Genomic DNA, 72,089 nt, shown 5'->3' with positions numbered 1-72,089 from the left:
ATGACCCGAATTGGAAAAATGCTATGTAAGATGAATATAATGCTCTTATTGATAGTAAGACTTGAGAGTTGGTCCCTCGTCCTTCCAATGCTAATATTATTCGGTCTTTATGGATTTTTCAGCATAAAAAGAAATTTGATGGTTCTTTTGAGAAGCATAAAGCCCGTCTTGTAGGTGATGGCAGGTCTCAACGGAAAGGTGTTGATTGTGACGAGACTTTCAGCCCGGTCGTCAAACCAGCAACTATCCGTGTGGTACTTACTATTGCTTTATCTCACTCTTGGCTCATTCACCAACTTGATGTAAAGAATGCTTTCTTGCATGGCAACTTGAATGAGACCGTCTATATGTATCAGCCCCTGGGATTCCGGGATCCGGCTCGTCCCGATCATGTTTGTCTCTTGCATAAGTCTCTTTATGGCTTGAAACAGGCACCCCGGGCATGGTATCAGCGTTTTGCTGATTTTGTGGCAACCATTGGTTTCTCACATAGTACATCTGACAACTCTCTCTTCACTTATTGTCGTGGAAAGGATACTGCTTACATTCTTTTATATGTGGATGATATTATTCTAACTGCATCTTCAGACTCTCTCAGACTCGGAATTATGTCCAAGTTAGCTACGGAATTTGCAATGAAAGACTTAGGTCCGTTGAACTATTTTTTGGGGATTGCCGTCTCCCGGGACAAAAATAGCCTATTCATGTCTTAGAGTTCTTATGCAGAGAATATTCTTGACAGGGCAGGCATGTCACAATGTAAGCCTTGTTCCACACCAGTTGATACAAAAGGGAAACTCAACGCCAATTCGAGCGCCCCATTTGAAGATCCTACGAAGTACCGTCGGCTGGCAGGCGCTTTGCAATACTTGACATTTACTCGGCCAGACATATCATACGCAGTCCAACAGGTTTGCTTGTTTATGCATGATCCCAAAGTCGAGCATATGGAAGCATTAAAACGCATCTTGCGTTACATTCGACGTACGATTGATTTTGGTATACATTTATACAAAACCTCTCTACAGTCACTACTGTCATATACAGATGCTGATTGGGGTGGATGTCCAGACACTCAACGCTCCACATCGGGTTATTGTGTATATTTTGGGGATAACTTGATTTCTTGGTCTTCAAAGCACCAACCCACTCTATCTAAGTCTAGTGCTGAAGCTGAATACAGAGGGGTTGCTAATGTTGTCTCTGAATCTTGTTGGATTTGTAATCTGTTGTTTGAACTCAATTGTCCTATTCGTAAAGCAACTTTGGTCTATTGTGACAATGTGAGTGCCATTTATTTGTCTGGAAATCCGGTACAACATCAACGTACCAAGCATATTGAAATGGATATTCATTTTGTTCGTGAAAAGGTTAGACGTGAAGAGGTTCGCGTCCTACATGTTCTGTCCCGTTATCAGATTGCCGACATTTTCACCAAAGGTCTTCCGCGCGTACTATTTGGTGATTTTCGGGACAGTCTAACTGTTCGTAAACCTACCGCTTCGACTGCGGGGGTGTGTTAGACTATGTAAATATTTAGTCAAATATATTTTGTAATCTTCTATTTTAGGATAGCGTATGTTAGAATTATATTAGTCAAATTAGTTCCTAATTTGTAGCCTACAATTATGTTGTAAATGTTGTATATTAACCTATTCAAGGAATGAGAATAATCACGGCAAATATTCTCTTACACGTTGCACCGTACAAAATCCTCATTAACATCCTCAACATGACAAAAACTAGCTTCACCCATCTTACTACAGCTCCACCTACTTCTTCTTGCGCTTCGGCTCAACCTGGAAAATGATTGGAATTATTAAGCATCACTGTTAATGTGTGTGTGAGTGAGTGAGAGAGAGAGAGAAAGATTCTAACTATAAACAGGACAATGAAGCATGTTACAAAGACTTAAGTATGCTACAAGTATGTACCAGGCTTGCGTATGACAAGGACATCAGAGAAAATGAGGGCCCTGCCTTATAGGGTCAATTGACATGGATGGTGAGCAGAATTACAACAATCAACAATCGAAGTGAGGGTCAAAACAGAATGACATTGCAACATCATCAAAGAGAAGCTGTTGCTCAACAACAAAGTTCCCATGACGGCATAGGTAAGGGTTCTACTCGAACAAAGTGTTAAATCCAAGGTATACAACTGGGGAAGTGTGGATCAAAATGTTAAAACCATTCGCATTCATGGCCACTAGTTGATTATTCAAGAATGGCAATGGGCCATGTCACTTCACATCTTTGTGTCCAAAAGAATATTGTTAAAGGCAAAGGGCATAGCAAAGAGCTAAGGTTTGCTAAGGCTTTAAAGAGTTGTTTGGTTCACATACTAGTTATGTGATATATATAATTATGCGGCGAACAATAATGAAATGTTCATTATACAATGATTAACAATATAAGAACTGTTATGCAATATAAGAGCTGTTATGCAGTGAATAATAATAATGAATGTTAACTAGGGATTACTTAATTCAAGAGCAATTTGTCATTGAATACTTCCATCCCATTATTCCTAATACATGTATGCTTATTCCACGTTCTATACCGCATAAAATAATTATATTGATTCCTAAATAAATCAACACAAGTATTATTTAATTTACAATACTAACCAAATGTTATATTAGTTATGCGGGGATTATTTTTTCTTAAACAGACAACCAAACACTGAGTTGCACAAGGCTTAAACGCACCTCTGATAATAATAGCCCTACAGTTGCACAACCACAAAAGCACACTTCTCAGTCTAACAACGGCCACATAATTAAGCAGCTAAAGGATTTATATACTACAGAGCATGACAATTTACAAAATGAGCGCACTCATTCAAGTGGTTCTACTTTTAGGAATGAGTGCAGAGGCAAGCATGTATAAAGCAGCTGGGAAAACACGTCAGAACCAAGAATACATCTAGTTCCAGGCAATGCAAACGTAATTGCTTATATGAATGTATACGGTTTGGCACGAGTAGAAAAACAGATAAATAAATATGTAGGAGAATAACTCAGTAATAAGTAATATCCACAACTAAACAATTTCCAAGGAAAATCAGATACAGCAGTTGAATGCACATGCTTTGCAATCGCTGGAGTTACAATTCTCTCAAAAATTTCAACAAGATCTCTCCTATCGTTCAAACTCTTCTCAAACAGGTATTCTTCTTTTTTCGGTTAACTTTTATTGAAGTTTACTGTATTTATCATTTTTGTTATTGTTGCATTCTTGCATTACTTATTTCGTTCTTGTCGTAGTAGTTACACTTTCATCTAGATTAGTACTAACTTGTGTTTTAGTGTTGATTATTGCCTGGTCGAGTAGTTTATATTTGCTTTACTAGCTTTGGTAGATGATGGTGGACTAGGGTCATGTCCTCGGATAGAGGTGAGGGTTAGAGGGGGTAGGTGGGTTAAGGGAGTCTCTAGTCTACGAGTAGGGTCTTGGAATATTGGGACTCTAACGGGGAAGTCCATCGAACTAGTTAAGATTCTTAAGAAGAGGAGGATCAATATAGCTTGTGTCCAGGAGACTAAATGGGTAGGATCCAGGGCTACAGATGTGGATGAGTATGAGTCATGGTTCTCAGGTAGGTCGAGGGATAGGAATGGGGTAGGCATTTTAGTAGATAATGACTTACGAAAACAGGTGGTAGGGGTTAAGAGAGTCAGCGATAGGTTGATGACGATTAAGATGGTTGTTGGAGGGTTTATTTTGCACATTATTAGTGCTTACGCGCCACAGAATCTGATTTTGCATATGTATTTTCGTCACTTTCTTCACAGCTTACATGTCTGTGGTAGAAAATTCATATCTCAATGTAGGAACGTCGAAATCATGATCATGGGAGAGATAGACATAGAGAAGCTCTCAGCCGCAAGTCTTCCACATACTAAGAAGTCTTCGCTCCAAGTGGTGAGCCGCAAGTTTCCATACCTCTACGTTTGTGATTAAAGCTCGGCTCCGCATTCGTAGTGAAATATCAACAACAAGTGATTCGTCCATTCAAGAACAAGCAAAAGCCCTTGATTGACGGCCGTATCGTGAGGAGAAGAATCAGAGGATTACATCTTTTTATTTAAGATTTCATAAAGATTGTAACCCCCGCGCAAATTCTTGAAATCAAATATTATTCTTTGTCGCTATTTTTCTTGTCTTGATTATTATTTTCAAGAACGAAAGATTAGTCGTTACAAATTTCCGTATCGTGAGGAGAAGAATCAGAGGATTACATCTTTTTATTTAAGATTTCATAAAGATTGTAACCCCCGCGCAAATTCTTGAAATCAAATATTATTCTTTGTCGCTATTTTTCTTGTCTTGATTATTATTTTCAGGAACGAAAGATTACCGCAAGCGGGCTTGGGCGAGGAGGAGAAAAGACGTTTTTGGGAGGATTTGGACGAGATGATGGGAAGTATACCGTCCACAGAGAAGCTATTCATCGGAGGAGATTTCAATGGGCACATTGGGTCAATTTCAGGGGGATATGACGATGTGCATGGAGGTTGTGGTTTCGGGGACAGGAACGGAGGAGGAATTGCGCTGTTGGATTTTGCAAAAGCCTTTGGGCTGATGGTGGCCAATTCGAGTTTCCCGAAGAAGGATGAGCACTTGGTAACCTTTCGTAGTTCGGTGGCTAAGACGCAGATAGACTTTTTACTCCTTAGGAAGGAGGATAAAGGTCTTTGTAAAGACTGCAAGGTGATCCCGAGTGAGAATCTATCGACCCAGCATAAGCTCTTGGTGATGGATTTAGAAATCAAGATGAGAAAGAGAAAGAAGGTCGTGGACGATAGGCCTAGGATCAAATGGGGGAGTTTGACCATGACGGGTGCCCTGGAGATAGGGGAGAAGCTGAGATCTATGGGAGCCTGGGAGAGTAGTGGGGAGGCGACCAATATGTGGGATAGGACGGCCAGTTGCATTAGGGAAGTAGCTAGAGAGGTGCTGGGGGTCTCGAAGGGTAGTCGTGGTCGGCACCGAGGAGACTGGTGGTGGAATGGAGGAGTTCAAGAGAAGGTGGAAGCAAAAAAGGTGGCGTATGCGAAGTTGGTAGACAGCAAGGATGATGAAGAGAGGCGAACGAATAGGGAATTGTACAAGATGGCGAGGAAGGAGGCAAAGTTAGCGGTTACGGCGGCAAAGACAGCAGCTTTTGAACGCCTGTATGCTGAACTAGAGGACAAAGGCGTGGATAAGAAGTTATACAGACTAGCCAAGGCGAGGGAGAGGAAGGCGCGCGACTTGGATCAGGTGAAGTGCATCAAGGACGAGGATGGTAGGGTACTAGTGGAGGACGCTCTCATTAGACGGAGATGGCAGTCATACTTCCACAAACTCTTGAACGGTGGAGGGGACAGAGATATTGTGTTGGGAGATTTGGAGTACTCCGAGATGTGTCGTGATTTTGGATATTGTAGGAATATAAAGGTTGAAGAAGTTAAGGGTGCTGTTTGTAGGATGAGTAGGGGAAGAGCGACCGGGCCCGATGAGATTCCGAGGGAATTTTGGAAGAGTGTAGGCAGGGCAGGTTTAGAATGGGTGACTCGACTCTTTAATGTCATCTTTAAGACGACTAAGATGCCCGAAGAATGGCGATGCAGTACAATGATTCCATTGTACAAGAACAAGGGCGACATTCAAAGTTGCTACAACTACAGAGGGATCAAGCTGCTAAGCCACACTATGAAAGTGTGGGAAAGGGTGGTGGAGATGAGGGTGAAGAGAGGCGTGTCTATCTCAGAGAACCAGTTTGGATTTATGTCGGGGCACTCAACTATAAAAGCTATTCATCTTGTACGGAGACTGGTGGAGAAATATAGGGAGAGGAAGAGGGACTTGCACATGGTATGCATCGACCTAGAAAAGGCATACGACAAAGTGTCGAGAGAGGTTCTATGGAGATGCTTGGAGGCTAGAGGTGTACCTGTGGCGTACATTAGGGCGATCAAGGACATGTATGATGGGGCCAAGAACAGGGTAAGGACTTTGGGAGGAGACTCAGAGCACTTCCCAGTGGTGATGGGGCTGCATCAGGGATCAGCTCTTAGCCCATTTTTATTCTCCTTGGTGATCGATGGATTGACGCGGCAAATTCAAAGTGAGATGCCATGGTGTATGTTATTTGCGGATGACATAGTCCTGATTGACGAGTCTCGCAGCGGGGTTAACGCTAAGCTGGAGGTTTGGAGACAAACTCTGGAGTCTAAAGGGTTCAAGTTGAGTAGGACCAAGACAGAGTACTTGGAGTGTAAGTTCAGTGATATAGTACAGGAGGCTGACGTGGAAGTGAAGCTTGGCACCCAGGTCATACAGAAGAAAGATAGTTTCAAGTATTTTGGGTCTATTATACAAGGAAATGGGGAGATTGATGATGACGTCACACATCGTATTGGTGCAGGATGGATGAAATGGAGGCTTGCTTCCGGAGTGTTGTGTGACAAGAAGGTGCCACCGAAACTTAAAGGCAAGTTCTACAAAGTGGTGGTTAGACCAACTATGTTGTATGGGGCGGAGTGTTGGTCAGTCAAAAAATCTCATGTTCAGAAGATGAAAGTGGCGGAAATGAGAATACTGCGATGGATGTGTGGGCACACTAGGAGTGATAGGATTAGGAATGAAGTCATCCGAGACAAGGTTGGAATAGCCTCAATGGAAGACAAGATGCGGGAAGCGAGGTTGAGATGGTTTGGGCATGTGATGTGGAGAGATGAAAATGTCCCAGTGCGGAGGTGCGAGAGGTTGGCCAGCGACGGTTTCAGAAGAGGTAGAGGTATGCCGAAGAAGTATTGGGGGGAAGTGATTAGACAGGACATGGCGCATTTCCTGCTTACGGAGGACATGACCTTAGATAGGAGGGTATGGAGGACTCATATTAGGGTAGAAGGATAGTAGGTAGTCGCGTTTATCCTCCCTTAAGAGTAGTTATGTTGTTCTATAGTTTCTTGTCTCTTGATTTCTGCGAGTTTCTGCGAATATCTGTTGGTTTATAATGGCTTATTTACTTTCATTGTTTTCATTTTCATAGTTATTTATAGCAGTTAATTCTCCTTTTACCATGACTTTCTTGCTTTGTTATTCCTTGCTTTCATATTGTTTTTGATACGCTGGATCATATCTAACCTTTTGTCTTGTCCTTTTTTTTTTTTTTCTCTCCTCTCTTGAGCCGAGGGTCTTTCGGAAACAGCCGCCCTACCTTTCAAGGTGGGGGTTAGGTTTGCGTACACTCTACCCTCCCCAGACCCCACATAGTGGGATTATACTGGGCTTGTTGTTGTTGTTGTTTATTGCGGTTAGTTTTCTTTCGGTTAACTTTTATTCTCACATGCATGTTTAGAAAGAGCCCTATATATCTTCTTCTTCAAAATCTAAAGAAAACACTTATAGCCTGTTTGGCCAAGCTTCTAAAAACAACTTATTTTAAAAAGTACTTTTCAAAAAAATACTTTTAGCTAAAAGCAGTTTGTGTTTGGCCAATTAATTTAAAAAGTACTTTTGAGCAGCAATTAGTGTTTGACCAAACTTTTAAAAAGTGTTTTTATGTGTATTTTTTTCAAAAGTACTTTTCAAAAAAGTACTTTTGGGCAAAAACTATTTTTTTTAGCTTCTGAAAAACTGCTTCTGCTACTCCCCAAAAATACTTATTTTCTCCTAAAAGCTTGGCCAAATACCTCGCTTTTTTTAAAATAAACACTTCTTGAAAAAATAAATACTTTTAGGGAAAAAATAAGCTTGGCCAAACAGACTATTAATCGCCAAAGTTTTTCCCACATTTTTACCGCAGCAAGTCACTATATGAGTCAAGGTACATAAGAACTGATCTGAACACCACAGTTTTGGAAGAAAAAAAAAATGTAACAAACGACGTTAAAGATTAATGAAGTGGAATGTATATACGAAGCAGTCAATGAGAATACAACTATAGATACCTTTGACAACTGGTTTGTTCTCCGTGACTCGTTTTCTAGGTCGCTTACCATGGAAAATGATTTCTCCTGAAACTGAAGGGCCTTATTTATACTCCTAGATTTTTTATTTTTATTTTTGGCAGGGGGGGGGGGGGGGGGGGCTATGCTAACACCAAAGAGCGCGTTTGGTTGGACGAGCTGAGGGATCGTTGGGTTTCGAGATGCAGAATTAATTACCCTCCGTCCCAAATAAGTGCCTTTCTTAGCGAGAAACACAAACACACTTATTAAGAAATCAATAAATACAATATGAAATTTATTCAGTTATCTTTATTTATTAAATATTTATTTTTTTAGGAGTTGAGCAACATTTAAAGATGATTACTTTTTAATGCTAAGGGCGCAATTAGAAACATGTGCCAAATTTTATTTTGAATTCCTAAGATGATTTTTTTTTGTTAATGTACACATATTTTGGGACGGAGAGAGTATCATTTATTAATATAGGGATTAATTAATACTTATAAGAATTAATTATGCATGAATCGATAATATTGAGATTATTTTTGTTCGATTTTTGGTTTGTTATAGTATAATTTTTGGGATGACAATTAAGGGTGTGCATAGTGATAAATCTGAAATCTGAACCAAATCCAAACATTTAGGATTTTTAATTTAGATTTTGAAATTACCGATTAAATTTCAAATTTAATTTTTAAGACTTTTGAATTTCGGATTTGACACTTGAATTTTTGAATATCCCAAAATCTGAATTTCTATACCTTATATTTAGTCCTACCTCCCGCTAGCCTATTTATTAGACATCAACTCATATATTCAATATTAATTACTAAGTCCAATATGTTTGGATTTATTGATTTTCAAGATGACTACTTTTAGTTTTTTTTTTTTTTTTTTTTTTGTCGTCGTTGTTATTATATTTTAAGTATGACATGGTTTTACTATGTTAGACTTGTTAATTTGAAGGACCTTATTAATGCTTCTGTTGCATTTCCTTGGTAATAGTTTCATTGTTTGCATGAATACTTAATTTAGATGATTGTGATTTTTATTTTTTGCAGACTCGTCATCAGTGTTGTTCATTATTAAGTGATTGTGATAGAAATGGAGAATTATTAAGATAATTTAATATGAATACTTTATTTGGATGTTAATTCATTTTCGTAAGAAAAAGAAGTAACGCAACTTATAGGCTCAAAATCGAAAATTTGCATAATGCAAACCAATTAATTCGAAATCAAATTTAAGAAATCTGATCCAATCCAAGCTTATTTGGATTACATCAGCGAAATTCGAAAATCGAAATATAAAATCGATAATTCTCAAATCCGATCTAATCCAACCTATGTACAACACTAGTGACAGTCGAACAATTGATTAAAATTTCAAATATATGAAGTGTGGTTCTACATATTAGACTTAATTAGAAAAAGAAAAATATATTTAAGTCTGAAATGGTGAGGATAATTTTATTATTTTGTCATTTAGTCTCTTGTTGTATCTTATGTGGGTATTATTTAAGCAAATTGGGTAAAGTGTAACAAAATAAAGTATTTAAGTTGAAACTCATACTAGGATTGCTATGCAACCAACTGTTTCTTTTATGCTGAAGCCTATATCATGATTATTTCGTTGGATATTGAGACTGAGATGTAGGAAAATTTCTGTGTTTTTTTATTGATGAACAATGCCTATCATTATACATGTATTTTGTACAGAAAATAAACGGAAATACAAATAAGGAAAAATACACTACTGTACCCTTGTACCAATCCTAGAGAGTATATACTAACAAACTAACTAATTTTACACCCTTCTTGTGCCATTCACGTGTTTTTCTCATAGCTGTCACATATGCTCATCTAACGGTCCATACTAAATCTATCATGAGAATGTTGAATGGTGTTGATAGCCTTCCCGTGTTTCACTTGTAGATGAAATCAAATTGGGATTTTTAGGAGTAATTGAAGTCAACACATTGTTGTCTGAAAACCCTAACTTCATCGTCTTCCTTTCTTTCTTCTTTCTTGAGCTAGTTGAAGTTTCGATGGAAGATGAAGCTATTCTGGACTTCTCTTCTGCAACGTATTTTGCTTTATACGTACAATCAAACGGCCCACAAGTGATTTTAGTTTAGTACTCCCTCCATTTCATTTTCATATCTTAGTTTGATGGATCATGAAATTTAAGGAATTAAAGAAAAATTAGAATATTATGATTTTAAATTAAAAATGTGTATAATATAGCAATAACTCTTTGAGACTTATAGTTTCATACATGTTGTATATGACATTGAAATTAAAGAGATATTAAAAGTAATGCCTTTTTAAAAGACTAAAAGAAAAATAAGACAAATAAATTAAAATAAATAGAGTAATATTTAACCACTTAATGGATCTAAATAAATCTAAATTATTTGGATCTTTAACAACGTCTAATATTATTCAAAAAATTGTGAAGATGACTTTTCACCAATCACTGGATTGCTTGGAAATAAGATGTCATCCAACAGAAGAAAGTGGAGCTGGACAGATCCATCCAAAGCTATTGTGATTCCTTCTCCGCCGAGGACTTTCAGAATAAATCTTGAGTTAATTTCCGGATGGTCACCTAAGTTTAGGGGATTTCCTACAAAAAGCATTTTTGTTTTATTTAGGACAATAAATTCACTCAAGTATCATTACTTTCCTCAAAAAGTACTTAAGCAGCTCAAAGTCTCCTTCTCTCCTAATTGACATGCCACGTCATTAGAGCCTCATATTTTTTAAATAATAGACTTATTTAACTCATCAAACTCATATTGTATATGGGTTTAATCAAACTCATTTAATCAAACTCATTTAATCAAACTCATATTGTATATCTAATCAAATATGAACCGGTTTAAAAATGGCAAAGGAACAAATTAGCCTGTAATCTAAATGAATTAGAATTAAAAGATGAATTCTTTAAATCAATAGATTAGTTTTAAAAATTAAAATTAAAATATAAAAAAAATAAATTTGAGTTACTTTAGAGCTTTAGTTTATATATTGCTAGATATTAACATGACAAGTTGGAATATCTATATCATAACTTGAAATAAATTAAGAATGTATTATATTTTATATAAGACTAATAATATAATATTTCAAACTAAAAAATAAGAATACTAATATATTATTTTAAAACAAGTATTATAGTAATGAAAGTTTTGAGAAATAAAAAGATCTAGATGGTATGGAATGGAGATGCCAAAAATCATACACTACATACATAAATACATAAGAATAAATAACTAAATGTAAAGAGGAAATCAGCAATATTCATTTTTTGGGATACTGGATGAGAATTTATGCTAATTCAAAAATAATTCATTCCATTAAATTACATTCTAATTCAAAGTAATACAATACTAAATTACAATAATAATACAATCTTCAAGTTCTAGAGGTTTTATTACTTCAAGACGTGCTTATACCACTGCGGTCTTGTCGCCCACACGAACGCTTGTCATAGCCATATTGCTTACATGTAGAGCACTTACGAGAGTAAGTTCTTTTACTAACATCTATTTGATTGGGTCTACGACTCCGTGAATTAATGCCCAATTTCCTGATGTAATCCTTGTCAGCAAGCATCGAAAACGGCTCATTTGGCCAATAAGCTTCATTACCAAGTGGGTGGAATTGGCCGGAATATGCTCTAAGTAATTGTGGACCTTGTATGCCCCCGTGACATAACTTGTTACCGTTTTTGCCATTCTCGCGAAGCACTTTTCAGGATGAGAGCACGGCATGTGGTACGTTTTCCACTTACCAGAAGTGCATGTTCTTGTTTCCTCATAAACGGTATGCATGTTTCCACCCTTACCGTTGTAATAACCCGTACTAACTTCATACACACGGTGGATGGAGTTATACTAGGTCATTTGGTGAAGCTCACATTTTTTTCTATAATGCTCTATCTTTTTGGAGGGCTTTGGCATCCATGTCCCGCCTTCGGCTAATATCGTTGTGGCCTGCCTTGTCCTAATCACAAATCGCTCCATAACCTGCTTGAAAGTCATTCTCACCATTACAGTGACAGGTAGTCCCCGAGCAGGTTTTAGCAAGCTATTGAAAGACTCTGAGCTGTTTTTTGTGAGCATGCCCCATCTTTTACCTGCATCAGCATGAAGCGTCCATTTTTCAATTTCGAGCTTCATGAACCAAACGTATGCGGGTTCACTAACTGTCCTGATCATAACCATTTTTGCAGCCCATTTTCTTTGTTGATGCTCCATCGCAGCCCCCCACATCAATTTGTTTAGAGTGCCATTGTGAAACTTTGATTGCAAATTTGCCTTCAAGTGCCTTAAGCAATAGCGATGGTAAACAAGGGGAGGTTGCCACCCCGGTAAATTATTCATATTATACAATTTGCCTTTATGACGATCAGACAACACATATATGCCCGTACGATCCTTAATAACATGAGTTTTCAAATGGGTCAAAAAAATCCCTCCTGTGTCGTTGCTCTCGTTAGCGGCAATTGCGAAAGTAAGAGGGCATATTAACCCATTGGCATTCATTCCTACTGCAATTAGGAGTTTGATGTCGTATGCACCATATACATGTGTGTCATCTATGGATATCACTGGCCAGGAGTGAGCAAACCCATCAATACATGGTTTGAATATCCAAAATACGAAGTTAAAATTTTTACCCTCTATAAGCCGTCACTCTACAACAGTACCATCACTAATGTTGTAGAGCCGCCATATACCTTGGCAATGATTGAAAAGAGGTATGCCAATTTTCAAAGATCATCTGAAAAGCGCGACTACACCCGAGAAATCCCTTTCTGTTGCTTATAGTTTTACCATGTACGGTTTGAACGTTTCTAATGCAATCTTTGATGGGGATTCTGCACAAGTTTAAACAAACAATATTTAGTAATGATCTTTTAATTGATTTTAGACATGTAATGTACTAGGTAGGATAAGTTACCTTGGCGTTTCGGCAACGTCTTTAAGTAACACTTGAGCAATCATGTTTGTATCTAAATTATAATGATCTGCTCGATTGTCTTCCACATCACAAGTGTTTTTTTGGCGGAATTTTGTGATAGCCCACATACCAGCAGGCTTAACAATTCCCTGAAGCAACCACTGACAGCCTTGATACCGTCGTCTACAAACAAGCCTCCATATCTTTGTGTTTGACTGATCAACCTTAAACTCCCTTATTTCCTTAAAACAATAAATTTTGATCGCCTGTTGCAATGCCTTTTTGGATATGAACATCATTCCTACTACAAGGTAGCATTGATCTTTGTTGAGATCCTTTGGTTTAATTCAGGTTTTTAGGCGACTATGATCATCTTCTCTTGTGAAGACAAATGCATCATCACGACCTTGCAGGCTGTCAAGATAAGGAATATTATTAGAATGCCACTGAATTGTCCTTTCAGAACTTGGGTTTTTGCCATTGGTAGTGGTACGTGGTGGTGCATTGGTTCTTGTTTGTTTTGGCTTTGAGAAATATTGTTGGTCATACCAACTTGGACATCATCATCAGTTACCTCTGCATTATTAGGTATTTCATCTTCATCACTTGATGCTAACTCATAATAATTTGGAAAATATTTATTATCAAGTGCATTCCTCCTCCTACACGAAAAGTAACATATTTTAAATGCTAACATCATATATATATATATATATATATATATATATATATATATACGGATTATTTAATATCAAGTTGATGAACTTACTGGTGTTGAGAAACATTATCATGGTATGGAGAATGATCGACTCCACCGAACTGAGAGGATTAACCAACATCCATATTTGGTACCACTGGTGAGTTTTAAGAATAGTTCCTATAAAGATTTGAAAAATGGTTATTTACCAATTCAAACAACAAACACGTGCTACTACACACAATAATAATATAAAAATGCATATTTACTAATTTTCATTGTAAGCTTGATTAAATTGCTGGCTTAGATTTTCCAGCGGCACTTGACCACTCAAAATGTCTCCATAAGAACTAAAGTCCCCATAAGTATTACCATGAATAGGCTGGACTTGAGGGACTTATTCTCGAGGTATCTTTTCAACGTACATCTCAAGAACATTAATGGATACTAAATCACTATATTCTTCCAGCAATCCCAAATAATAACTCAAAGATTCATCATCATTGATATTGTGCATGTCATAATGCACTACACCGTTTGATATTGTTTGTGGATATCTGCATGTTATTGAGATTCCAAACTCAGTGGGTGTAGTTTTCATTCTTTTGTGCATGTAACTGACTAGTGTTTCATAAGTTAAAGTTGTTGGAAATTTAACACGGGCTTTTGGTCTGATACTATAACGAACAGATTAATTGTCCTCAACGATATCTCCATCCCAAAATAGTGAAACCCTAACAGTTGAAGCATTTTGAAACATTTTTTCTATGAACTTTGATTTTTTTTCAATGACTTGTAAGACTTAGGCTTATGAAATTGATAAGTTTTTCAGTCGACCAACATTCATGTTAAATAGATTGTTGAAATTGTCATGCATGGTGTGTTGTCAAATCAACACTTACATTGCGCATTAAAATGGTGCGCAATACAAGTGAGAGTCATATTAAAATGGTCAAATAATGCAGCATTGTATTGTCAAAATCAAGCCTTTATGTGTCATAGATTCATGAAATTGTCATGTGTGGTGTGTTGTCAAATTAATACTTACATTTCGCATTAAAATGGTGCGCAATGCAAGTGAGAGTCATATTAAAACGGTCAAATAATGCAGCATTGTATTGTCAAATCAAGCCTTTATGTGTCATAGATTCCTAAAATTGTCATGCATGGTGTGTTGTCCAATCAACACTTACATTGCGCATTAAAATGGTGCGCGATACAAGTGAGAGTAATATTAAAACGGTCAAATAATACAGCATTGTATTGTCAAATCAAGCCTTTATATGTCATAGATTCCTGAAATGCATGCGTGGTGAGTTGTCAAATCAACACTAACATCGCGCATTAAAATGATGCGAAATACAAGTGAGAGACATATTAAAACGGTCAAATAATGCAGTATTTTGTTGTCAAATCAAGCCTTTATGTGTCATAGATTCCTGAAATTGTCATGCGTGGTGTGTTGTCAAATCAACACTAACATTGCACATTAAAATGGTGATCAATACCAGTGAGAGTCATATTAAAACGGTCAAATAATGAAACATTGTATTGTTGAATCAAATCTTTATGTGTCATGACAAGTGAGGGATGGCTCAGTGGTTAAGCACCTCCACCCACGACCGGTAGGTCCTGGGTTCGAGTCACACTGGAGGGGAAGTGTGGAAACACTATAAATCCTCCTAAATGAGGTGGGAATTTTTTTAAAAAAAAAAAAAAAAAAATCTTTATGTGTCATAGATTCCTAAAATTGTTATGCGTGGTGTGTTTTCAAATCAACACTTACATTGTGCAATAAAATTGTGCGCAATACAAGTGAGAGTCATATTAAAATGGTCAAATAATGTAGCATTGTATTGTCAAATCAAGCCTTTATGTGTTATAGATTCCTGAAATTATCATGCGTGGTGTGTTGTCAAATCAACACTTACATTGCGCATTAAAATGGTGCGCAATACAAGTGAGAGTCATATTAAAATAATCAAATAATGCAGCATTGTATTGTCAAATCAAGCTTTTATGTGTCATAGATTCCGAAAATTGTCATGCATGGTGTGTTGTCAAATCAACACTTACATTGCGCATTAAAATGGTGCACAATACAAGTGAGAGTCATATTAAAACGGTCAAATAATGCAGCATTGTATTGTCAAATCAAGCCTTTATGTGTCATAAATTCCTGAAATTTTCATGTGTAGTGTGTTGTCAAATCATCACTTACAATGCGCATTAAAATGGTGCGTAATTCATAACATCCAAATTCACTCCTTAAAGAGAAAGTGTACACGGTCGTATACAATATAATTTACCCAACTATGAGTCGAGGTCGATCCCACAGGGAACAATATACTAGGCGATTTAAATAAGTAAGGAATTAACACCTACTACGCTAAGCCAAACACTCAATATTTGATTTTTGTTTTAACAACTAACAAAGATAAAACTAACTAGAAAGTGGGTAAAATGATCAATGACCACAAGTATGGATACAAAAGTGATACGAATCGATTTGGGGAAAAACACCAAATCGATACCTAAACGCGGAATTAAGGATAAACAAGAAATTGCGGATGAGAATTGAAGAAAAGGGATGAGAAAAGAGGATAAAAGCAAGACCCAATTAGGGTGAATTTATGGGCAATCTTGGATATACTAAATCCAACACCTCCCAATCTAATTCAATCCTAAAAGAACCTATACTATTTGAAATCAAGGCAAGAGTGATTCCAATGAATCCACAAATGAACAACTCTTCATGAAATCAATGGAATTAAACGGTTCAAAGAGCAACAATGCAATCCACCATTAAATCTACTAAACTAAGCTAAAACCCTAGCTAAACAAACTATGATAATCCTATCATCACTCAAATATTCATCATCAAAATCTAAGTAATGAAATGTCTAAGTCTAGTATTTATACTCCTAGACTAAAGAATACTAAGTTATTACAAAAATTCCATTAATGAGACAAGGGCCTTGTTTGGCTAGTCTTCTTAGTATGGTCTTCAATTCAAGGATTGACCTTCAATGGCCAAACACGTTCCTCCTTGCATAGATGACCCTCTAATCAACCTTGCATGCATGGCCTTCTTGCAAGCATAACCCTTCTTGCGCCAAGTCGCCACTTGCATAAATAGTCCTTTGCGTAAATAGCCACCTCGAGCTCTAAATCTCCCAAACCTTGTAGGATTCCACCTCTATGAAGCTCGTAGAGACTTGGGTCTCATCAATGATCATCATCAAGTGTGTAGTGTGGAAATACACACTTGAGACCCTTTGAAATGCTCCAAATGTGGTGAATAAGCTCCAATGAAGATCATAGACTCTAAGTTAAGCTCCACCACGAATCATAGGCTCTATAAATGCACTCGAGCCAATGAGAATCATATCAAAAAGAAATTACGCTCAAGTAACGATCCAATGTATTTTACGATTTTACAACTATGAGTGAGTTTATGCTAATTAGATAATCTCATCAAAAGTCTCTCGACCAAATTGATGAATGTCATTACTAAGTTTTCTCAAGCCTTACAATGTGGAAAATATGAACAATCAATATAATCTCAAGTAACTTTCCTATCTCTAGCTTAAGTTATTAGATGAGTTTTAAAGCTCCAAATTCTTGTTAATTAATCTTTCCCAACTTCAATCTTCCTCTCTCGATCTCAAATCGAAGTAAATGGGTGGGTCTTAAGGTTATCTAATCCCTTAAGAAACATTAAAGAACAAAATTAATTAAAACCACATTAACTCATTTCATTAGCAATAAAAACCATTCAATACATAAGTAAAATAAGAGTTTCATCCAACACTTTAATCATAGAATATTTCCATAAACAAGATTCAAGTGAAGAAAATAAATACTACACACTTAGATATTCATTATAAAGCAAGGAATCAAAGAAATGGAGAAAAGTTTAAGAAAGTTCTCAACCCAATTCTTCATATCTTCAACCCCAAAATGTGGAGCAAAACCCTAACCTCCAAAACTTGTGTTTTTGTGCCAAAGATGATAGTAATTTACCCCAAGTCTTGCTTTTATAGTTCCCTAACTTTTTCACTCAAAGTACGACCAAAATAACCCCATATTTTCAGATTTTGCAAAACTGTCCAAATTTTGTAAAACTATCCAGTTTTTGCAAATCTGTTCATTTTTGCATTTTTAGCCACTTTTTCAGTTTTCTTCAATTTGGTTTCTTTTTTACTTGTTTTTCACTTGGTTTCTTCCAAAGCTCTTCTCAATCATATGAACCTATAAAATGGAAGTAAACGACATTAAATCCACTCTTTTCTCAATCAAAATATAGCAACAATCTAAGATTAAAGAAGAAATAAGTTGGTAAAATACCAACTTATCAGCAATACAAGTGAGTCATATTAAAACGGTCAAATAATGAAGTACTATATATGACATGATTGACAATTTCAGGAAGCATTCACATTAAAACGAGTTATCATGTCATTGTACACCCAATTTAGTAATCTTGATTCTATTACATGTTTTACCCCAGGAAACATATTCGAAGAAATGGTTAGGACATGAGAACTAGATGACGATTTTCAATACTCAAATAACTCTAACAACAAATTCAATCGAGAATACAATAATAAAATGAGAGAGGAGTAAGATTGGCGTGTTAGGGAGGCTGCAGCACTGAAGCAAAAGTTAGCGTCAGTAGACGCCTAAAAAAAGGGTGCTATTTCAATGCCTCGTGGAACTCCACAAGACTTTATTTTACTCTTAACCGTTTTCGCAAAGAGAACAATCGGATGCAAATACGTTACCTTAGGGTAGCATATGGTGTACATGGTAGCACAAGATTTAGATCCAAGTGGGATTCAGACTATGAGATGTCCGATGAAGATTAATATTTCTTTATATAAACTAAGTAGGTAGGGTCATAAAGACCACCCCCTCCCAACTAGGGGTGCATGGGGGTTTGCAACTGTATAAGTAGCCCTTTTTTTTGTTATTAGACTACAACGGATTCAATGTTGAGTAGTAGAAACGCAGCTTGGTCTTTACTCCTTCCAAAAGAACCAAATAGCAGTGATGATGAGAGTTCAAATCATAGCTGTTTTTTGAGTGATAACAGTGATTTCAAACTAGACGAGCTAAATCTCCACCTTCTTATAGAGCGTAATGATGATTTCTGTAGCGTGAAATATTCGGATCGACGAGAATAATATTGCGGTTTACGCCGAGAATGGTCACATCGGCTCGCCGAATCAGAACATCTTGTTCGTGACTTCGAAAATTTCAACGCTCCAATCCCAACAAGGTACTCAATAACCATGCACCGAGTAGGTCCAGAAACTTGTGAGCTTGCCGTGCAAAGGATTAGAAAAGAAAATAACAGAATGCTGGCAAGACGTTATAGATTTTACATGCTAAAGTTGGACGAAGAACAAGCATCATCAACCGGTAGAGAACTAACATCTACTGAAAAAAAATATGTCTTAAGAAACCGCCAATATTTTTCTGAGGACGATATTGAGGACTTCTATTCTGATGAAGATTAGGGGTTATTTAAGTTCTTTTAAATTTCTGACTCATGCGGTTAATTTGTATTGTTAGTTTATGATGAAGTCATCAATAAGAAAATAATTAATACATTTTAATTATTTAAGTCTATTATTAATTTATAGAGTTAATAATACATAAAAAGTTCAACAATTGATAATTTAAAGAAAAAACTAAAATAAATTAGTACATAAAGGGTGCAGGTCACATTATAGATTAAAGGGTGCAACTAATAAAAACAAATTACATAGGAATATTAAACTTAATAAACAAAATACATAGAAATAATAAACAACAACTAGATAGCACAAATAATCTTCAAGCACTTTACAATGCCAAAAATAACGATCCGGATTATCTGGGGTCCTTGATAATTTTAGTTTACAATAATAACCGCATTCACAAACATCGGATTCTATATCAAAGTTTGAGGTTTGTGAGCTTTGAGACATGTTTTTGGGGGTGCAAAAGTGTATTGAAGGGGTGAAAATGGAGGAAATGAAGGAGAAGAGTTTGATAAAAATTGGCTTAGTGTTTTAGGGTTTTTGTGGAGGCCTATTACGCACAGATTTTGTGCACGAAAGGACTTAAGCGTAAAGTTACACTTTGGTCCTATCGCGCACAGAATCTGTGCGCGAAACCTACTTATGTTATTTTTTTTATAGACTAAAAAAGTCGTGGACTCCAAAAAAAAGAAACACGGAAAATATCATATAGTACTATTTCCTTGGAGATCAAACTAAAACGGCATGAGCGGAGAAATTTGCATATGCAGATCAAAGTTTAAATTCTTTTATACACCTTTTAGAAATGTTAAAAAGGAAAAAAAATGGTTGGAAGCGTAGGCATCTGAAAATTTTAAAATGTAAGTCCTATAAAGTTGTACTAAATTCATAAATTTAAGAAATGAAAAAAAAAAAGAATATCGGACGCAAATTAGGATTATTTATCTGGAGAAAAACGTATAGATATACATAGATAGAGGGTGTATTTACAAAATACGACGATACTTTTAAGTTTTCAAAATCTAACATTAGAAAACTAACAAAACCTGTACAAAATAACAAATACAGTAAAAAAAACATTAATATACAGTAAAGCATAACCCAAAGATCACATAACCGTTCAGTATCTTTCTCCCCATAATATCTCCCTGCGATTTTCTCTCTCCAATTCCACCATAATTCATGACAGTTTGAAATTGATTCCATTAAGCGACATATCCTCCCCATCACTATTGAAGAGGCTTAAAATTCAATTATAGTAAATGAAATTTCATAACTCATAAAACGTTGAATATCAAAAGTTTCGGATAAAAAATTTCCTATTCTAGCAATGGCAGATAGCACAATTCATTCAATAATGGTACAACACAATGGAAGGCGGGACGCATGAGGTGGGTATATCTTAATGCCAAGTATTTTTTATGTATTGTGTATTCCCATCGTGCAAAACTTTAAGCACACTTGCATCATAGAAAACTTTAAGCAAATTTCTACTTGCAAATGTCATATATTGAATTGCTTTGGTTAGTTCTTTTTTGTGACGATGGAGCACATCTATATGTACTTTTCACTTATGTATAGTTTTCATCAATTTGTATGCAATTTTACCTATCTAAATATATTTATTATTATATTATTTTATGAAATACTAAATATTAAATACCCATGAGGCTTACATCTCGCCGAGGCATATCTAAAACGCATCGCCTATGCTCCTTCCTTTTAAAACACTGTGTATGCCCTGTGCTAACAGTAAAATATCTATTGAGTCGGGTCGGTTCCAGCCTATCCCACCTAATAAGGGGGTTAGGGGCCTAATGGGGCACGGAAGGGGGTCAGTACGAGTCAAGAAAACAAATGAAGCAGAACCCCGCTTGGTTCAACCCACCTAAGTTAGGTGGGTATTTACCGAGTTCTGGCTCATCCCGATCCGGTTCAACAGTCATTTTTTCAATCTTTTTAAAATCTTGCCATTATAACGAATATATAATCTAAAAAAAATCAGAAAATGGTCTCATTTTCTTTTAAGAAATTTGCATATTTGTCCCCCAACCATAAAGTTCAAAGAAATTAATTAATCCCTTTTGAAAAGCTATAAATATCCCTTTTAATCTTCATTTTATTTACAAAACAACTCTCAATTGCTCTCTTTCGATTGTTATCTTGCTTTTTAGAGTTTATTTGGTGATTTTGGTGAAGGAAGATGAATTAAATTTATTTAGTATGAAATTGGTGTGTTGTGGCCTTGTGATGTAAATGGAAGAACAATGGTTCAAGATTGGCATGAAAATTGGTTGTAAGTGTTGTAGGAAAATTGTGTGATTTTATTATAGTTTTATGTAATTATGGAAATGAAATTGCTAAAATAAGAATTGTTGTTGTTGTTGATGAAATTGGAAGAAGAAAATGTGACGTTGTGACCTTGTCGCATTTGTGGAGATTTCGAATGGAATATGATGATAGTGGGATTGTAGAATATTTGGTAGAATTGTATGAAATGCTTTTGAATTGTATTTGGTTGATCTTGAATTAGTAATGAATATGTGAGCATTGGAATCGGCTTGAAAATACGTAGTTGAATTGAATAATGATGAACTATGTAGAAAGGAAGGTTACTAGTGTTGGAATGCGTTTTAAATTGGTTTTTGATGTTATTGGTATGGTTGTTGGTATTGTTGGTATGGTTGTTGATGAATTTGGCCGAGTTAAATTCTCGGGGATGTTGAATTTACAGAGGAGATGCTGCCGAAATTTCTGTAGACAAGTACTAGTTAGAATTGAATTTCTAAGTACTTGTAGCTAATGTTTGGTAATTGATAATATTATTGTCGATATTGGAGAGCCCGAGACTTGATTCGGGATTTGACTAGCGAGCGATCGAGGTATGTAAAGCCTACCTTTCTTTCTTTTGGCATGACCTTTTTGGAATGAACAAATAACGTATAAGTATGCTCCTAAAGAAAATCCTATTCTTAGAGCCACTAGGATGGCTAACATCTTTGACCTCCATAAGTTATTCCATATGGCTGCATACATATTTTATGATGTTCAAAGATTTTATTTGTCATGTTTCGAATGTTGTTCGAAATAAAAACGAGAAGACTAAAGCCTTTGATGAATACTTCAATATGAAAATGTGGTCTTGAAGTCCCCATTTGATTTGATCCATAATGTTATCCGCAAGTTTCCTAATATGAATATGTGATCCATAATGATGTTCGAAAGTCTTCTAATATGAATGATACTTGAATTTTCAAGTATGACTTATTAAATATTTTCAGAAGGTTCCATACTTCAAAAGTTTGTAACTCTCTCATACTAATTCCGATTGACCCGAATCTTATTTTTTTGAGCCTTTAGATGTTTGTAAAAATATTTGGCTATCGAATTTGAAATTTATTTATGTACTTATATGCATATGGTTTCCGCACTATTCCGCTCGTGCATACTACTATTACATCGTTCGCCGGATCCCGGGCCGGTTTTGTGATCGTGCGCACTATGTTATATTCGGCAGTATGATGTGTTACGGTTCCCGAGACCTCGCCATAGGGCCGGGTACCGCTTATATACGGCGTTATGATGTGATATGGCATATGATATGTTCTGGTGTTGTGATATGTTATGATGATACGATATGTTCGGGGATTGTACGGAGATATGAAACCTTCTGGAGTACGATGTGTTGTGGCGCCAGCATCGGAGTGGCGACCACGTTCCTGAGCCCTATGCATGATTTTTTTTATTTGCATTATATATATATATATATATATATATATATATATATATATTCAGCACAGGTTTTGATATACAAATTCTGTATCCATTTTCTGTACTCCTCACTTCAGTTATGATTCGGATTTATGTATTTCATGTTTTGCATACTCAGTACATATTTCGTACTGACCCCCTTTCTTCGAGGGCTGCGTTTCATGCCCGCAGGTACAGGCGTTCGTTCAGGTGACCCGCCAGTGTAGGGTACTTATTCTGCTGTTTGGAGTACTCCTTTTGATTCGGAGCTCATATTTTTGGTACATACCTTCTGTTATACATGTTCTGTATATATGACTATTTGGGTACGACGGGGCCCTGTCTCGTCATATGTTTCTGTACTAGTTTGTAGAGGCCTGTAGACATATATGTGGGTCATGGGTCATGTTTGTTCGTTTATGTTTGTGATCTGTGCCTTAATGCGGTCCCGTTTGCTATTATGTTCAAAACGGCCCATATGTTTGTATATGTTTGTATATCTGGGCGATGTGTATTCTGCCAGCCTACCGATTTTGGTATGATATTTGTGTACGGGCACCCGCTTAAGATGATGTATGTTATCAGTAACCGTATAAATAATGAATGTTAAGCTTGAATAAGTCCTTGATATGTCGATCTGGTACGTAAGTCTGTTTGGGTGTCCAAATAGGGCACCAGTCACGGCCCACGGGGATAGGTAGTGACAAGGAAGATCTGAAATCAAAGTAAACACGAAACACTGATATATGAATAGAGAACATAGTAAGAGAGACATTAAAAAGAATGGGAAGGTTCTCTCTTCCCAAGTTTAGCTAATATTGACAAGTACTATCAAGTTTAGCATTTAGGTAATATATCCTAATAATGTAAGAAAAATAAGGAAAGAAGAAAGGAAGAAAAAGAAACAAGGACAACGAGAAACCTGTCAGTCGCTTAGGTTGGGTAGAAGGTTTGTGTTGGAGAGAAGAGAAGAAGAGGAGACATATTTGAGGAAGGTGGGGGCAAAAAAACATCGAAGCAGGCATCGGATGTGGTGTAGGTTTTGGACATGGTTTTGGATTGAATGGATTCATCTATTTTGATTACTTGGCATCACTAGATAAATATATACAAAAACTGAAGAGAACTACACATAATCGGAGATGGTAGTTAAATTTCATAACTACAGTATTTGTATGAGACAGGAAGAAGAAGAAGAGAAGCCTAATTAGTCAGTGCTACACAAATACCCTAACTTTTATCACACACACACTCTCTCTCTCTTGAAAATATCGGAATGGTGTTTTTAGGTCGTAGAGGGGTATATTTGGGTGGGTTTGGAATTATTTTGTGGGTCGGGACAAGTTATAAATTGGGGATGGGTTATTTCTATGAAATCGAATAATTGTAGCTGAAATGGGGTTTTCCGTCCAGTTAAGGGTACATTGAATCTATTGGCAACTTGGCATTCAATTTGGAAGCCGAAAAAATGGACGAGAAACGTTTGCTGTGTTTGTTCTCTTACTTGGAGGATAATCCAATTGTTCTTGATAACCTGAATTCCATATTTTCATTTGAAAGAAGAGAGGGAAAGAGAGAGATTTCTAGTAATCTCCATTGTTGATCGGAACTTGACTGAAACCTCGCCAAAATCTTGAAGTAGGTGTTTCAAGCGGCAAACCAAACCCAATTTCAATCGGAGAGAACTACTATGGTGTTTTAGTTGGCCGGAGGGAGTGTATTTCAAGTGGGTCTTATACTCGGATAAATGGTGTTGGATAAATGTTTAGAGGGGGTGGGATGGTGGCGGAGGACGGAGGTCACAGTGGCGATCAGTCTTTTTATTTTATTTTTATCGACACATGTTTTTGACCAATTCAATAGCAAAGAACAAAAAATTTGCATTTCACACCCTTTTGGAGAAGCGTAGTGCTAGCGCTATGCCACCTCAACGATTCTGTCTAAATGATACAGTAAAAGTGGTCTTTGGGGGGTCAGATGGAACAAATTTCGGCAGAAGGGTCTAATTGGAATACATGCACAAGTTGGAGGTCAGCCAAATAAAAATGCATACTATTTTATAATACATGCATTATCATTTTAAAATACAGATTTCCATATATTTCTAAATTTGTGAAGAGGTGGTACGCTTTTGGATATTTTATTAAAAAGTTTCTGACATACATTTTTATAATAATATAAAGAACTTAATTACTTCGTGCTAACCTTTTTTGGATAATGACCCTTTTCAATTTATATATAAGCTACGTAAACACTGTGAAAAGATAAAAATAGCAGTCCAAATTAGTAGGGTTTATAAGAAGAAGAAGAAACCCTTAATCGGCAAATAACAACACCTACGTCTCTATACCAGTCCAATCCAAGAAAATATCAGATTCAAGTCCTTCGTCTTCATCATCCTCATCACGCTGTGGTGTCTGTAAGTTTGCTGCACCCCGCACCCAATGTAGAGGGTGCCTTCTATATGACGTTTTCGGTGATTGTGAAAACGAAAACACAGTCCTGCTAATCTCACAAGAGGATAGAGAAACATGGATTTCTAATCGAATTTTTGAGATAAAGGCTTATAATGCCGACCCAATTGGGGGCATGTATAGGTAAGGCTTATTTCAAGATTCTCTGCTAATTGTTCTCTTTTGGTAATAGGATGATGAAAAATTACGAGAAAATGGCTAGAACTCAGAAAGAGATCGCAGTCTAGAGCCTCGGATGTCCCAGAGATGCACTGTTATGACCTATCGGATCCCGACTATAACCCTTATAGTAACTTTAACACTGATGAAGTTGTAACCATCCATAAACTGAATGGGCAAGTATGTGAAATGAAAGCCATGGTGGAACACTTTAAAAAACTGTTGCCCTCTGTGGTTGAGGCTGAGGAAGATCAAGTTTCTTTGAGGCGACTGATTGATATATATTGCGATCCGATTTCATTTCTTAATGGACATCAATTGGGTCTCTTTTTTGGGACAAAAGGTAGGCGGAAATCTTGTTTTTACCTTTTTTGTAGACATAGTAGCCTTCTTTATCAGTAGTATTTATTTTTATTTCATAATCTGCTTAGAAATAGAATTGCTTTCTCTAAAAATAAACAAATGATTTTCTTGCAAGAATTTGTAGGATGCTTTCTCATTGTTAGTTCCGTCGAATTCACCTTAATCAGGGGTATTATTCACTTCAAAATGCTATCCAAGTTACATCTCAGGTGTCTGCCCACAAATAATAAATTAAATGGGTATAAAAACCTAGCACACCAGAAACCAAGTGTTTAATATAATAACATGGAAGAAATTTCTTATTGTGAAAGAAGTTTCCAAAAGTAAATTAGGGAAACTTTTTTTTTTTTTTTGCTTGAAAGCCAGTTAGGAAGATCTGAAATCAAAGTAAACACGAAACACTGATATATGAATATAGAACATAGTAAGAGAGACATTAAAAAGAATGGGAAGGTTCTCTCTTCCCAAGTTTAACTAATATTGACAAGTGCTATCAAGTTTAGCATTTAAGTAATATATCCTAATAATGTAAGAAAAAGAAGGAAAGAAGAAAGGAAGAAAAAGAAACAAAGACAACGAGAAACCTGCCAATCGCTTAGGTTGGGTGTAAGGTTTGTGTTGGAGAGAAGAGAAGAAGAGGAGACATATTTGAGGAAGGTGGGGGCAAAAAACATTGAAGCAGGCATCGGATGTGGAGTAGGTTTTGGATTGAATGGATTCATCTATTTTGATTACTTGGAATCACTAGCAAGTAAGAAGAAACCTGCTTGTAATCTGCTGTCTAAGACAAGTGGGATTGCGCACGAGAAGCAAAAAAATGAAGAGGAGAGAAGAGCGGGGTAGAGACTCAAGAAAAACAGGGGAGGAAAAGAAAGAGAAGAGAAAGGACGTGGACCAAGGCTAGGCAGAATAGAGAAAAAGGTGTTGACTTACCTGGGGGTCGCCGGCTCGAGTTGATTCGGGGATGGGGTGGGGTCGCCGACCGGAGTTGGGGGGTGGGTGCAGTGGCGGAGCCACAACTACTCAAGGGTGTTCATATGAACACCCTTCGTCGGAAAAAATTGTCGGATGCCTATGTTAAATATAGAACTTTGTGGATATATGCTAGTAATGAACAACCTTGATATAGAAACAAAGGATAGTCCAGCGGCTAAAGGTGTGCAAACTTTTGCTCAGGACGCGAGTTCGAATCCCAGTTGTGGCACAATTTTTTTATTTTTGCATTAGAGGCATTGTGTTTTTCATGTGTTGTTTTTTTTCCCCTCACACATCCCCTGTCCTAAAATATGAACACCCTTGCTGAAAATCCTGGCTCCGCCCCTAGGTGGGTGGGTGGGTTGTTTCCGGTGTAAAAGACGTTATCAGTTATAGTACCAGTCGAAAACATACAACTGTTATCTGCAGGAATTTTAATTAACATAGACATTTGATTTTTATTGGTACAGGTCATGAACTTCTCTTTGCTGGTTCCTTGAATTAGTTTGGTAATTAGTAATGCCAGCATCATGAATTTTGATTCCCGGACTTCTCTACCCGAAAGTAAGAAGAAAGAGGGCATAAAGAAACTAATCAGCAAGATCTATTAATTTTCATCACTATATGAATCAATATATAAACTAAAAGTGAACTGTTGGCCTCCATTCAACCCAAACATTTCAGCATACTAATAATATTTTGTTGATTGGTAATGTTTCAATTATAAGTACTATACTTAGCTGACATCTCATCTTGCTCTTTTTTCTGCAACAACTGCTAAGAAGTTACAGAAACCAGAGCCATGGGCACTCTCAGACCCAGTAACAAGATTCGAGCTTGCTGACATGCGTAATGCGTTTTGGGATGGTGCGCCACATTCTGGGGGGCGTAAAGGTATATTTCTTGACAATTTTTTCTAGCTTCTGCAAGATGTCCATCTCCAGATCTGTTGTGATTTATGACAAAAAATGACTGAGAGTGTATGAAATTCAATCTAGCATGATGTTTATTAATATGCATGCTACATCTAATTGTATGTACTATACTCTCTTTTGGCTGTTCTTGGTTCTGAGATAAAATGATCGTTCAAAAAAGTAAATTCCCGATATACACTTTGAGTGATAACTACCCTAGTGAGTTTGGTAATCTTGGCAGCAGTCACGTATAAGTTTTGCCAAGGTTACTGCAAGCAACATGTCCCTCTCCACATCTGTTGTTATTTATGACAAAATTTGACTGAGAGAGTATGGAATTCAATCTAGCATGATGTTTATTAATATGCATGCTACATCTAATTGTATGTACTATACTCTCTTTTGGCTATTCTTGGTTCTGAGATAAAATAATCGTTCAAAAAAGTAAATTCCCGATATACACTTTGAGTGATAACTACCCTAGTGAGTTTGGTAATCTTGGCAGCAGTCACGTATCAGTTTTGCCAAGGTTACTGCAGGCAACGTGTCCATCTCCACATCTGTTGTTATTTATGACAAAAAATGACTGAGAGAGTATGGAATTCAATCTAGCATGATGTTTATTAATATGCATGCTACATCTAATTGTATGTACTATACTCTTTTGGCTGTTCTTGGTCCTGAGATAAAATAATCGTTCAAAAAGGTAAATTCCTAATATATACTTTGAGTGATTGCTACCCTAGTGAGTCCGGTAATCTTGTCAGCAGTCACTATCAGTTTTGCCAAGGTTACTGCAGGCAACATGTCCATCACCACATCTCTTGTGATTTATGATAAAAAATGACTGAGAGTATGAAATTCAATCTAGGATGATGTTTTATTAATATGCATGCTACATCTAATTGTATGTACTACACTCTATTTTGGCTGTTCTCGGTTCTGAGATAAAATAATCGTTCAAAAAAGTAAATTCCCAATATACACTTTGAGTGATAGCTGCCCTAGTGAGTTCTGTAATCTTGTCAGCAGTCACCTATCAGTTTGCCAAGGTTACTGCAGGCAACATGTCCATCTCCAGATCTGGTGTGAGCAAATTTTGACAAAGTATAGAAGAAAGATAATTATAGATTGGAGACAGCTGAGAAACTTACGTCTATTGTTCCACTTTTCCGGAAAGGGCGTGTGATTAGCCGGAATAATGTCTGCGGTCCTTACCCGGACATAACGTTCCAACCATCCTTGATCTCTATCCTCGTCGAGTTTGGAAAGAATCGGGTTCCGACCTCATTTGGCGACCTTTATCACACCCCCTCGGAAGATTCTCAGAGAATACAACCGGATGAAGTGCGCCAACGTGAATTCCCTTTTGGCGTTATTGGCTAATAGACAGAGGTAGGCCACGATCCTCCAGATAATCGGCCCAATTTGGGCCAAGGTCACGTTGTACGCCCGGCACATCTCGAGAATAACCGGATCAATTGGAGGATCGAATTTGAGCGTGAACGAATACGTGTAAACGTATAGGAAACTTTCTCTGTAATCGGTAATGGACTCGTCGAGCCCGGGGGCGAACACTTGCACCGGATGCTTATCCCATCCACAATCGGCCCGGACCCGAGGGAGGAGATCCTCCGTAATAGACGAATAGTATGGCCTTACGTCGAAACCCCTACCCGCGACCAGAGATGGTTTCTCGACGTCAAATTCACGGCTGTAATTAAGTCTAGACGGTATTATGTCCAGAGAAGTCGGCTCCACAAGTGTTTTTCCTTTGGGTTTTGAAACAGGCTCGGCTCTCGGGGAAGAAACCGAGGAAACGTCTTGGGAAGTAGATTCGGTGTTGGCAAATATTTTTAAGGTGAAAGAGTGGGTATGAAAATTTTGAGGATTAGAAGAAGCAGATGGAAGTTTCACGACAAGAACAAAATAATGAAAGAAGAAATATTAAGAGGATAGAAGAGACAGTTAAAAGATGCAAAAAAAAAAAAAAAAAACTTGAAGATTCAGAGCAAATGAAGTCAACAAAGAGGCTTTACAATCAGGTAAGCAAGAAGTAGAGAATGTGAAGTGAAAGTGAAAGTGAAAAAATGGAGCTGCTTTGGGCCTTATATAGGCGTTCCACTGTAGCGGTTACAGAGAACAACCAATTGAGCGGCGACACGTTTTCCACAATTAATGAGACGTGATATCAAGCGACGTGGGTTAAGGCGGTTCCCAAAGTCGACCACTTGGGACGAGACACGTGGCCGATGTCAGAAGGACGTGACATAACTATTCCTTCCAAATTTGAAGATAAGAACGAGCTTATGGAACCACCGGTTTTAGGACTTATACACTTCCCGTTACTCCGGTAAAACTACGATCCGGAAAGCGTGGGGACTATCTGTATACGGTAAAAACCGGGTCAATGTATGACCGGTGAGTCCGGAGCCGAGGGTAAGTCCAAATGAGCACGAGCATGTTCGGCCTTTTCTTCACACCGGATTATCGTATCGGATGCAGGTGACCCGAGACGAGAAACGCGTGTCCGTTGGTCTGGGTACGCCGATCCAAACTCAACGTGTCCGTTGGTCCGGTTAACCGGTTGCGATGTTGCCACGCGTCAGGCAACCGTTCTGCCATTTTGTACTGGCGAACGTACGGGTGTCAGACCGTACGGTCCTACCTTATCTTTTTTAGGGTTTCTTTATTCATAAGCAGGGGTGTATCTAGCCTATTAAGTGGGGGTTCAATTGAACCCCTAACTTTCGACACGGAGCATAAATTTATGTGTAGGTAATTATTCCAATTGTAATATATAGTAAATATGAACCCATAACTTTTAAAATATAAAATGGTTCAATACTAAAAATCTTAAAATTGAACCCATAAGATTTAAATCCTGGATCCGCCTCTGTTCATAAGGGCTTTTGTGTTGCATTAAAGGCCCATAAGACATACCTATAAATAGAGGACATTTTTTCCCTTTTTGGGGTTAGTTTTTTTTTTTTTTTTTTTCAGATCTCAACATTGTAATAGTCAAATATATTGAAGCTCTCTCTCTCTCTGATATTGGTCCGGATCTGTGTTCTTCTTTAGCTTTACTTATTTATTCAATATAATACATTACCTAGTATATATATTTGGCGTAAATCACCAATCTCAATACATTTACTCACAGCAATCACACACATAGATAAATATATATTGCAACAAATCCATATACATTTCATACCAACCAAAATAGATTAAAATTCATCCACATATCTTATATCTCACTTATAAATTTAATTATTACCAAAATCCGAGAAAAACACTTGTGTTATTCCATAATCCACCTCTAATTGTTTTTTGTTGTGACATCTTCTTTCGTTGACGACTGCTTCTGTACTTTATATCTAAAACAAGTCAAAATATGTAGGAGTAGTAACTATTCTCGAAAAAAACTTGTCTTAATGAGTACGAAAACAAAAAAGGAAGAGACCCAAGAAAGGACATCTGCTTTTATTATTGAGGGTGGAATTTGTACTTTTCAGTCCAAAATTTTCAAAAGTGCTGATTTCACACCCCAATACTCAGACACAACACAATCATTGTTTTTAGTCTTCCCTTTTAAAATTTTGACTTGGTCATCCATCTAAAATTCCATTCTTACCCCCACACAGCCCTTTCTTGACAATTTCCTCGCAACTATCCACTAATACTTCTGTAAAAAGACTCAACACGTGCACCACCCATATTTACAGGACTTTTAATCAATAAACAAAAAATCTCACTAGTAATGTCGTAATCTTCCTCATATTAGTGACTAAATACGAGAAAATGAGAAAAATGGTCCCTTATGTTTGAGGGTTGGTTCAAAATAGTCCCTTAACTATATACTTTATTACAATTTTAGTCTTTTAAGTTGTCAAAATTTAACCCTTTTACTTGCCGTAACATATTGGGAAAACAACACCAAATACCCCTAAAATACAAAATAATTACCCACCACCCCATGCCCCTAAAATATTGAGGCGGCGCGCGCGTTCTGTTCCTTAAAATATTTACCAAACCTTGTTTGTTAGATTTGATGAAAAACAACAAGAAAAACAAATTAGCGGGAACTTACATTTAGAAGTATGATTTTTTGTACCTTCTACTCTTTTTTTTATTTATTTCCAGAGTCTACTGCAACTTTTTCAAATGCAATTTCTATTTTTTTTTTTTGACACCTTTTTAATGTCTAGTATAGTTTTTGTGTTGCATATTTTAGAATTTGATAGGACTTTCTTTTCCCACTATTTAAATAACATAAATTGTTAAATATTGACGGAGACTAAAAGCATTAACTTTTGACAAACCTGAAAGGACTAAAACTGTCAATTAAGGGATAATTGTGAACCTAGTCTCAAACATAAGGGACCATTCTCGTGAAAACACAAGCTCACCTGCTCACATATTTAGATCAGAAACTCATCACATATTTAGCTTAACAATGTGTGAGTAATTAGTTGTGTCATTTGTACTAATAATCGAGTTTATTAAATGACTTCGGGGACGAGATTACCGACATGGAAGGAAAGAGAGAACAACAAGCGGAGAGAGCGGCGGAGAAGGGCGATCGCAGCAAAGATATTTGCGGGATTAAGGATGTATGGTAATTACAACTTACCTAAACACTGTGATAATAACGAGGTTTTGAAAGCTCTTTGTAAAGAAGCTGGCTGGATCGTTCAAGATGATGGAACTACTTATCGAAAGGTAAACAATCTCTCTTCATTTATATTGCAATTAATAAATTATCCTTGACAGTCAAAGTCCTTAATTTTTATCCTTTTGAAAAATTAATTTACATATTTAGATTATAACTCTTCTTTGGAATATATTGCAATTAATAAAGGCGAATTAATCCGAAAAATATCTTCCGGTACTTTTTATAGGAACAGTTTGAGAATCGATGTGTCGCAATTTATGTGATACAGTACGAACAAGAAAATCTGTTGACCGCAATTTATTCTATGCCTTATAAATATTTTAAACAATTTACTCATTTTTATGTAGTTTCTAAACATGTAAATTATTTAAAAATTGTAGGTCCGAATTCACGGCCAAAATAAAAGAGTTTAACTGTCGAAATCCGAACTATATCACGTGTATTGGGACAGAATTACTAGTTCTTTACCAGTACAGTAGTATATATATATATTTTTTTTTTTAAGTAGTGTAAATTAGTAATACTTTTTCATTGTCAAATTTAGATAAAAAGTAAAAGATTGAAAGGACGAATCCTCCATAGATTTGTTGTGCTGCGTGTATTTTTTGCATAGTCAGAGAGCCTTCAGAAAGTCTGTACATTTCACCTAGATGCTAGTTTGACGATATTACCCTTGTTGTATTGCCTGGGTCCCACATTTTTTATTTTGATATTGATGGGTTGTATGGACATTTCAGCTGATTACAGGGTTTTACCTAGTCCTTTGATTGCTTTTGCAGTCCTGAATCTGCAGTCTCTTTATGAAGGGTAGTTTAGGAATTTAATTGTAAGGTTCACGAAAGTACAAACCCTTGATGCATCACTATCAGAATTCAAATCTTAGAAAAGAAAAAATTGCTCCTTGTTGTTATGTGACCCTATTTGACTAGGCATTGAGTTTTAAAAAGAAAAAGTTTTGAAATTTTTGGTCTTCAATATGCAATATCATTTCTGTGGCTATACGTTTTAAACATGCCGTAACATTTTTGTGATTTGAACATGCTATAGCATTTATGTAGCTATAAAAGCTCGTCATCAGGGATGAAATGAGAGGTGTAAATAAATTCTTTTCAGTATTTAAGAAGGGACAGTTTTATTAAACGTCATCGACGAAAGCGAGGGGTTATCGCTTCATAGGTGAAGCCGTGCACTTTATAGAAGTGTGCATGTCAAATATGACACACGAAGTAATGCCAACAAGAAGCAGTGGGTGCTATGAATCTCATCTTTGAGGAGTTGGATTAATATAAGTACTATTGTATAGTGCTGAAATATAGTTATTTTAATAGTAATTTGATCACTATAGAGAAGTGTGCGTTGCTTTCGCTTCAAGACCCATGGACTTTATTGTTCTTTGCTTTTAAAACACAAGGGATCATTCTTTTTTGAAACAGACTAAAAAGGAAATAGGTTCACTTAAACTGGGAAGTGATCGATTTTTTGTGGTCTATTTAAACCCTTGATGGACAGAATTAAACCACCATTATGAGAAAAAACAAGAAAGATATCAAACCCTTTGGTTATAATCATTGTTGTTGGTTCCTTTATCTTTACTTTATTCCGATAATTATTCTTCATAGTTATAGTTGAGGCTGTAGAGCGTGCGGGGAAATCAATTTTGGATGTGATGGGCAGAAAAACTGTTGATGGGCTAGGAGGAGAGAGGGCAGCATTTTTAGCTGGGTTTGTGGTTTAATCATATAGTTGACATTATCATTGGATATGGACGCCCTTTCTCAAAAGCTGTTGGGATGGTAGGGTTATAGTTGTCCAATATTTTTGGTAGTGCCATCATTCTATGTTTTCTATGGCTTGTTTTGGCAATAGGGTTATGTTCGATTTTTATGGGTATATTCGGATACCTTTATCCTTAACATGTAAGGCTTTAGTGGTCATGTTATCTGAGCCTTGATCAATGGGATGAGACGGTGGACCAACATAACATGATTACTGTGGCTGAAAGTTGAAAAAGAGCCATTTGAGAATAAGCAAGATGACGACCAAGAGGATTTTGGATTTTTTTTCTTTTCAAGTAGGTGTCAAGTGGAGCCTAAATTAGGAAATTCAAAGGTCGAGAATAGATGTTGTTGGAGCGGATAAATGTTTTTAAACTTTTATAGATGACCAAATACATATGCAGCCCCCTAAACTTGTTGGACTAATCCTTTTGAACACTTAAACTCGCACTAGTACCTAATGGACAACTAACTCCTTCAAAAGTGTTCCAACTTGACACATTTTTGTGAGATAGCCACAAGGAAAAATGCGCGCATTTCATGCACAGTCAACATGGCAAAAGAAACAAAATGAGACAGTGACACGTGATATTGATCTTCATCTCTCTTCCGATTTTTTTTTTTTGCTGTAGCTTTTCCACCATACCGGACTCACCACCCAACTCAAACTACCCACCCTGTCGCTGCCCTCACACAACTGTGACCTCTTCTCTGTTGACCAATTTGTGAATAAGTTGTAAAGTAGATCTAGAGTGAGAGAAAGAGGGAGAATATAACTACTGTTTTTACACTTCTAAATGGATATACAAATATGCATGCCAGAAATTGCCTTCGTGTTCGGATAGCAGATAGCAGATCCAGTGATTCCAACAGAGGAATTGCGCATTTGTTTTTAAAAAACTGTAAAAGGAATTCAATTTAATTATTACTTACATTTCTGTTAAAGAAAGCTTTGAAATGTCCCCATTTTCATTTTTTTTTCCTTTTGATAAGTAAAGATTCTCTATTAAAAGGTACCAAGTTGGTACAGAAGAAATGTTCCCATTTTCATTCGGAAAAGAAATTTTCTAAATGTGTTGCTATCGGAGGAGTTGTGATGCAAAAATCACAGAGAAGAGTTTTTGAGTTTTCAATATCATGGAGGATGGAGGAACAGAAATGAAAAAAGAGAAAAAATGAATTCACCATTATTCAGATGTTGCACATGTTCAAAAAGAGCGGAAGACGCACAATTTGACATGTCAACAAAGTATGTCTAATTGAAACACTTTTGGTAGAGTTTAAGTGTCCAATAGGTTCTAGCCCAAGTTTAAATGTCTAAATGAAAAAGTCAGACAAGTTTTGGGGGCCATGTATGTATTTGTCCTTTATAGAAATATGGAGAACTATTACAATTAGAATGAATTGGGGACCTTTTTGTCTTATGAGAACATTTATAATTGAACTGTTTAAAAGTAATAATGGTTACTACATTAGGAGTCTCAAAACATTAAGTACAAAATATCTTAGTAAATTTGAAAATCTCGTTACTTTCTGGAAATGGACTTGGCTATTTTTGGACCAAAAAAATACTTTTCATCTTGCTGCAGGTAATGTGGCTTTTGCATTACTTCGTTAGCCATTTCAAGCTACTGGGAATCTTGTCTTGGGGAAAAGTAATTTACTGAAACTTCAGGATTTTCCAATTGGAATACTCCATAATTGCCACTTTAATATTTCTAGTTTGACAGATGTATCTATTAGATTTAGGGGCAAGAGTTGAATATTTGAATTGTCCTAATTAAAAAAAATGTTGAATATTTGAATTGTCCTGATTAACAAAAAAAAGTTGAATATTTGAATTGTTTAATATTAGTTAGATAGATGTAGGTTCATATGTTGACTCTGATACTTGTGGAGTATAATGTAGACGAAAATTATGTTGACTTTGTTTTTGGGGTACAAAGCATATCCTGAAGACACTGTCAATCCTAGATGTTTTAGATTCATGTTAGGATTGCAATTATGCTTCTGTGGTTTCTGCTTAAATTTCCTTTTTTGCCCTTTTCTTTTGTAAAGGGGTTTTCAGTACTGGTCTATAATACAAAATGTTACCTGTTTAAATAATAATAATAATTTAGACGAAAGATTGTGGTGAAAATAGCAAACTTTGGGTCCCACTTAGCTGTTATATTTAACTGAACGTTTAAAGACATTGCTTAATGGGAGACCATCTTGGGGAGGTTCTAAAAGGGTCTATCTTTTTGGGACAAATTATACTTCAACTCACTTCTTTATTTCTTTGCTTGCTTCTTTGGACAGCAAACTTACTTTCGGTTTTTGAACTTTTTGGTTGACCTTAACTGGAAGATTTCTTGAAAATGTGTAAAAATATGAGATCCTGCAAGTAAATATTGATGGCTTTTTGGTGCTCATTCATTATTGTTTCTCTTTATTATTGTTTTTGACTTGGTAGCCGCTGGATATAGTAGCCCTTCCATGATAGCGGTTATCCTAAAAGGTCATTACGTTGTTGCTAGCTTCTTTGCTAAATTATTAAATGCATCAACTATCCTGTGGATACCCAACGCAAAAAGGGTGATTGTACTCTCAATCTATCACATGTTCTGTTATTGAAGAGAGAAGTTGGTCGGTCAGTGTGGTGAGGAAGTTGGTTGCCTGCAGCATAGCAGTATCTGCACCTATACAAGAACATAGGAGTGCCTCGTGATTCCATCACAAAATTTATATGCTCATTTTAAGAGCGGAAGCTTCTGATTTTGATATGGGATTTTTGTGCTGCTGATAGATGTATGCAAATGAGCTGATATATTACTCAAGTAACTGGTGAATCAGTTGGGTGCATTCTTTCATTGGAGCACTCATGCATATCTGGTATAAGTAATAACTAAGTTACACTCTAGAACTTAAGCAGTTGAAGTCATGTGAAGGGAACACTATTAAGATTTAAAAAGATCTAGAGACCTCCTTAATCATATAATCTTTCAAGTTGGGGCATTGCAAATGTCAGTTCTCTTTCTGCTATAATTACATAGTTCTGGGAAGGTTCGCTATTGACTATTTAATTTGCTCCTTTGTCGCCGCTTATCTTTTGTTCTCTTCTGCAGGGATGCAAGCCAGTACAACACATGGATATTAATGGTGGTTCGGTATCTGTAAGCCCTTGTTCGTCTTACCAACTGAGCCCTGGTGCTTCGTATAATCCGAGTCCTGCTTCATCATCTATTCCTAGCCCGGTCTCTTCCCATTATGTTGCCAATGTCCAAAATAATGCTGATCCCAACTCACTCATTCCTTGGCTTAAGAACCTGTCATCTGGTTCATCACCATCCTCGTCTAACTTTCCCCACCATTTGTGCATTCCTGGAGGTTCTATAAGTGCTCCTGTTACACCACCTTTGAGCTCTCCCACTTGCAGTACTCCTAGGATGAATGATAATTGGGAAAATACCACGGCCAACTCTACATGGATACAGCAGCATTATCCCTTCCTGCCGTCCTCAACCCCTCCTAGTCCAGGTCGCCAAACCCCACCAGATTCAGGATGGCTGTCTGGTGTTCAAACTCCACAAGATGGACCTTCATCTCCCACATTCAGCCTCGTCTCATCAAATCCATTTGGATTTAAGGAGCCATTATCAAATGGAGGGTCTCGTATGTGGACACCTGGGCAAAGTGGGACATGTTCACCTGCAGTTGGAGCTGGTATGGACCAAACAGCTGATGTACCAATGTCGGATATTATCTCAGCAGAGTTCGCATTTGGTAGCAATATGAAGGGTGTAGTAAAGCCATGGGAAGGAGAAAGAATTCACGAAGAGTGCATCAGTGATGATCTTGAGCTTACACTTGGGAACTCCAGCACTAGGTGAACTTTCTTATTTCAACCTTTGTGACAAACACACTTGACCAACTCTCTCTTCCTCGTTCTCTCTCTCTCTCTCGTCAAGCTCGTCTCAAGTAAGAATTTGTTTGTTGAAAGTGGCTGATTAGTGTTCTTTTGCTGCTTTGCAGATAGGGAGTGCGAGAAGAATTGAAAACCTATGTTTATATGATCATCGCAAAGTTTAGAAGTTTTTAACTTCTTGTGTTGATCATCCCTTCTGAATGTGAAGATACTCTGGTACGGTGAAAACCAGAAGTCACAAATACAGAATAGGAGCAACAGTAAATTTTCCTTTTCTTGTTTTCTTCGAAAGGACAGTGCTCATGTCGAGCCCCCCTTTTTCCCGCTTGGGGTTTGGGGGAACGTTATCCTATTTTCCCTAATATTCTCCCCTGTTCTTTTAATTCTTTTTCCCTTTAGTGTTGAATTTGTTTGTAGTTACCCTGTTGTAATAGATAAACACGATATAGTACCTAGAGTTAATCAACACGAATCTGTATTTCTGTACCTTTCATTTGTTTGTCTTCATACATTTCATTTCTAAACAGAGTGCTTTTGTTGAAGAGTAGGCTCGACAAGGTTTGTCGATGGCCACAAAGACTAACGTGATAATTCAAGTAATTTTTACTTGGCAAGTTGGCATAGCTTACTATGTTACATACTTATGGAACATAACTATACTTTTTAATAATTAAGTTTAGTAGCTATAATATTATATTTTTACAACTTATAGCTACCCACTTTTCTATCAATTAACTTACCACTCTCCACACCCCTATTTTTTAGTTGCACACTTTCTCTCTCCCCCTTTTCTTAAATATACACGTTTCTAACTCCCCATCTCTTCTAATTTCATGCTCTTCAAATCAGTTTCTGATTTCTTTCACTTTCTTTTTTTACTTTGTATTAACTGCTCATTAATTTCAACCTTTTACTCCCAAAATTCAACTCTATTTCCTAAAATATGTAAGATTCTCTGTTATATTTATGTTCTCCCTCATCATCTTTGTTTCTTTTTGAGCTTTACTAAGCCACAGATTTTCATCTTTCCATGTATTCAATGGAAGTCCATTTTCATACCTTTGAAAGAGAAGTTCACCATTTTTTGTGCAATACAAGAGCTTGTTAGCTAGTACAAAATTTTTGCAAATAGTTGGCAAGTTGCAAAGGATCATTAACCGTTCCCACCCATCTTGTTTCATAATCCATACGTGCAATTCTTTACTCCTGATTTTCCCTCCATATAAACTAAGGCAACCTTTCACAGTAGTCAAAACAAAGAACTCGTCCTCACCTACAAAATCTAAATTTGGTTTTGGATGTTTTTTCACTTCATCTAGAGTCACGTCAAAGTATAAGATTGTAGTAGTTGTACATACGAACCCGTCGATTTTCTCATTCAGAGACCAAAATAAACAATCTTGAGAGCTAATCCCCTCCGCCACCGGCCACCAGAATTTTTGAATACAGATCTGAAGTTTTTGTTATTGGACAAGAGTAAAAATATTCATGTTCTCCAAGAGGTATTTTTTCTTATTAATGATTCACTTCACCAGATATGTATTTTACTTGCATTTTAAGTTTATTTTTATCGTATTTTTCGATGAACTTCAGTTAATTCCTGTTTTTTCAATTCACCAAATCTATATTTTGCATACATTTTAAGTATATTTTTGTCGTATTTTTTATTATTTCAGTTAGTTTGTGTTTTGAACTTCAGTTAATTCCTATTTTTTCAATTCACCAGATCTGTATTTTGCGTACATTTAAGTATATTTTTGTTGTATTTAGTTTGTGTTTTTAATTATGTGTGATATATTTTTTCTACCTAATTTGTTACTTGTAAATTTTTATGATTTTGAATTTGTGTTGACTTTTTATCAAAGTATATTTTGTAGTATATATTCAGTGTATTTGAAGTGTATTTTTACAGCACAGTCACACACTGTTGTAGTGACAACCATAGGGCATTTGACATTGATATATTTGCATTATATTTATAGTATATTTTCAGTATATCTTGAATGTGTTGTTATTTATTGTGGTTAATTTGTTATTTTGTTATTTTTTCATGTTTTGTTAATGTAAAGTTTCAGCATATCTTGACGCATTCCAGCTGAAATTGATGCAAAGTTTCTCCGTATGAGATACGAAGCAAATCGACAAGGCAACCCTGAATGCATTTATTGATAACGAGCAACTACCTGTCAAGGCTACCATTGGTTATGATGCAGTGATTTTAGTAGATGTTCAGGAGTAGATTTATAGACAGAACAGTTTATGTTTTAAGTTATTTTTTTTTTCCTCCAACTTTTTTTTGATGTATAACATCACTGTTGCGACATTATTTTTATGAAGTTTTATGTATTTTGGTAATGATCCCGCTTGTTGTATAGTCTAATCGTAGATTTGAATTCTGTTTTTATTACATTTATATTTTTCTTGTATTGTTACTGCTAAAAAATTACAAAGTACATTTCAATACCAAGTTTGTATTTCCTACATGTTTTCACTATATTTTATTGATGAACCAGAAAGAGTTCTATGCATTTTCTCTATATATTCATGGTACACTTGAATTCATTATTGAACCATAAAATTCATTTTTCTGTACAATATACTTCAAAAATTAAAGAACAACTTTAATACTTCTAAAATACATACAAAATACAAGTGAAATATATTGTAAATATATTCATTACGATTCAAATCTTACGGATCAATTAGAATACACTAAAAAATACAATCATAATACAGATAAAATACAGTGAATCAAAAGTCACCCTTAGGGATTAAAGTTTTTTTATGGAGTCAAGTTTTCCCATCGTATTAAAGTTACTAAATAATATTCGATATCAGCTTATTGCACTCAATAACTAATATTTTTTATTTTTAATAATGTAATTTCATTGAATATTTTTAATAACGAACACAAAACCGATGGTCATAGCATCAGGAGACAATCTCAACTTGTCACTATGCAATTCAGTTGATGAAGAAATCAAGCTTTGCATGATTCATGGAACATTAAAAAGAGATTTTTTTTTTTTTTAGTTATATTTTGGGAAAAAATATGAAGAGAGTTTTTAAATTCAAATTTTATGTGAATGATTAGATGTGGAATGAGATATGTGATTAGATATGGAAGAGAATGAGATTTGCGTGATTTATGAAACATTAAAAACAGATTTCTGTTTAGTTTGAAAAGGATTTTTTTCCCCTTAAATAGAGGCATTATTTGCTCAACAGTTCCGTATATTTAGTCTATATTTTGGTTATATTTATGCGACGCGTCCAGGACCTAAATATAGGAAAAATCAGCTACAAATTGTAAATAATGAACTTGTAGTTATAGCTTGTTAAAAGCAGCTAAAAAGTAGTTATTTGTGAAAATTTTACATTAATTCAATACAACTGCCTATGTGCGTAGTCTTTAATGTTTGGAAATCTGAGCCCATTAGCAATAATGGAAGAATGTCTACCAAGATTATCCATCTCACCTGTGGTTCAAAACCAGGTTATCCTGGGATTAAAGCCAAGATTATCTATCTCACCTTCTGTATGTATAGCTAATCCCATGACTGTAGTATATTATAATTTATCTTGATTTTAGCTAATACCCTTTAGCGCCTGTGCCAGCAGAACTTACAAATGCAAATCTGGCATTGAGGTTATCAAGAATAATTGGATTATCCTCCAAGCAAGAGAACAAACACAGCATAACTCATTCTCATCCATTTTTTTCTCTTTCCAAATTGATTGCCAAATTGCCTGGATTCAATTGAGCGAGGATACTTTCCAGCAAAGATCATGATTATATTTACCACTTTTCTTCTTCCAGACTGTACAAATTCACTATATCTATATAATCATAATTCACAAAGAATAGCAGTAATCAAGCCCCAAATTTCCAACCTGAACTTAGCGTCTTAACATTATGTACAACACTTTTAATACGTAAGAGACCTTCAAAGCTTCTGGTATAATTCCGCGAGTGCACGATATAGGGCGGCTGCAGCAGGGGGCCTCGGCAACGAGCCAAGGAGAATATCTGAAGCTTTTATTGACTGGCTACCATAAAATCTGGAGTTCTCTCGTGTTCGGGTAGTCACGACACTTCCTTGCAGGGAACACCCGACAAAGGCACCTGTACCACAAAAAAAATGGCACTTTAAACATGATACAAAGATATATAACTGGGCCTCGAGAGAAAGCATCAACTCAACTTCCAGTGATATAAATAAAAAATATGGTCAAAATAGTAAAGACGGTGAGAAAATTGGTTTGAGGTTCACTATCTTCCCTAAACTCTTTTCAAGTTAAATCCACATCACTTCAAACCCCATAATTGTTTTCTTCTGAACAAATTTTCTGCATAATTGAGTATTCGAGCCTTTTCTCAACAGGCAAGAGAGTGGAAAGATTACATTAATATTTTCAGGCTGTTAACGATCATGTGATATAGAAAAACAGATATAAATCACATGCCAACTTTATATTGCAATAAAATAAAACACAAATCAAAGTATAACACGGCAAATTACATGTGCACTTATAAACAAAGTGGACTTGATACCTTTACTGCAGCTGTATGTATAACAAGCAGCATAGCCTCCAGTACCGGCGCGAAGATCAGCTTCCGCATTTCGTCCAATGATTCCAGCAGCAGCGCTCACACCAGCTCCAACTGACAGATGCGCATCACCACCAAAAGTCTTGACAGCATCAGTATTTCTCAGGACAATGATGAAGTCAGTAAGTTCTCCACCAGCCTACAGAATAAAAATCTGTTTTATGATTTACTGATGATAAGAAGTTCCTATCGAATACAAATGATATTTTAATTGACCACCTTAAAATTTTTTAGACACTTCCTTCTCCAAGAAACTACTTTAAAGAAAGAACAGAAAAGCTGGAAGCTTTCAACTATTGATAATTATCTCTCTCGTAACTAACTACGGAACAAACATTTTTTCCAGAAAGGTAACAGTATAACTACTGAACAGACATCTTTTTTCGATGTTTAATGATAAAAAGAAACAGCCAGGGCTTAATACGGAACCCTGTATAGAACTGCCAACGCACCAATACTATCACAAAAGGAAGATGGCATTTGATCGTGGATAACATCCAGAAGCCACTGGGTAATGATTGCCCATGTGGAAACAAAGACACCACTGTCTATATCCAGAGCAATCTATTCAGGTTGGTAATTATCCTTTACTACGGTTAGCATATATATAGTAAATTTATTCACCTGAGCACCCCATCCCACACCAAAAGAAGAAATGGCCGAGGGGGGAGACCATGAACCATCTTCCCTGCGTGCAATTACCAATCCGGTTCCAATGTTGTAGGTTACCATCACTCCAACTTTCACGACCGTAAGTATGGCAAGGCCTCTTGCATTTTGTAGAATAGCTTCTGGAATTTTCTTCTCAGAACTCAACAGACCAATCTGAAATGTTTTGTTCAGAATATTTTAGGCAGCCAATGTATCGGCATAAGATATCAAGAAATTAAATAAAAAGGAGAGCCATGCTTTGCTTATTTTTTACATATAAGATGCATATCAGTAGCACTCCAAATGGTGGATTAGAGGCTAGAAGGTTAAATAGTACAATAATGCAGCAATTGGTTTCTTCCAAGTATTTAGCAGGGAGATATATATATATATATATATATCTGAGGCGTGAAAAATCAATGTTTGCTTCATTAGTATGACTAAGCATACATATAAGAGATGCAACATTCAATATAACAAACAGAAGTTCATACCCTTTCATAGCCCCGAATAGCGTTAGTGGCCTTGTAAATTTCGTGTTCCATTGACTGTCCCCACGGGAAGTTAACCCAAGATCTCAATGTGCTCAAGTCAGTAAGGTCATGGGTTGGCAATTGAGCAGCACGACTTACTTGATCCATTAAGTATGGCTGCACAGACTCAAGACGTACACAACATACGTCACATACTCGTTGTGGTTCCCCAGTGCGAAATTTCTCAGTGAGCAAACTCCTTCCTTTAGTACATTCATTGCAAAATATTCCTCCACAAAATCGACAATGATGCCTGCTGCACATGATAGGGTGGAACCGTACATGACATAACATACAAGTGGACGATGCACTGTCAGGCAACCATTTGGGAGGATCTGCCTCAAGAATTTCCTGGGCATTACCAAAATTTGCCTCTGTGAGGGTTTGAGCCATCTCTTTCCAAGCCTGCTCAATGAGATGGCTTGATATCCACGACATGTTACCTACTATATCACCAGACGCAAGAGATTGCACTTTTCCTCGTGCTGCGAGCAACATATCCACAACTACATCCCACATGGTCAACTCCTTGTCTTCCCCCATGCACTGATTCCAATCGGTGTCACCTTCAGGAACGTATCCCCCATTCGAGCAGAAGCCTCTACTCCACTCTTCATGCTCACTCTCCGACATTGGAGGAACTGATACAGGGATCCAAGCCCCAGTTTCACCAAAGAGTGGTGAATCATAGCAGAAATATTTTCCTTGATTTTTGTCGCACGTACTTTCTTCTACATTTGGAGTTGACTGGGTTTCACATTCTCTATTTTCAGTTAATTGAGGGTACAGAAAATTTCTTTTTACGTCACTTTCATTTGTCTGTTGGATTAAATCAACATTAGAGACTTTGGATTTAACCATTTCATTACTTGTGTGCACCCTCTTCTCATAGTTTTCTTTTGTGCACAAAGGTGAATCATGATCAGTCTCTTGCTGTCCACCCACTGGCTTGCCCATGATATAACTCTTATCGTTGTTTATGTCTGCACTTTGACCAAATTCCCCTTTCCAGCCATCCATATGATACCTCTCACTAGCTTCTCGAGTGTCCTGAAATGACCAGTTACTGAAAAGTTCCTCCGCCTGAGTATCTAGACGCCTCGCCGAATTTGTGTTCTCGGGAATTTCATTACTTATGTGTACAGCTACTCTGTCGTATTCTTCATGCTTACCCGTTTTGACAATGTTTGGACTAATGACTGGCTCATAATCATCCAGGCTTCTGTTATCTCCAAACTTACTACAGTCCTATCACCAAAAACCACGTTAAGTGTGCATTCTCATGTCAAACTTAAAAATTTTGCTTGCACTTACAAAATACTGCAACTTTTCCCTATATGAATAAATAGTTAACAGGATAACATTAGAACAAGTAACTACTAAGAATTGGCAATAATCTCTACTTCCCCCAACAAAAGAAAGAGATCACGACAATTTGAAATGGGACAGACCAATGGAGGAGACAAGTGAGTAGTAACTATCAGCATATAACTAAAATTCCCAACATGTGACTATTAGCATACTTTTGGCGAGGAAACGTTTCTAAGTGGAGGAGTGTTTAGTAAACAAAGAAAACAGGCTCTTTTCTTAAGGTAGGAAAAGTTATCATACACAGACCAGCACCTATAGACGAAAACTTTGAATATAAATTATTCAATCTGACCACAAGAATCTAGTCAATCAAACCGGCAGTACAGTGTAATGTATCCTGAACAGAGTGGAAGGAAGGATCTCAAGATTACCATTTCGTATGAAAGAATTGAGCATGCAGGTTCGACATTGAGCAGATGTCAGTGTTGTTTCTAAATGGGTACAACAACATACCCAGTGTAATCCCACAAGTTGGGTCTGGGGAGGGTAGGATGTAGCAGACCTTAACCCAACCTTTGTGGGGTAGAGAGGTGGTTTCCGATAGATCCTCGGATCAAAATAAGTGAAACCAAAGGAAGATTGAAAGGAAATAGCGACAGCAAAATAGCAACATAAACAACGCAAATGAAGCAACAAGTAATAGTACAATTCGAAGAATAGGATACTATGCGAATACTAAATAATACTACTAGATAAGAAGAAGATGAGAAGGAGAGACTAGCTCCCTGTCTCTCCCACATAGAAGTACGACAACACTTGGTTACCTACTGCCCTTCTACCCTAATCCCCGACTTCCATATCTTCCTATTTGGGGTCATGTCATCAATAAGCTGAAGTCGTGCCATTTCCTGCCTAATCACCTCCCCCCATTTCTTCTCCTAAAACCTGCTATAGTCAACCTCTCACACCTCCTTACTGGTGCATCTGCGCACCTTCTTTTCACATGCCTCAACCATCTCAGGCTCACTTCCCTCATCTTATCCGCCACAGAGGCCACTCACACCACCTAAATGGGTATTAGATGACAAAACAAGGTTATGTGAGAAGTCCTACATTAGAACTATTTACATGCATTATTAGCCTTTTAAATGGCCATGTATGGCATTAGATTCTTGAATTTTTTAGATTAACTTCTACAGAGAAGTCTCATTGTCTATCACCAATTTTATTTTATATTACTGCAATTTTTATACAGGCTATATTATTTGCTAGGATCACTACGTGGATGGCAAAGAGCTTATCCTATGCAGGTAGGCTTATGTCCTGTTTAGTGTGCAAGCCTACTGGTCTCTGCTTTTCTTAATGCCCAAGAAGGTTATAAAGATGATTGAGGCTGTGAGTAGGAGCTACCGGTGGACTGGTGAGGCTACAATCACTAAGAGAGCTCTAGTAGCTTGGGACAACATTTGTCTACCTAGGGGAGCTGGTGGATTGAATCTCCTGAACTTGAAGACACCGGTGGGCACTAAGTCTTCAGAAGAAGAAACTATGGATTACTTGGATTCACACTTCTACATAAAGAAGCAAGGCATTGATGCTATGACTATTCCTTTACAGGCTTCATGGATGCTCAGAAAGATTCTGAATATGAGGAAATATCGGCAAATATTGGGTGATCCTACTACACTGGCTCATAGAGGTAAGTTCCTAATCTCTAATGTCTATAAGAAGCTGAGGAGATATTCCTAATGTAGAACGGAAGCAGCATGTGCATCATAACTTTCCTGAGCATAAACAGACCTTTACTCTATGGCTTCAACTTCATGGGAGGTTAAGAACTAAAGATCTGCTTCTCAAATGGGGCATCCCTGTGTCTGTTTCCTGTGTCTTATGTTCATCAGCTCAGCTTCTGATCACCTATATTTTGAGTGTCCTTACACTCAAGCATTATTCACGTTGTTTCTTGATTTTCCATCTGTTGTTTATTTTGTTTCAGTTATCGCACTATTTTGTTGTTGTTGCTGTTCTCTTTTTTTTTTTTTTTTTTTTTTTTTAAACACTCTGAACCGCTTTCCTTATTAGTTACCATGTTTTCTTCACTGCCGTATTTCCTTTTCCATAACTTCTTTGATTTGCTGCATTTGAGCTGAGGGTCTTTCGGAAACAGTCTCTCTACCTCCACAAGGTAGGGGTAAGTTCTGCGTACACTCTACCCTCCCCAGACCCCACTTGTGGGATTATATTGGGTATGTTGTTGTTGTTGTTGCACTCAAGCATTATGGAAGGAAATCCTGGAATGGCAACACTGCCAGAGGAGTATACAGTCTTGGGAAAATGAACGAAAATGGGTGAAGCAGAAGACTGGAAGCAAAAGTGCAAGAGGTACTATCCTGAAAGCTAGTTTCGCTGCTGTGATATACTCTATACGGATTGAGAGGAACACAAGGGACTTCCAGAACATAGCTAAATCTGTGGATGCCATGCTTCATCAAAAAAGCTTGGTCTGTCCATCAGGGTCACCGGGAATGGGAAACTTATGGATTGCATTGGTAGTACGCCTGGTTCACCAGGTTCTACCACTGCAGGGCCCAATCATACTCAAAAGAAGAGTTTGATCCTGTTGGAAATGTGTGCGCTTTTTTTTTTTTTTTGCCAGTGGCTTTCCGTATTTGTTGGATTATTCCTGAGAAGCGTGGATTAGGTTTTTCCCCCTTGGTTTTTTTAGTGCTCTCCTTGGTAATTGATAAAGTTTCTTTACTTGCCAAAAAATAATCTTTTTAGGCAAATCTCCATAAGAATGATGCAACATAACAAAATCCCCAATCTTTTTAATTCTTGAAAGCTCATCAATACGGACGTTCCTTCACTAAAATGCCCCGATTTTCATCAGATAATCTCAGCAATAAATTCAACAACTAACCAAGAATAATATTTTCAAAATACAGACAATTTTACTAGCAATAAAGACAATAACTTTATGCAAAACCCAAAACTTGACAGCAAAGTTAAAATTGATTAAAAAGCTGATCAAACAAATATAGTAATTTCTTGTGATAAAGTAAATGAAATCGAAGAGCAAAACATACTCAACCAATTAGAATTGAAGAGAGAATTACCGATTGGTTAAGTGGATTTGAAACCCTAGAATAAGCAGATGAAGAAGGGTCAACTTGTCCTTCACTAGCAAACTTATTGTGATGGGGCTCCATTATTTAAGCACCTCACAATCAACATTTAGCCTGTTTTTTCTTTGCTAGTATTGTATACAATAAAATTGATAATCTGGAGGAAAATCAAAGTTGAAAGAGCGAATATAGGGAAAGAAGAAGAAGAAAAAGGATCTCTTTATGATCATCAACCTCGTGGCGTGTCCTATGTGATCTCTTTATTTTTATTACTCCTCCTTATTTATTTAATTGTTCTATGTTTTAGCCTTATAACAACCTTTTCTATGACACTCTTTTAATTAATTGATATTATGATATTAATTTAAGAAATTACTTATTACTCACTTAATCATGGTATGAATTAAAATTGCTTGAACCTTATTCAACTGGGAATATGGAATATAGTATTCTTGCATATATATTTGAATTGTGTTTACTTAAGGCTTTTGTTAATTAACAAGAATGACCAAATTAATCCATAATTGATGTTTCGTGTAGCTAGAACTGTCAAAATGGGCTGGCCCAGCCCAACCCAACCCAATTCAGTCCTAAAGGGCCAAAGAATTAAATGATCTAGGACGGGTTGACCTTTTTAATTGAAGGACCTGCAAAATGGCAGCCAACCTAGCCCTAAGCGGGCCGCGGGCTAGGATAGGCCAGCCCTTTAAGTTTTTTCGTCATCCGAAATAACATTTTCTAAGTGATTTTTGGTACAATTTGAACATGAAACTTTTGGAATATGAAATAAAATCTTCTACCACCCATTCTTGTGCAAATCCATATCAAGAGAATAAATATAAATTATTATTTTTAATCACTAATTCAGATCACGTTCAAAAGAGATTAAACATAATATAAAGTCTAAGACTAAACAGTATTACTCCAGTTTCTAATTACTACTTAGTAGTAAGTACATTCTTTTTTCTCATTACTTTTTATCTTTTTGTTTAATTTACTTATATATTTTTTAAAAATTTATTTATTTATTATTCTTTTCTGGCCCAGCCCAACTCTTGAGGCCGGCGGGCCAAGAGAGGCTGGGCTTTTGAGCCTCACTTCTATATAGGTCAAAGAAATCTTAGCCCAACCCTTCTTAAATAAAGGGTTGGGTTGGACCGGCCTCGCGGGCCAAGTCCATATTGACAACTCTAGTCCTACTCCTCCAAATTTGGAAGGGTAAATAGCCCACTTATTTCACTTATTTATTAAGGAAAAAGTGCATGGTGTGACCATAAGGGGAAAAAATAATATCCAAAAAGGCCCCATTTTGAACAAATGTCCCGAGTTGGCCATTCAGCCAAGTTAATGCCAAAAGAATCAGACTTTTTGTGGTGATTTTAAAGGTTCGCTCCAAATTTCCATTTATTTTTCTATCTTCTACTAGGGATTAAAAAAGAAGAACTAAATAAATAAACTAAAGTAACAATCATCGAAAACTTAACAAACTAAAATATATCAACTACAAACTAATAAAATTAGTAAGTATACATTAATTATACATTTATTAAACATAAATTATACGTTAATTATACATTTATTATACATTAATTAGACACATATTATACAATAATGATACAGTTTCTATACGTATACAGTAGTGATACGTATTCTATACAACAATGAGTATGGTTTCTATACGTATATGTATAATATATTTTTTATACGTATGATACACTTTCTATACAAGAATGATACAATTTATATACATATGCTGGAATTATATATACACTTTCTATACAAGCATGATACAATTTATGTACACTTTCTATACAAGAATGATACAGTTTATATACATATTGTTGGAATTATATATACACTTTCTATACAAGAATGATACAGTTTATATACACTTTCTATATGTATGATACATTGTCTAAACGTATGATACACTTTCTATACAAGAATGATACAATTTATATATAAATTATACAACAATGATACATTTTCTATACTTATGTATGGAATATGTATAATATGTGAATCATTAGTGTATAATCAATGTATAACTAATGTATAATACATGTATGATTAGTGAGTATACGGTGATGATACATTTATCATACACAAATTACACAACAATGATACAAACTTATGATATATTTTCTATAGATATACGGTAGGTAGGGGTGTAACAAAGTAAACTAACAAACCGATAAACCGAGAAAAAAATCCGACTAGTGGTTTAGTTTGACTTGGTATGGTGTTGAAAAAAAAAACCCGATCATAATTGGTTTGGTTTGGTTTTACCTAAAAAAAGTCAAACCGAACCAAACCAACCTGACATTACATGTATTCAATTTTTAAAATATTTTATACATAATTTTTTTTATTTGTAATGTAATTCATAAATATTTCTTAAATTTTTTCGTAGTTTTTTTATCTATTATCATATTATTCAAGCTTGAACTTAGAATTTTGAATGTTAATAAATTTTATATCCTATGGATGTTAGTAACTCAAATAAAGTCCAAACCAAAATCAACTCAACACTAATACTAACAAAAGAAATCCAATTTACCACTAGGAATGACAGTAATGTTGGATATCTATTCTTTAGTTTTGCATAATTGATTTAGAGAGTGCAAATACATAACTTAAGTTTTTTCTTCTCATGTAATTAATAATTATTAGTCGTACTTGTTTTAGCATGACTTAGTATTTTTAGATTATTGCTTGTTAATTAGCATATTTATTTTAACCAATTTTATTAGCTTTTGTTGAATATTTTAATACAATGTCATCACTCTTCTCACATTTTGTGTTATTTTCTTAAGAAACACCTCAATTATATAGTTGTATCTTACTAGGACTAAAGAAATATTTGAAGTAAAAGTTATATGTTTTGTATCAAGACTATTCTGAAAAAAACCCGAAAACCCCGAGAAAATCGAATAACCTGAGAAAACCCGAGGTTGAAAAACCCGAATTTTATTGGTTTGGTTTGGTGTATAAATTTAAAAACCCGACACAATTGGTTTGGTTTGGTGTTTAAAAAAATCTAAATCAACCCGGTCCATGTACACCCTCAACGGTAGGGATACATATTCTATACAGCAATGATACTTTTTTATACGTATGACACATTTTCTATACACAGTTGATCTTTAGTGGCGACTCAAATAGTCCTTTTTTTGCAACGCTTTTTAGTTGCCAGAAAAGGTTTTTTTTTTTTTTTTTTTTTTTTTTTTTTTTTTTTTTTTTTTTTGCAGTAACTGGGCTGGCGGGCTACAAAATGGGTTTGGAGAAACTTGGGTCATCCGGTGGGATTAGTTTGGGCCGGACGGCCATTTATGTCCATTTCCCTTTATTAAATACAATTCATTTTAACCCAATGAACTTCAATTTATCTAAAATTTACGTTAATTTGATTTTTATATGTGTAGTTCAATTAACTCATAAAAAATTTAGTCAAAATATCTAAAAAAAAATATATTTTTAATATGTTAAATGCCCTCCGTTCTCTTTTTAAGTTTTGAAAAAGTATGGTGAATTTTGGTACGAAGGGTACCGGGCAAAAAGATGGAGGAAGGGGAAGGGGGCCTATTTAATATTGGGATTGAAGAATGGGCTACATGGGAGGGAACTTGGGCAATTCGCGTGAATGCCCTTCAAATGCGTTGGTCTTTAATTTTTGCCCCCGTAATGTGTGGTCTTTAATATTTGCCCTTCTAAGCTAAAAAATAATAAGAAAAGACGTTACTATCCCTACCCATCACATATAAAAACCTGAAAGTCTGTAACGAACCCCAAACATTCAATTAAACCTATCCATCATTCCAACAACAAACCTTTCAATCGTTCCATCGTTCCAACATTTCACCGGAGAAATCTCCAATGATTTTGCTGCTACAAACATCGGAAAAGATAAATACATAATATATAGCATTTCAATTGAACGTAATTCAACTCAATTTGATGCTTTATTAAGTTTAGATTTGTTAATATTTGAAAATAACAACAAATCATCTTCTATGAACTAAACAACTGATATTCAGTTGAGATTCAACATTGCGAATCATAATTTTACTCAACAACATAGAATTGATCAAATTTATTGCTTTGTTCTGATTTTGATTAGTTTATACGTTCCATTTGATTAGTATACAGTGCTCAATGACTTAGACATGAAATTATAGTAACTTCAGTTGACAAAAAATAATCAGGCAAAGTTCTGAACAAGTATGCCGGAGGAGACAGAAGTTCACCTTACAAAAGAACAAAGTATGCCGCTAGAGTCAAACTTTCATTTTCATAAGCAAAACATCAAGTATACAAGTGTTAAGAACTAGAAAAGTATGCCGGAGGAGGCAGAAGTTTACTTTACAAAAGAACAAAGTATGCTGTTAGAGGCAACTTTTATTTTCATGAGCAAAACAAAAATTTACGCAAGTGTTAAGAACTAGAAAAGTATGCCGGAGGAGGCAGAAGTTTACTTTACAAAAGAACAAAGTATGCTGTTAGAGGCAACTTTCATTTTCATAAGCAAAATAAAAAAGTACACAAGTGTTAAGAATTAGACAAGTCTGCCGGAGGAGGCAGAAGTTCACTTTACAAAAGAACAAATTATGCTGTTAGAGGCAAACTTTTATTTTCATAAGCAAAATAAAAAAGTACACAAGTGTTAAGAATTAGACAAGTCTGCCGGAGGGGGCAGAAGTTCACGTTACAAAAGAACAAAGTATGTTGTTAGTGGAAAACTTTTATTTTCATGAGCAAAACAAAAATTTACGCAAGTGTTAAGAACTAGAAAAGTATGCCGGATGAGGCATAAGTTCACTTTACAAAAGAATAAAGTATGTTGTTAGAGGCAACTTTCATTTTCATAAGCAAAACAAAAACATTATTAACAAAACAACACCAAAAACACATAAGATTGCATAAAAACCAAAATTATTAACAAGACAACACCAAAAAACCAAGCACACATAAATTAACTTAATTCATGAAGTTATGCCGGAACAAGCATAACTTTATGCCGGAACCGGCATAACTTCAGTTTACAAAATTACAAAGTATGCCGTGAGAGGCAAACTTTCATTTTTCATAACCAAAACAAAACATTATTAACAAAACACCAAAAACACATAAGATTGCATAAAAACCAAAATTATTAACAAGACAACACCAAAAAATCAAGCACACATAAATTAACTTAATTCATGAAGTTATGCTGGAACAAGCATAACTTTATGCCGGAACCGGCATAACTTCAGTTTCAAAAACCAAGAACTCTGCCGGACCCGACATATGTTGCCTCAGACAAACACATTCTTCACAAAAACCAAATTATTAAATAAAAACAGCAGCAACAACATAAAACAGCTGTTCACAGGCAAAACTTCAACGATTCAACAAAGAGAAAACCAAAACGCATATCAAAATCAACTAAAACATATTACGACATTCAAAAAACCAAAATATATACATGGGGAATGAAACTAAAGTTCAAAAAATCATACAGACACTATAACAAAACACTATAATTTTAAATAAAAAAGGATCAATTAAATATAAAAAAACGATGAAGACAAGGATATCAATTCAATAAATAACAATTTAACATAAAAACAAAAATTGAAACGAGCAAAAGATCCAAATTCGTACCTAAGTTTTAGAACAGATGAGACAAACACAAAACAGAGGAGGAAAGAAGAAGCAAAAAAGGAAAAGAAAAGGGCAAATGACGAAATAAAAAGAATTTTAATGGAGTAAGGGTAATTTTATCAAAAAACTTTTATTAAACAGGCGGCAAGGACAAAATTTAAAGAAAACATAAATGAGGGGCAAAATATAAAGACCAGCCCAAAAGAAGGGCACTCCGCGCAAAAAATTGGAATTTGAGCGTACGTAATAAAGGTCTTAAGCTGATCGCTTGAAAAGTTAAAGCAATTGGAGTATTTGATAATTGGTGGCAATTTTAAGAATCTATCTATGTCGCCATTGAAAATTATGTCTTTGAATAATAAATATTCTCCCTTTCATATCGTAATGTAATTTTTAGTGTAGTCTACGATAATAACCTTATCTCAATAATTACATATTTATCTCCAAAAATCAAATTTTTGGATCGAGATTGTTATAACACACACTTACACTAATACGATGTGCCTAATTTTCAAGTGACCAGTTAGGCAAATCGTATCAGTGTAAGTGTGTGTTATAACTCGGGGTGGGCACAGTTTGGGCCAACCCATAAACCAAACCGAAATTCGAACTTTTTTAATATTTGGTTTGGATATTTGGATTATGGATTGGACTTCGGATTTTATTTTTAAAATTTATGGATTTCGGATTGGATATGGATTTAGTACTATGGATTTTTGGATATCCGAAAATCCGAAATTTTTATACCTTTTATCTAGCCCTACCTATATCATATGTGCCCAGTACTAATAAGTCTAGTTTCTAACAGTCCAATAGATTAGTACCTAAGGCCCTACCCATTAAAATATTAAGTCTAATAAACAATTCTCTACTAAATCAAATATAATATAGGGTTTTCTTACTTCTCAAGTCTCAAAGTCTCACGTTAGTGTCACCCACGGCAGAGTTCTTTGTTATTTTTCCAAATGACTGCTTAGGTTTTATTTTGTTCATTTCCACTTTTCCAGAATGCTTTTATTTGGTATGGATTTACTATGTTGGACATGCTTCGATTTTTTAATCCTACTTTGAACTGGAAGGCATTTTTTACTGAGCAATTAAGATTTAGATTTGCCTCTATGGGACTAACACATAAATTTCGTTCCTAATAAGTTTGCCTTAAGTCTCAAGAGTCAAATCCAAATCCGAAATATCCAAACCGAATAATCCGAAACCGAACTTAAAATATCCAATCCAATCCGAACTTATTTGGATTGGATTTGGATTGTAATTTCTTCAATCCGAAAACCAAATATCCAAACCGAAAATTTCATATTCAATCCGATGGGCCGAACGCCCACCCTAGTTATAACAATCTCGATCCAAAAATTAGTTAAAGTAAATATTTGACAATTGATGATCACTTTAAGTGTCTATTTATATCGATTTTGAAGATCCATTTCGAATTTGATTCAACCTATTACTGAAAATACATGTAATCACATAAATGCCATATCTAAAAAGAAAAAGGATTTTGAGCAAATTACCACACTATAATAAACAAGTGACTAGATTTTTAGATGGCTTGCACGCTTGCAGAATTCGGTCCAAAAATGTACTACTATAGTACTAGTAACTTTGTCACCAACCTCCACCACTAAAACCACCAGCATCACCACCACCACCACCACCACCACCACCAAAACCACCTCCATGATCGCCGCCACCCCAACTGCTACCACTGTGATCATTGCTCCAACCACCACCTCCACCACTAGTTGTATCTGTGCTAGCATGGGTATGACCTCCACCCATATTATTAGTGTCACCACTTGTTACATTTTTGTCAGTACCATGGTTGCTACTATTAATTGTAGCATGACTATCCCCACTACTTGCATTATTATTTTTGCTACCATCGTCACCACCAGTTTTCGTAGTGTCGCCACCATGGCATCGAGTATTTTTCTCACCGTTATTATTATTATTGCAAACATCATCCATGGCTGGAATATCTACAAAAGTCGTTGTTTCTGCAGCACTAACTGATATTTCTCCAACTGATGAACGGCTGGTAGCAGAATTTTTTTGAGCTTTACTTTCACCAACATCAGTTTTAGCTGAAGTTTTACTAACGCCACTATAAGGATTTTTATTATTACTCTTACGTTTTGTGGAGGATTTGGCACAGGCAAATATGACGATCGCCATCATTGAGATTGAAGCAGCTATCATGCCAATCATGAATGTCATCCCAGAATTACCCTGAAATATTGGAAGGCTTGCACCATTTTCTTGATCTACTCCAGAAAGCCTAACCATTTTTTTGTTTCCTCCTAGAGTTATAGAGAGATTTTTGGATACTTCGAATTAAATCACTTTTTCACCTTGACATATATAAGTTGTGTATTATGAAGAAGAGAAATTAGGCTTAATCAATGAAACTATTAGGAGGAAGCCAAGTTCCTTACGCTTGATCCATCGAGTCAAACTTCTAGAATTTTCACTTTGATGTGAAATTAATAGACATAGAGTCTTGATTTTCGGCCAACATATTAGTGTAGCATTAAGCGGTTGGGGAGGAAAATTAGGTTTGTTTTGTTGTTTCGTGGAATATACGAATTAACGAATTATTCTTGTCCTTTGTCTTAATTAGCTAGTCATCCTATTGTTAATTGGATTACTTTGACTCCAATTATCCTTGATGAAGTCATCAGAGTACCATTTCCATCTTACACCTAAATTGTCTTTTCGTTTCTGATTTTCAATAACGAACATTCACACAAGAGAAACTTGGAAGAAGTTGCTGATCTTAAAGTCATTAGAATAAGTTAATGAGGGGAAATTGAAGTCAAATACAATTCGATTAATGTGAAGCATTTTTCATTAATTCTTTCAAAATTAATAACGACTTCTGTTGAGGTGTTTGGTCAAAGCTTTAGGGGGAGAAATAGATTTTTTGGATAGCAAGAAGTTGAAAAAATAGTTTTTTCCTAAAAATACTTTTGGAATCTAGGCCAAGCACATATTGGTGCTATAATATTGGCAAAAGTAACTTTCAAATTGATTAGTCAAACACAGTGTTACTCTTCAATAGTACTTTTTCGAAAAATACTTCTAACGGAACGCATTTTTCAAAATAAGCAGATTTTAATTGGAAGCTTGGCAAAACAAGCTAGCTAGCTATCAATGGTCATTATGTAATCTCGTTTAACAAAAAGATTAAATGGATGTATAAAACAGATCAAAAGTAAGTTACATGTGCTAATTAGCTAGATCACAAATGACGTCGTAGAGTATATACTTATACTAACCCACAAACACACACACAGAGACAGCCCAAAGGCCTACACGAATTCCACACAACACCCAACCATATTGAAATCCACAAACCACACGCATGTAGCTTATAGCTAGCGCAGGACTAGTGATGGAAGTATTTCCTTGACAAGCATAACACTAGGACAAGTTTTTCCCCTGCCACCATCAACATTATTACCCATTCTTCTTCTACTACCAATTGATCTTGAATTAGTAGCACTTGTACTAGTACTGCTACGAGCAATTTCTCCTCCACCAGCAGCAACTCCACCGGTTGGCGAGTGCCTCGGCTTTTCAAAGCAATTACCAGAACCAAACACGGCCATTGACATCATTGGGATAGACCCAACTGCCAAGCCAAACATGAACGGCGCCCCTGAACCTTGAAGCATTGTTTAGTTCATTAATATATCTATATATATGCTTTATTGATAACAGAAGCCTATTTGAAAAATCTAATACTTAGCCTAGTGTTTATATGGAAAATCAAATACTTAACCTAGTGTTTATATAGAAGTTTTAGCTTGTGTCCTGTAAGCATGACATCATGTGTCATGTGCGTACTTCTTTGTTATTTATGATTAATGCCCTTTCCGAAGACATATAAGTATAAGCTTTCCCTAAAACATGTTGAGAATTTCAAAGTTAGAGTTTAACATGAATGAAAGGGTGGCCTTTTGCAGTACTATTTATATCTTTGTTTCTATTTCTTGAAAGTGTTTTTCTATATGTGAAAATGAAAGACCAGAGACCAATCTTTACTTTGATTATTTGCGCTGTGTCACCCCGTCGTGGATTTGTTCATCTTCTTACGCTATCTTCCACATCTCAATTAATTGCGTATAAACTAAGAAAATACTACAAAAAACAGCTAGTAGTATATGATTATCCTAGGCATAGCTTATTATTTTGACTAGTGAACAAATGTGATTACAGGGATTAGGTTGTACAGCAATATCATTTGGTTTTGTTTTGGCCCATAGCCTCACAATGTGGACTGCAAAATCCCACCATAAAATAGGTAGGTAGGTTCTCTGTTTCGATCAAAATTAGCCCCAATCCTTTTTCCACAATCAGTTTTTTTTTTTTTTTTTTTTTTTTTTAATCTTCAATCGTTCTTTTTATTGTAATATGTTTTCTACTACATTTATGAAAGCTCAATGTCTTTGTGACAAGTTATTTAAGCTAGTAAAACATTGCATCAAACTAAACAAGTTAACATTAATAACTGCAAATTCTAATGTTGATAATATATATATATCACTTAACTATGGATAAATAATATAGTAAAAATTTGTATGAATCACATATATTGAGTGCTGGTAAGTTTCTTCTAGTAAATAGTATCTAATCACTCCGTTTGAGTAAAAGATGGGATAAAATTATACTACAACTTTAATTTTTCTGAATACAACAATCTTATTCACTATCTTTCATTTATCAGATCCTATTCCTAGCTTCATTTTAGTTAAATTAACGGATCTCTAATTTATAGAATCTTCAAAATTTTGAACCAATTCTTATATGATTTCACTCAAAATTTCAAAATCGTACGAGAGATATAAAACTTGATGGTGGTTAGACAACATGGCCCATTAGCTCAGTTGGTTAGAGCGTCGTGCTAATAACGCGAAGGTCGCAGGTTCGAGACCTGCATGGGCCAATCCTATTTCTTTTCTTGAATTTTTCTCAAAATTACTGTTTTTCACAGCCCTTCGGCTAAGGCTATTTTAACCCTTGTCGGAAGAATCTAGAGCTAATGTTCCAAATAAATTTTGCAGAATCAACCATTTTCATCCTTGTGACCATGAAAATGACACGCAAAATTAAACATCTTAGCACCCATTTCTCACTTGTACTGCTTCTTCTACTACTTTCATCAAACGGGTTTCTTGCACGAGATCCAATTCGAAAGCCATTGGGTAATAGGCGAAACCCAAATAAGGTACCCGAATGTGGCAATTTCGGGTCAAAATCTGATTGTTTGCAGAAACAAGATTGTCGATGGTGCAAAAGTGACGTTCTTGATGACGCTTGTTTCTTCAAATCTGAAGCTGCTAGATTACCCTCTCAGATCTTCACTTGCCATCTTCTTAGATTAAGATAAAAGTAGAAGAAAAAAAAATGTTACCTTTTTTTTTTTTTTTCAGTTGTCTTTTTAATCCTTTGAGTTTTTAGTTTTGGGTGAAGTTAATTTGAGCTGCTATATGAGTTTGTTTTCTGTGATGTTAGAAATTTTAGGCCTACCGTTTTGTGTACAAGAAGTAAAAGATATGTTTTTGTTTATATTGTGTTTGACACTGAAGGAATTGAGTGATGTTTTCTGATATATTAGACAGTCCAGTGAATTTGCAGTAATGTGCTTGTAAATTTTGGATGGCGTGTTTGATTTCTGCTATTTAATTTCTCAATGCTAACATGGACAGCTTAGTGTTCTGCTTGAGCTAAAAAAAATGATTTACTGTCAACCAAATTTATTATAGCCAGAGCTGCTTCGTGAGCTTTCTGTTTTTTCAGCTTTGCATTAGGTGGTTTTCTATAATTGACTGTGATGAAGCAAAGGATTTTGCCTTTGGGGTGATGGTGGAGAGAAATAGTTATGGAAGAAAGGGGCACTGTAAGTTTTATGGACAAAATGAGCTTTTCTTTATACGTAGAATGGGGGTAGGGTGATCATGTATGAGGTGTCGTCTGGATGCTTTGGAGATGCCATTGATGTCCCTTCTAAACTATCGTAAGAATTCCTTAACCTTGAGTAACAAGTTAGGACATGATTGACTTATTTTCTAGTGGAGTAGATTTATTGAATTGGTGCTAATTAGTTGATCAAAAGATGCTGTTACATGATAGACATAGTACTGGAAGGGGCTAGGAGAATAGGAGGCAGTGCTACCAGGGTAAAGTAATTTTTATCTCGTGTTTTGCTCAGGAAACGTGTCCATTTTTGCGTTGTTTATGATCTGCAAATTTATGGTTTTGTAAGGAGATTGATAGCCATTAGGTAGGCAAAATTTATTTCAAGAGCGTGGAGATGCTCTTCGCAGCTAGGTATAGTTCATTCCGAAGCTCTGTGCCATCTGCTCCTATGTTTGTTCAGTAAAGGGTTTCCTTGCATATCCTGAGAGCCAAGTATGATGTTAGTATTTTGAGACTTCATAAGAATCAACCTTCCCCACCTACCTTGGTTAGCCTTCAGCTTCTATTTTAAACTTAGACCATCTTTACTCTTCTATCTTAAACTTTAGACCATCCTTACTGATGGAAAGGGGGTTTCCTCTATTATAGTTAACTGCTTTTGCTGCTTTTATGTTTTCTTCTAATAGATTCACCAGATCTTTTGGTGATATAATGTGAGTGAAATTGAGTATTTTTACTGTCAAATCTGCTATATGTCCCTCGTTCAGAGATTGTGCATATTGCTGGTTATGCTGAGTTTAGCAACTTGTAGGAGTGGTTTTAGAGAAAAGCTGATGAGTTTAAGGCACATTATGAATCACCTAATGAAGAAGCTGGCAGGATAAAGTTGTAATTCACATTATAAAACTGTGAGAGAGATTCATCTGAAGGTTGTAAAAGTTGTATATTTTTGGTGCATGCAGCAGCCCTTTTGATTTCCGAATTCTTCCTCTTAAGGATTCACTTGTGCTATAAAACTGTATGTGTATTGCTTGTTATGCAAATGACTTTGATGGGAAAAGCTGGAAATATACGTTGGCTTCTTAGATAAGCAATTGTTTGCATTGAACAAGTGTAAAGATCGAAGTTGAAACAAGCTACAATCATGTATTCTGGAGTGTTATAATGAGACCATGATTGCATAGAATACTAAATGACACCAGCTCATGCATAGCACATAAATCTTGATGAAAGTCTTATCTGTCATTAGGGAAAGTTTTATATTAAACTTTTTAATCCATCTACACTGGCCGTTAGCTGAAGAACTACACAGATGCAAAACTCTGTGCTGCTGAAGACCAATTGGCACTCAGGGGGTAAATTGAACTTGGGAGCAGCGCAATTGTTTTGGGTTTTTTTGGTTGGGGGGGGGGGGGGGGGGGGTGGCGTTGATTGTCACACTATTGTTAACAGTTTTGATCTTTCCTGAATTCATAATAGAATGTATATTGAAAACTGAATAGAGATGCATAAACAAAGAGGAGGATCTAAATCCAGCAATTGAGTGTAAATCTAATAAACTTTGAACTCTTGAAAGGACTGCTAGAATCAATTTCTAAAGACTTAATTACTAAGATTGGAAGCTTTTGAATTCAACAACAAGTGACTCGTCTCAATGGGAGAACAACAACTTTACTTCAACTTTACCATTCTAGAATCCTTCTACTATGTTTGGAATTTTGCAGAATCCTCTGATGAGGAGAACAAAAGAGGACAGTTTTGCACTAAACTTTTCAGAGTTGTATACGTTTCCCAGTTTCATATCTCATTTCCAATTGAACACAAAAAGTGTTCAAACTATTGCATTAATCCTCCAGAAAAGCAACCAAGTAAATGCAGAAATAAACTAAGCATAAAAAGAAAGAAAATATTTAAATTTCCACTGATGTGTATCCTTCTTCTTCTGCAGCAAGATAAATCTTCACAGCATCTCTCATATCTTCAAATTCAACACATCCACTTAGGAACTCAACGAGCTTCCTGAGCTCCCCATCACCAAGATCATCAGTAAATGGCCTAATCTGGATAGCATTTTCCGGTTGAAAAAGGTAAGAGTTCGGGTTATCATCAACTATCACCACCCTCTTCATATCTCTCCCAGTGTCAGACAAGTCCTTCACAAACTTCCCATCAACTTCCTTGCAAGAATCCCTATACAATCGATGCGAAATCAAACCTTTTCTATCTATTCTATCAAGCACAAGAGAAGCATACTCCTTAAGCCCAGCAGTAAACACAACAACCTCAAACTTCTCACTCAAAAACTCCAACAATTCATCCAAAAATGGTCTCTTCAACACATAAAACTCTACTCTATGTCCCTCAATCACCGGCCTAACAACAAAATCATACTTTTCTGGAGGTGGGTTTGGGTTAGAATGCACTAAAGTCTCATCCAAATCAAGAAAAATAGTCTTTTTCTCAGGTGACACCAATGGGGGAAGAGCATTTCCGTCATCAAAAAGTGATCGCCTTAAACTGTTCCCATTTACAGGTTCATCAAAAACTTTACCAAGAAGCTGATACCCTTGTTTCCTTGGGGTTTTCTTAGGAGTAGCAATGCGGGTGAACTTCGAGAAGAGTTTAATAAGACGGCGATGACAAGTGTACAAGGATTTGTTAATGGAAGCGACAACTACAGAGGCTGGATTTTTAGCTGGGGATTTCTTCCGGCTACGGCGAAGATGGTTAGGGAGATTTCTACGGTTCTTGATGGACTTTGTTGGAGTTCTTTTGATGATTTTGGACACCATTTTTGTTCTTCTTTGGAGAAATGGAACGAAAGATAATTGGGACTGTGTGGGGGGTGGTTTCTTGAAGTCTATCTACTTTAGAGCAGTTGTAGGAGTTGGTGAGATTTTAAATTAGGTTTGGAGGCAACGGTCGAGTTTTTTTTCTGTGGCTCGGAACCGAAGCTAAGATGACTACAATATTGAAGGGGTAAATTTTAGGAAGGGAAGTGAACGTTGGCAAATTATTTAAGAGCTACACAGCTGGCAGTATTAATCTTTTGGTTAAAAAATTTATGGCGGGACTTGTCTAAATTGGCAAACTGCACACAATTTTGATTCTTTTCTTGATTGGAAATTGAACCGTAGAGTGGATTCACAATTATCTGAGGAATTTTGAAAAATTAAATTCTGAAATTTTATTTGCAGACCATTTAGTTTCCTGTACAGTAATTTTTTTCAAAGTTTTGGCTGAATTCATGTGTGGCTTCTTAAACTTGCCCAAATTTTTCATTTTGGCACTTGTACTAAGCTTTATTCCAATTAAACACTTAAACTATGCTAAAAGTGGGGTCTATTGAACACAAATTTGATAATTCTAAATCAATCTGGTGCGTGAAGACCACTTAGAGCCTGTTTGGATGGGCTCATGCCTATAAGCTATTTGCAGTTTATAAGTTAAAAAAAATAAGTTGGATAGTTTAACTTTTTTTTTTTTTAGCTTATAAGCTGCTTTAGATAAGCTAAGTCAAATGGGCCAAATTATTTTTTTGAGCTTATTTTAAGCACAAAATGACTTTAAGCTGACCAGTCAAACACTAAAAAAGCTGAAAACAACTTATAAGCAATCCAAACGGACTCTTACTATTGACATTGTAAACAAAATCAATTAAAGAAGGACACGTCAACAAAATGAAAAGTCAAAATCTAGAAGAATATGTTGACTAGAAAAAAAGAAGATGAAGAGTTTCAGATATCCGACAAGGAAATATGTCTTTGAACATTTTTTCGATTTGTGTATGTTGTTAAATTAGTTCTAGCGGTTGGTTCAATCATGTGAACATTTTACTTGGAAAAGAAAGTGAGTTTCCATTGAACTGTTTCCAACAAGGCCACATCCGATTTCATCGGCAGTAAAATGTTTCCGGCGACATCCTCAACAACCAACAAATAAAAGAAGCATATGCCACAATACTCCATAACACAAATTGTTCAAAGCCTTTAAAACAAGATTAAGTTATACCATTATAAACTTTTCCTTGTAGAAAATTCTAAAAATAGAATTACATCGTCGATATTGGGTGGACCTATTCATCAGATGGACTTGAACTATGAATGACAGAGAATGGCTCTAAAAATGACAGAACTAGTTCCGTCTGATTTGACTCTAAAAATATGAGTTTGAGGTGTGCAGGAGGAAGAGAGTCTGAATCTATGACTGAAAGAAGCGGCAGCGAAAATTAGGAGGCAGAAGTAGATTCAACATGGCCGAAAAATTGAATTTTCCGGCGAAATCTTATATTTTCCGATAAAAATAGCTGTTTAGTTCAAGTAGAGCAACTTCACGCACTCAATTACGGTGTATCTCACAGCATATGTCATGTCAGCAAGTTAGTGTCACACTTTTGAATAAGTTCAGGCAACAGATTGAAACTAGACTCAGTAGAGGTGCCTAAATGAATTATTCAAACAAGTTTAAGGGACCACTTATGTATCCAGCCTTTTCCAAACAAATGCTACGAATTCAGCAAAATTTGCTTACCAAGCTTGTAAGTTTAATACACTTGGGCCAATAATTGGACTTACCCATTCTTGGACTCTGAATATTGGGTCTGGTAGGCCTCATAATCCAAGCCCAGTTCATATAATAAGTCCATTCAAATGCATCTTCTTCTTAATATCCGCATCAACGAGGATTTTCATTTTAGCATGACTCTAAGATAGTATAAGTTTATTGGGAAATTGGCACTGTGTATCGAGTAAGGGACCAAATTGGCATGTATTAGCCATATTTTGAGTAGTTGGCACAAAACGATCATTTATCACTTTTTCAGTCAATAAGGTAGCAACTACCCATAAACATTCTCCTAAAATCTCTCTTACTCATTTAGAACCAGATATCTCACCTCAACCTTTCCCTATCTTACTCATTCTCCTAAATCTCTCTATTTTAATCCGTGAATTTCTCTAATTGACACACACAAATCACTGCAAAGTCCTTATTTAATTTATCTATTGTAGTATAACAAGTTCCAAGTTACATGCATACAACACATGAATATTAATTTTCATTTTTAGATACATGGTGTCTGTTTAAAATTTATGATGTTTGTTTAATTTATATCAATTTTGTAATTTGATTTGTATACACATAATGTGCACAAATACTGTTTTTTATTGCAATTGGCATTTATATACATATATTGTATTCACATATTGTATACAAATATTTCTTTGTTTAAATTGTTACTGCGGTTGGAATTAATATACATTTATTGTATACACATGCTATGTTGTATACATTGGCTAGTGTATTTGTTGTATTCACATAATGTATACACGTATTTCTTGGTTTAAATAGTTACTGCAGTTGAAATTTATATACATTATTGTCTACACATGCTATGTTGTATACATTGGCAAGTGTATCTATTGTATTCACATAAGGAATTGGTCCATATTCACCTAACAAATTTATATATATCTGTTTGAGTCTAAATTGGTATCCATTGGTCCGTATTCACCAAATAAATTGGTATACATTGATCTGTATTTTTCTAATAAATTAGAATACAGTTGTTTGCATTAGCATCTTTATAAATTCACATTGGTATACATTAGTTGGTCCGTATTCATCTAACATATTTGTATACATTTATTTCAATGTTGCTGCAAAAACATAAAATAAGGGAAACAAAATAATTGAATCCCTACTTTGGGGATATTATAATAATATACATGACATTATATTCTTTTTTATACCCAAAAATTTATTGATTTATGAATAATATCTCCTGAAGTAAAAATCTTTTTTCTTCTTTTTTTTTTTTTAGATAAAACGTACATGTTTTCTCTATATCAAATTTTCGTCTGAGATGTATTTGTTAATTGTACAATGGGAGAATATAATTCAAGGCAATAGAATTCTTCTCAAAATAAACTACCAGTATTTTTTGTTCATAATTTGGTAAAGATACGTTACTTTATTTTAGAATACCAACTAGGCGTGATTTTAGGGGAAAAAAAGATTGTGCTCCTATTCTTTGGTACATTAGACACAAATGTGGCTACAGTCTGCCAATATTTTACGGCTTAAATTGCTCAACAAAAAAATGGGTCAAAAATATGCCAATTAAAAAGGAGAATTGTACATACATGTCAATTCCCCAAGTTTATTATTCGCCTTATTCTTATAGGAGTACCAATTGAAGTTTGACACTAAGATCCACTTGAATATATACGGTTCAAACTTAAGGACACAATTCCATGAACACAAGCATCGTTTTAGTCACCAATTCATAAGGCAACCACACCAAAATTGGTCAGTATTACTATTGCTTCTTTCTTCTTCTCCAATGGCTTAAAGTTGAAACCACATCAATTGAACTTCAGCATATAATCTTGAAGTTTGAGAAATACACTGGTCGAACTTCAAGACACAATAGCCTCGAAGTTTGAAGTAAAACAGTTGAATATCATGACTAAAACTGAAATCCGAAAGCTCTAATGAAAAAGAAACTTAAAGATATGTTCTGAAATTTAGAGATGAAAAACAGAAATTAAGAACACATTTATACTGAAATTTGAGGAAGCAAGGAATAAAAAAAAAAAAGTAATTGCTGCTCGTCTTTTAAGCTATAAATAACTTGTAAGCAATGGCTTAAACTTAAACATCGATCCTAAATATGGCTACTTGGCAGGCCGACACCATTTCTTAGTAGATCCTAGTAAGTCCAAGTCAAATCTCAAGTAGGCTTTGCGACACGTGAGAAATGTTCCCTAATCTCTGGGACTTGGCTTAGCCTAGCCTTCGACCATTTAGACAGTCTAGCCACTATAAAAGGATTTCATAAACTCATAATTATGTTCTTTTTTTTTTTTTTTTTTAATAAAAGTCCACTAGGCTTTTGGCCTAGGGCTAATTTTATAAATTTTATCAAAAAAATCCAGAAGTTTGTACAACTCTAGCCAAAAGGCTAATGAAAATACAAAATTTAAACTAATGATCAAATTAAGACTTATAACTTGTCTTAATTTGATATTACAAATTGTTAAAAAATTACTAATAGAATGAAATTTGAAATAATTGCTCCATAAAGAACTTCTGTTTCTATATCTCACATGCTCTATATTTGGCCCTCTATATGCACCAAGGCAGTACATTTTCTAACTAATGACCAGTTCTCAGTAGGATGAGCATCCCGGGGTGCTAATACCACCAACTAAGAAACAACCACTAAATAGAAACTGTATGCCCATGTGTACTCAAGAGGTCTGTTGTGTTCCATGTGCTCAATCATTAGGAGCAGTAATTCCACTTCATGTCATTTGTCAAAAGTGCCTCCAACCAGTTGCAATTTATGTTGGTAAAACTTCTCAACATCCTGATTACACTGTGTTTCGCTGCTTGTTGGTATTCCTTCAGTGTGATTGTTTTGTGGTACCTGTTGAATTAAAATCCTCCATTTATGTTAGTTTGTGTACCTGCAACCATTAGCAAACAGTTAGTGTAAACCAAATCCTTCACATTCTCCTCCCAAAGGATTTGAGTGTGAGGACCTCCTTTTCTCCCACCTTCCCCCTATATTCAGTCTCCTTAACATGATCTAATTCTTAGACAGGGCAGCTGTAATTTGTCACTGTTCACAATTCTTTTGCAGTGGCTCTCCATGTCATGAAAGGAATTGAATTGTATGTCCCCTGTGTCCAAAGCTAAATTAGCCAAGTGATCTGCTAATTTGTTTCCTTCCCTATAAATATGCTCTATCACCACCACTTTTTCCTCACTTATTCTCCAAATTTCTTCCACCATAGTAATGATTTGCCAAGGAATTTCCCATGTCCTTTGAATAGAGTTCTTCAGCAAAAGTGAATCTGTCTCTATCCTTATTTGATCCCATTGACTGTTATGTTCAAGCACACAATCTAAAGGTGTTTATACTAGGGCTGCTTATCGGATGGATTGGACGGATAATTACGTTTAACGGTTTGACTTATCGGTTATCGGCTATTAAATGTACTAATTCGCTAGCCAACCGAAAAAGATATCGGTTGATTCGGTATCGGGTTAGAAATTATCGGACGGTGTATCGGCTAAATCTAAGAGACAATAAAAATTTAAATCACAACATCTACACTAATTTCTATCGACGAAATCTTTGTAATTATCAACGTTTTATGGCAGCAGTCATTGGGACAATACTCCATATTGTCTCCTATAGCCTTTCCGACAGTAGCCTCTGCACTCCGTAGAATAGTCATTGGCTCATTGCCACTGTAAAGGCAAATTGCCATGAATATTACCATAAAAAAGTGACCATTAACACATGACTAGTGTTTTTCTTTGCCATAAATCTCCTTTCTATTTCCCTTACAAAGGTGAATAGATAAGAAGTGAAATAAGATACTCAATAGCCTTTAGGTTTATAATAGATACTTTATATAATTGGGGGTAAAAATGTAAATAGGATAAGTCTTAACGGGTTAACGGTTAGCCCAATAAGGAAATTGAGTAATCCGCCCCCGCACCGATAAGCCATTAACAATAAAAATTGAATCCATTCACCAACCGTTAATCCGATAACCCATTACCAATAAATCAATAAGCCAATTTTGCGGTTGGGTTATCGGTTACGGTTCAGTTTTGAACAGCCCTAATTTATACCATGGATTTTTTTTTTTATATTTAATTGATTAAAATATTTTTAAAATACTTTTTTAAAGAAATAAGTTTTAAAAAACTAAGTAAACGACAAGTAGGAGTATTAATTGCATAAGCGCATTTACTGTCTCCCCCACCCTCAACACTCCACCCACCTAACCTCACCCCTCGCTCCAACAATCCACTCCAACCCCCCCCCCCCCCCCCTCACTCCTCGACTCCTCATCCATCCTCACCCACCCACTCACTTCTACCCTCATATTGTTTGCTAGATTATTTATAAATTTTCTTTGAATAATATTATTTATTTACTCATAAAATAATAAAAAATAAGTAACAAATCACTTATTTTTGAGAATTCATACCAAATAAACCCATAAGCGGAATACTACGAAGAGTTCTCTTTAATTGTTTTATCTTCTCATTAGCACGCTTTAAATGGAACTATCCATTTAGCTCCATCACATAAGACAATTAACTGTTTTCTCCATATTCTTTATACACTCTTTCCCTTATTTGGCTATTTATTGATCTCGAGTTATACAGTCAAGATGTCTTTTCAGTAACCGTGGATTTTAAGCATCTATAGTAGTAACTAGACGGACTATGTCCGTGCTGCGCACGGGCCAACACTTTAGATTATAGTGCATTTATGTGTATGTAGTTGTTTTTCAATAGTGATAATATATATATATATATATATATATATATATATATATATATATATATATATATATATATATATATATATATATATATATATAAAGTATATATTATGTTCAAAACACGATTAATATAACATTGTAGTTTGTGCTCCGTATCTAAAATTTTATTATATTAATGTTCGCTATGAACATAAAATCGACAAATTTATTAATATTTTTTAAAAGAAAAGACTTGTTTAAAAGGAAACTATTTTCTTCTCTTTGAGATAAAACAATAGCAATATTTAAGCATAAGTTGATACTTTCAATTTTAATTTGATTAATTTAAAGGTGTAAACTACTTATTATTTTTTATCAAATTTTGATTTGGACAATTCTAATTCAAATTATTAAATTAATTTTACATGTTTAAAACGAAACAACGTAGAAATTGATTTTTTATTTAAACGAAGAAATACTATTTTTTAATTTTTAGTAAATATTCTCGTTTAGCTCATTTTACTTGTCATGTTATCTTTTGCATGGTTTTTAAGAAAACGTCGATTAGAATTATAATTTGACTAATTTACCTTATTCATTATTTGATCTGCATTTGGTATTTTTTTTTACGACATTAATTTCTTTTCACATTTATTAGAGTAAGAATAAAAATAAAAAAGTAATTAAATTCTATCTTATTTTAAAATATAAATATTTTAAGTATATTTATTTTAGTAAACATAACAAATAAATGACATGGCGAAATAGCAAATACAACAGTTTAATATCTAGATTAGATCTCAGGCTAATATAAAAAAAGAAAGAAAATTGTATGGTTTGACTACTTAACCTTTTGAAGAAAAGCAATTTCATGGATTGACACACACGTGGTAATGAATTCATCATTATTGACTTAATGAGATACACTGGAAATTACATGAATATTGTTTGATTTTTTAATAGGGGGTGCACTTTTTTTTTTGGACATTATTAATTTGCACTATATATATATATATATACATACTATGTTAAAAACACGATTAATATAACATTGTAGTTTGTACTCCGTATCTAAAACTTTATTATATTAGTGTTTACTACGAATACAAAGTCTGCACTTTTTTTTGACATTATTTTTTTTTTAATATGGGATTCACTTTTTTTTATATTACTTGATTTTGTTAATATGGAATTCACTTTTTTTTTACCGTGAGTTTGGAGATGGTGGGATCCACTTTTTTTTTTATATTGCTTGATGTCATTTAGTATGGGGTCCACCCTTTATGGGGTGCATTTTTTTTTTTTTTTTTGACATTATTAGTTTGTACTATTTTTATGCATATAATATATATACATATACTATGTTCAAAACACGATTACTATAACATTGTAGTTTGTGCTCCGTATCTAAAACTTTATTATATTAGTGTTTGCTACGAATATAAAGTCTGCACTTTTTTTTTTAACATTATATTTTTTTAATATGGGTTTCACTTTTTATTTTTATTTTTTATATTGCTTGATTTTGATAATATGAGGTCCACTTTTTTTTTCCTATGAGTTTGGAGATGGTGAGTTTCATTTTTTTCTTCCTTTTTTTTATTGCTCGGTGTTATTTAGTATGAGCCCCCCCCCCCCCCCTTTTTTTTAAGGGACAACGGACGACGAAGCATTGGTCTAAACCCATGCTTTATATAGTTTTTTTTTTATATTGCTTGGTGTTGTTTAGTATGGGGCCCACCCTTTTGGACATTATTAGTTTGCACTATTTTTATGCATATAATATATATATATATATATACACACTATGTTCAAAACACGATTAATATAACATTATAGTTCGTGCTCCGTATCTAAAACTTTATTATATTAGTGTTTGCTATGAATACAAAGTCTGCATTTTTTTTTTACATTGTTTGTTTTTTTAATATGGGATGCATTTTTTTTTATATTGCTTAATTTTGTCAATATGAGATACTATGTTCAAAACACGATTAATGTAATATTGTAGTTTGTGTTTCGTATCTAAAACTTTATTATATTAGTGTTTGCTACGAATACAAAGTCTGCACTCTTTTTTTTGACATTGTTTATTTTTTTAATATGGGATTCACTTTTTATTTTTTTATATTGCTTGATTTTGTTAATATGGAGTCCACCTTTTTTTTCCGTGAGTTTGGAGATGGTGAGTTTCACTTTATTTACTTCTTTTTTATTTTTTAAATATTGGTTGGTGTTTTTTTTTATTTTTTAATATTGGTTGGTGTTTAATATGGGGACCACACTTTTTTTAAATGGTTAATTGGTTGGTGTTTTTTTGAATTTTTTAATATTGGTTGGTGTTTAATATGGGGACCACACTTTTTTTAAAAGTATTTTAAGTATGTTGCTGTACAATAATTTCATTTGCTCCCACTAATGGGTTGATACACATGTGACAATAAATCCATCATTATTGATTTAATTGTTTGATTTTCTAAGCACTTTTGTATTTTAAGTACGTTGCTGTACAATAATTTCATTTGCTCCCTCTAATGGGTTGATACGCATGTGGCAATGAATCCATCAGACTATATGGGCCCACAATTTATTTTTTTCAAAAATTGGAAAACGGATATATATATATATATATATATTTTTTTATTTTTTTTTAAGTATGTTGCTGTACAATAATTTCATTTGCTCCCACTAATGGGTTGATACGCATGTGGCAATAAATCCATCATTATTGATTTAATTGTTTGATTTTCTAAGCATTTTTGTATTTTAAGTATGTTGTTGTACAATAATTTCATTTACTCCCTCTAATGGGTTGATACGCATGTGACAATGAATCCATCATTATT

General features: G+C 35.3%; 4 protein-coding genes and 1 non-coding gene across 7 annotated transcripts; 2 read left to right on the top strand and 3 right to left on the bottom strand.

Moving 5' to 3' along the window:
• The first annotated feature begins 32,178 nt into the window (after nt 1–32,178).
• LOC132622587 (BES1/BZR1 homolog protein 4-like) lies at nt 32,179–38,621 on the top strand. 2 transcript variants are annotated; one of them, XM_060337212.1, is made up of 3 exons: nt 32,181–32,500; nt 37,336–38,096; nt 38,243–38,621. In XM_060337212.1, exons 1-3 carry the CDS (start codon nt 32,285–32,287, stop codon nt 38,244–38,246), a joined length of 981 nt encoding a protein of 326 aa, XP_060193195.1. In that variant the 5' UTR covers nt 32,181–32,284; the 3' UTR covers nt 38,247–38,621. The 2 variants fall into 2 exon arrangements, with proteins under 2 accessions (XP_060193196.1, XP_060193195.1); XM_060337213.1 differs by lacking the exon at nt 38,243–38,621 and having other exon boundaries at nt 32,179–32,500; nt 37,336–38,100.
• A 3,288-nt stretch (nt 38,622–41,909) lies between these two features.
• LOC132621310 (uncharacterized) lies at nt 41,910–48,634 on the bottom strand. Of its 2 annotated transcripts, none has more exons than XM_060335529.1 (5): nt 48,359–48,634; nt 43,893–45,179; nt 43,372–43,572; nt 42,691–42,886; nt 41,910–42,261 (listed from the first exon to the last, which is right to left on the bottom strand). In XM_060335529.1, the coding sequence occupies exons 1-5, from the start codon at nt 48,449–48,451 to the stop codon at nt 42,083–42,085; spliced, it is 1,956 nt and encodes a 651-aa protein (XP_060191512.1). In that variant the 5' UTR covers nt 48,452–48,634; the 3' UTR covers nt 41,910–42,082. The 2 variants fall into 2 exon arrangements, with proteins under 2 accessions (XP_060191512.1, XP_060191513.1); XM_060335530.1 differs by having other exon boundaries at nt 43,893–45,171; nt 48,359–48,633.
• A 6,999-nt stretch (nt 48,635–55,633) lies between these two features.
• LOC132624499 (uncharacterized) lies at nt 55,634–56,314 on the bottom strand. The gene has a single exon (XM_060339268.1). The coding sequence runs from the start codon at nt 56,312–56,314 to the stop codon at nt 55,634–55,636; it is 681 nt and encodes a 226-aa protein (XP_060195251.1).
• Nucleotides 56,315–58,902: 2,588 nt separating this feature from the next.
• TRNAI-AAU (transfer RNA isoleucine (anticodon AAU)) lies at nt 58,903–58,976 on the top strand. Its single transcript has one exon. It is a non-coding gene; the product is annotated as a tRNA-Ile (tRNA).
• A 2,561-nt stretch (nt 58,977–61,537) lies between these two features.
• On the bottom strand, nt 61,538–63,008 carry LOC132624886 (uncharacterized). The gene has a single exon (XM_060339625.1). The coding sequence runs from the start codon at nt 62,740–62,742 to the stop codon at nt 61,861–61,863; it is 882 nt and encodes a 293-aa protein (XP_060195608.1). The 5' UTR covers nt 62,743–63,008; the 3' UTR covers nt 61,538–61,860.
• Between the last annotated feature and the right edge of the window lie 9,081 nt (nt 63,009–72,089).

Source organism: Lycium barbarum, chromosome 12 (assembly GCF_019175385.1).
Source record: "Lycium barbarum isolate Lr01 chromosome 12, ASM1917538v2, whole genome shotgun sequence".
Lineage (NCBI taxonomy): Eukaryota > Viridiplantae > Streptophyta > Magnoliopsida > Solanales > Solanaceae > Lycium > Lycium barbarum.
The sequence above is the reverse complement of the archived record's forward strand: the minus strand, read 5'-3'. Positions and strand labels throughout refer to the sequence as shown.

What these genes read in the sequence shown, in the direction of transcription:
- LOC132622587 (XM_060337212.1), top strand. Translation starts at nt 32,285, where the DNA reads ATGACTTCGGGGACGAGATTACCGACATGGAAGGAAAGAGAGAACAAC. An exon ending in ATGGAACTACTTATCGAAAG is followed by an intron (nt 32,501 to 37,335) that starts GTAAACAATCTC and finishes TCTCTTCTGCAG; the next exon opens with GGATGCAAGCCAGTACAACA.
- LOC132621310 (XM_060335529.1), bottom strand. Translation starts at nt 48,451, where the DNA reads ATGGAGCCCCATCACAATAAGTTTGCTAGTGAAGGACAAGTTGACCCT. An exon ending in CAAATCCACTTAACCAATCG is followed by an intron (nt 45,180 to 48,358) that starts GTAATTCTCTCT and finishes TTTTGGTGATAG; the next exon opens with GACTGTAGTAAGTTTGGAGA. An exon ending in CTATTCGGGGCTATGAAAGG is followed by an intron (nt 43,573 to 43,892) that starts GTATGAACTTCT and finishes AAAACATTTCAG; the next exon opens with ATTGGTCTGTTGAGTTCTGA.
- LOC132624499 (XM_060339268.1), bottom strand. Translation starts at nt 56,314, where the DNA reads ATGGTTAGGCTTTCTGGAGTAGATCAAGAAAATGGTGCAAGCCTTCCA.
- LOC132624886 (XM_060339625.1), bottom strand. Translation starts at nt 62,742, where the DNA reads ATGGTGTCCAAAATCATCAAAAGAACTCCAACAAAGTCCATCAAGAAC.